A 72,089-nucleotide genomic window follows, 5' to 3' on the forward strand; every position below is an offset into this window, starting at 1 on the left:
CTACTTCCTTTGCTAGTGATCTAAAAAGTTTTATATTTCTTTACGGAGGTGGTACTTTTTTTTCGAAAAAACTTCCGATCTATTCATCTTCAATTATGATAGTACAAAAAATATCAGAAATAATAAAAATTGCATCCAGATTCGTATACTACCTAAAGATGACTACAAGTACTGAAGAGAGCTCAAGGCGCGCCACCATAACTATTAATACAAGATTCAACATAAGGGTAGGTTTCTCGCCATGGCATATCCTTCCAACGTGAAAACTATTCGCGCCAATCCGACATCTGATCTTCCTTTGATCGCCTCTTCCTCCATTATCACCATCTCACACTTTTCACCCCCGGTTGCATGAGGCTGCTCGTGCTTTGATAGGCAGTTGGTGCCCCTTCCCTTCTTCTCGTCCTCCTCCATTGTTCATCAGCCCATCGTTGTTCATGACGATGACATCAAGTAATGGTTCCCCACGCATTGAACATGTGTTTAAATTGCACGCGTTAAGGTTAGTATGGTCAGCCTTTTGGCTAGTAGATATATTATTTCATGTATGATTAATATATCGGGTCAGACTAAGTCCTTCATAGTCACTAATGAATCAAAAGTCCAGATATATTGCTTAAAAAGACTAAGTCATCAATCTCGTGCTCCATCGGGTGTGCATTCACACATGTGTTTGATGCCGACCTTTTCGCTCCACAAGGTAAAGATTTTTTTTATCAAAGACAATCATACACTAGCATTATTATGATACAAGAACAGTACTCGTAAAAATCTATTAAAACCCCAATACTCGAGGTGAACCCAACAAAATATCCACACGCGCATTATGATACAAGAACAATACTCATAAAAATCTATTAAAAACCCAATACTCCAGATCAACCCAACAAAATATTACTCCCATCGTTTCTAAATATAAGTCCTTTTAGAGATTTCAATAGGAACTACATACGGATGTATATAGGCATATTTTAGAATGTAGATTCACTCATTTTGCTCGGTATATGTTTCATATTGGAACCTCTAAAAAAGACTTATATTTAGGAACGGGGGGAGTAGTTAGTTTCTTCTATAATTACTATACTTATTTACCAATTATTGCCTATTTTTGTGATGAAATAGCATAAGTGGGTGTGTGGGCAAAAATAACTAAATCAACACTCCAAAATGCTTGTAAAATAACCCCAAAAAATGCTTTTAAAATACTCCAAAATTCGTGGAGTAGTTTTCTTAAAAGCGTTGATTTTGTTATTTTTGCCCAGACATCCACAAATGTAATTTCATCACAAAATTTACACACAGGATTCTTCTTCTTTAGTTTTTATGATTTTACTGTTGTCGAGGGCGCAATTCGAGCTCAAGCGTAGAAGCTGCATGTCCCACCCACCTACCCATTTAACTCATGATTGCTTACTTGTTGTCTTTTACTGGAAAATATTACTCTACTTGTTGTCACAATTGTACGTAGTTTTGGCGTGGAAGCCACTTCGAGTTTTCTTGCCTCGCTCCCGCCTTTTACTACAGAATTAATCGCGGGATCTTTTCACGTCGTGACATCACGGCGGTGATGGGAGAGAGACAGCCAGCCAGACAGACAGACGGGTGGCGGCGCGCCGGTGGCCGGACCCGCGGAGCGCGTAGATCATCGGCGGGTCCCTATCCGCTCGGGTCACATGGCCGGGACAGGAGCGGAAGAAAGGACGCATGCATGCAACAATTGACGTGCAGAATACCCGGCGCGTCGCGTGGCCCCCGCCCCGACGCGCCGTCTCGTGGGGTCGACGTGGCCCCGAGCAGCTCTCCTCGGGCCCCGCACATCGGACTCGACCAGCGAGGAAGGAGCGGCCGCGGCGCGCGGGGCGGTGGCCGTGCCCCGTGCCCTACAGCCCGTGGCACGCACGCACGGTGCGACACGGCAGGGTGCGTGCTCTCTGCGCCACTGCGTCCCTCGACCTCGAGGATGTCGCGCACCGCACCTGAGCTCACCGGGCCGGCCGGTGCTCTGCATGCACGCGGGGACGGTAGGCCACCTACCTCCGGCGCACGTTGCCGCTGCAGTTTCCGTGCTTGCTGGATGGCGAGATCAGACGGACACAGTTTTTCTGCGGCGAACGGATCCGATCTACACTGTTGGGCCTGAACGGGCGGGCCCATCTTGGGGCCGAGGCGAAAGGTGATACCCGTGTGGGCCGCACCTGCCGTGTTCGTGCTCGCGGCGCTCTGCCTCCGCCATAGGAGCTACGTCGCCGCCCAGGTCTGCGTGGTCCTGGCGGCCGGGTGGATGCTTGGCGTCGCCAAGGTCACCACACTTCTTCGACGGGTCTTCTTACGGGACGACTTGTTCAGGTCCGATTATGACGAGCTGTGGGAATAAGAAGCGGCCACGGAAGCCAGATTAGATCTTGTTTGGAGCAACAAGAATCGGCTTTGTGTCTTAGAAGCAATATAAGAAACCGTATTTGTGTGTTTTATAGCACTCCCTCTTTAGCAATCTAATCAGGCATCAGACTACTGATGCCTAGCATTTTATCAGACCAATAGAAAGGCGTTAGATTGGATCCCATGCACCCGTTGGATAAGCAAGGCACCTTCTGTTGAGTGTTCCCAATACTGAAACTAGTTAATGCTGATTACCTGTGATTCCGCTGCTGGATTTCAGCAGGTTGATTGCTAGTCCTTTTAACGTAGGTCTCTAGTATAGTATATAGCTTGCTTCCATATAAATCGATGCTTCCTACACATACATCGGTGCTTTTTTACGGATTGTTTTCTCCGTGCTTCAAAATCTGCAATATGTGAAACCGTACATGTGGCAAACCGGTGCATCTGATGCATTCATGTTTTATTAATAGTGGAAACATATCAATTTTTTTCTCTATCAGCTAGCACATTTGATTCCATATCAACTGTATATTATTTCAATTTGTTCTACGTGACAATTTATTTTGCATCGTCTAGGCTCAATGCAGACGCGTTGCAATCTGGTATCTGCATCCGAATAAATAGAAATTTGCTTCCAGAGAATTTGTAATTTGCATCCAAAGAAATGAGTATTTGTATCCATAGAATTTGAAATCTGAAACATCTTTTCTACCATTGTTACAAATTCTTACAAATATATTAAATCTGAAACATCGGCTAGCAAATTTGCTTCCATATCAACTGTATATTATTTCAATTTGTCCAACGTGACAATTTATTTTGCATCGTCTAGGCTCAATGCAGACTGTTGGGTAACGTAATAATTTCAAAAAAAAATTCCTACGCACACGCAAGATCATGGTGATGCATAGCAACGAGAGGGGAGAGTGTTGTCCATGTACCCTCGTAGACCGAAAGCGGAAGCGTTAGCACAACGCGGTTGATGTAGTCGTACGTCTTCACGATCCGACCGATCAAGTACCGAACACACGACACCTCCGAGTTCAGCACACGTTCAGCCCGATGACGTCCCTCGAACTCCGATCCAGCCGAGTGTTGAGGGAGAGTTTCGTCAGCACGACGGCGTGGTGACGATGATGATGTTCTACCGACGCAGGGCTTCGCCTAAGCACCGCTATAGTATTATCGAGGTGGACTATGGTGGAGGGGGGCACCGCACACGGCTAAAAGATCAAACGATCAATTGTTGTGTCTCTAGGGTGCCCCCTGCCCCCGTATATAAAGGAGCAAGGGGGGAGGTGCGGCCGGCCAGGAGGGGGCGCGCCAGGAGGAGTCCTACTCCCACCGGGAGTAGGACTCCCTCCCTTTTCCTTGTTGGATTAGTAGTGGAGGGGGAAGGAGGTGGAGGAGAAGAAGGAAAGGGGGGGGGGCGTCGCCCCCCTCTCCTTGTCCTATTCGGACTAGGGGGGAGGGGCGCGCGGCCCTTGCCCTGGCCGCCTCTCCTCTTCTCCACTAAGGCCCACTATGGCCCATTAACCCCCGGGGGGGTTCCGGTAACCCCTCCGGTACTCCGTTAAAATCCCGATTTCACCCAGAACACTTCTGATATCCAAATATAGGCTACCAATATATCAATCTTCATGTCTCGACCATTTCGAGACTCCTCGTCATGTCCGTGATCACATCCGGGACTCCGAACAACCTTCTGTACATCAAAACTCATAAACTCATAATATAACCGTCATCGAAACTTTAAGCGTGCGGACCCTACGGGTTCGAGAACTATGCAGACATGACCGAGACACGTCTCCGGTCAATAACCAATAGCGAAACCTGGATGCTCATATTGGCTCCCACATATTCTACGAAGATCTTTATCGGTCAGACCGCATAACAACATACGTTGTTCCCTTTGTCATCGGTATGTTACTTGCCCGAGATTCGATCGTCGGTATCTCAATACCTAGTTCAATCTCGTTATCGGCAAGTCTCTTTACTCGTTCTGTAATACATCATCCCGCAACTAACTCATTAGTTGCAATGCTTGCAAGGCTTAAGTGATGTGCATTACCGAGAGGGCCCAGAGATACCTCTCCGACAATCGGAGTGACAAATCCTAATCTCGAAATACGCCAACCCAACAAGTACCTTCGGAGACACCTGTAGAGCACCTTTATAATCACCCAGTTACGTTGTGACGTTTGGTAGCACACAAAGCGTTCCTCCGGTAAACGGGAGTTGCATAATCTCATAGTCATAGGAACATGTATAAGTCATGAAGAAAGCAGTAGCAACATACTAAACGATCGAGTGCTAAGCTAACGGAATGGGTCAAGTCAATCACATCATTCTCCTAATGATGTGATCCCGTTAATCAAATAACAACTCTTTGTCCATTGTTAGGAAACATAACCATCTTTGATTAACGAGCTAGTCAAGTAGAGGCATACTAGTGACACTCTGTTTGTCTATGTATTCACACAAGTATTATGTTTCTGGTTAATACAATTCTAGCATGAATAATAAACATTTATCATGATATAAGGAAATAAATAATAACTTTATTATTGCCTCTAGGGCATATTTCCTTCACAGACGCCTTGCAATCTGGTATCTGCATCAGAATAAATACGAATTTGCTTCCACGGGATTTGGAATTTGCATCTGAAGAAATGAGTATTTGCATCCATAGGATTTGGAATATGAATCAAAGAACTCAGAATTTGTTTTCTTGCAACAAAACCGATGCCTTGCTTCGAGAGAGATATACTTTGCTTCCGAATCAACATGTACTATTTTCATAGACTAGAAGAATTGCTTCCATACAAATATAGATTTGTCTCCATTAAAAAAGAAAAAGAAAAACTATATCATATCAAATAACATGGGGAGTGCTCCCATGGTGATGATCATGTGTCTCAATTAAATATAGAATTTGCTTCTATGACGCCAATGATGGTCAGTAAGCTCCACACCATCTACCGCGGTGACACGCACGGCAATCAAAAGTGCGAGGACCTTGTCCCTTGCACTGTTGCCATGCGGACATATGTGATGCTTCTTCCTAACTTCGTATGTGCTTCCTGCAACCAGAGTACATAAACATGTGACGGATTAGCAAACTCTGATGAACAAATCCAAGAGATGGGGAAGAAGATCTCAAGAACTACAATGCTTAAAATAATGGAAATATTCCTTGCATGGGGGATTGACACACTAACCTTCAACTCCGATCAGGGGCTCTTCAAAGAGGGGAACACCGGAGTCCACTTCTTGTCGTTCGGCCTTCTGGTGCTACTTCAACCTGGGAGGTAAACCGTCGAAGCAGCAATCACGAAGGGGAAGTTGGGCTCGGCCATCTAATTCCAGGAAGGCGCACCTGCACACCTGCAATGTTGCCCGGGGGCGCATCGACGGAGAGGAAGAAGGGAGGAGCAGTGGAACGGATCTGGGCAGTGAGGTGGAGAGAAGCGGAGGTACGGATCTAACCAGGTGATGGGCAGCGCAATCGTAGAGAAGGCGAGTAGTGCCATGGCGAGCTAGGGAGGTTCATGCGAGGGGGTCTTAGGATGGATGAACGGGTGAGTGATTAGCGGGATGGGATTATGCGGCAGATGCGGGTGGCTAGTAATGAGGCGTTGTGCTTTTTTTCTTTCTTTGGAAATGACCAAATAGATAAGATGTATTGGTCGTGGAATTCAACTAGAACGGACGGTTGTCCATCGGTCTGACGCGGTGCTTCTGATCAGAATATAGATTAGAAGTGTTTCCCATCTAAATATGTCGAGGAATCCTCAATAACGCCATGCTTCCTAATTTTCGAGACCTCACAATCAATTAATGTCTATAATTGAAATTGAATCACCTGATATTAATCATGTCAACAATTTCTCAAAGCCTAATTTTTTCAATAACACCATGCTTCCTAATTTTTGAGGTGACGAGGCCTCACAATCAATTAATGTCTACATTATACTTTCTAATTTTTAAGGCCTCGTAATTAATTGAGCCCTTCAATTTTGATTTAAATCATCCGATTTTGATTGGGTCAATAATGTGCTCCCTAATTTTGAAAGTCTTTCATCTGATTGAGATATTCAATTTTGAATTTAGTTTTACGATTTTGATGGGACCAATAATTTTTCAAATCAATCAACACCAGTAGAAACATATCAATCCCGTGCAGCCTCCCATCACCTAAAAACCAGCCACCGACGCAGAAATTTCTCCACAAAAATATTAGTTGATTAGCAGATAACACAGAATCACACATCATCAAATCACTGCATTATAAATAAAAAAACACTCTGTCATCGGCCTCACCCTCAAAACTTCCATTAGCTCCAAAATATAAGGTGTAATAGTTTTCTGGAAAGTCAAATTCCTTTAACTTTGACCAAGTTCAGAGCCAAAAATCGAGGTCCGCAATATTAAACAAGAGAAATATGCAAATTCATTTCATGATGAATCTGATGATATCGACATGACATTATGGATTTTGATATATTTATATATGAATTTGGTCTTAAAGAGATTTGCCTTTTCAAAAAGTAATACACCTTCAAATTTTAAAACAAAGTGAGTTTTTTTTAAGAAACCCAACAACACCAACGACGCAGGAAAGCGCGCCCAACCCCTCTAGTACTAGTATATGTTAAGCCACATCATATTGAGTGGTTGGATTGCAACATGTTGACTATGTTCTCTACAGTTTGCCCTTTTCTTCTGTATTTCTTCTGTTCGTAGAGAAGCTAATAGTGGTGGCACACGTGTGCGTGAGACATGGAATATAATGCCAACAAATACATCCATGCTAAATTGTGGAGTACAATAATAAGCCAGATATATACATCCAGGATTGGACAGGACTAACGTATTTTACGAAAAGGAACAAACTCACGGCATTTCTTATAGCCGAGAGGTGTTTTCTCATAAGATGTTTTATTTAGGGGACCGCTAAAACTCAGTCGACTGAGTTTTAGCGAAGTCTCAGTCGATGCCCCCGTTCGTTGGATCGTTTCCAGATTTAAACGATCGCTGATGTCTTGTATTGGAGTATCAGCCTGTTCTAGTGGTGCGACCGGCCCGTTATCTCTCTTTTTTTTCTTCCTTTTTGCCTTTTCATCTGTGTTGGACAGGGATACGCCATGGGCTGACCGTGACGGGTGTTGTGTGCGTTTTCTTTGTCTTCTTTTTTTCTTCTTTTTTGCCTTTTCTTCTTTTTAGGCTTTCTTCTAGGCTGGGCTTTTTTCCGGTGCTAGTATTTGCCTGGGACAGGAGCGAGCAATATGATCCCATTTTCTCGTGCTGGCCGTTCATCTCTCTCACATAGCCAGATGCAAGTTCGTTCATCTCTCACATGGCCACATGCAAGTTTTTTTTAACTAGACGTGGAAGACAAAGTCTGTGTGTTTTTGTTGTTGTAGTAGTCTATAAACGAGCATATTCATTTTTCACCATTTTTTACTAATTTTTTTGTTGCACAACATTTGCACGTAATTATGTCGACTGCAATTAAAAGGACCGCAACACGTCTAAAAACTAGAGAGAGGGAGCGCCAATTGCCCGCTGCATTTTCATATGGGCTATAGCTTGTCTTGTGTGTGCCGCCGACGTCGGAGTAACGGCAAGGATTCATTTTTGTTTTTTGGGTGCAAGTTGCATTCCCATTCCCTGAGTTGCAACTGCATGCGGGCCATGTCGACTATAATTGCATATCTGCCACTAGACTCGCAACTGCAAGGGCCGGCACCCGGCTGCAATTCATGTCCACCCCTGAGCTGCATTTTCATTTGGGTTATAGCTTGTCTTGTGTGCCACCGCCGGAGTGACGACAAGGATGCTTTTTATTTTTTTATTTTTTGGGCGTCAGTTGCATGCCCATTCCCTAAGTTGCAGTTGCATGCGGGCCATGTCGACTGCAATCAGTGGCGGTGCCAGGATAAAATTATGTGTGTAGTCACTTTAAAGTTGTGTAGTCAAATATAATAATTTTATGTTTTATTGCAGGATTTATACTTGATGCATTACATTTTTGCCAAAGAGTTGTGTAGTCAAGTGACTACACAGCCTAAATGTGGCTTCGCCACTGATTGCAATTGCATGTTTGTCACTAGACTCACAACTGCAAGTGTCGGCACCCGACTGCAATTCATGTCCACCCCTTGCTGCATTTTCATATGGGTTATAGCTTGTCTTGTGTGCCGCCGCCGGCAGAGGATTCATTTTGATTTTTTACTTTTTTGGGAGCTAGTTGTGTGCCCATTCTCTGTGTAGCAACTGCATGCGGGCCTTGTCAATTGCAATTGCATGTCTGCCACTAGAATCGCAACTTCAAGTGTCGACACCCGACTGCAATTCATGTCCACCCCCAGCTTAATTTTACAAATGGGATATAGCTTATCTTGTGTGCCGCCGCCGCCGGGGTGACGATAAGGATGCATTTTTTTGGGTGCCAGTTGCATGCCAATTCCCTGAGTTGCAACTGCATGCGGGCCATGTCGACTGCAATTGCATGTTTGTCACTAGACTCGCAACTGCAAGTGTCGGCACCCGACTGCAATTCATGTCCACCCTTGGCTGCATTTTCATATGGGTTATAGCTTGTCTTGTGTGCCGACGCCGGCGGAGTGATAACTAGGATTCATTTTTATTTTTTATTTTTTGGGGGGCCAGTTATATGCCCATTCCCTGAGTTGCAACCGCATGCGGGCCTTGTCGATTGCAATTGCATGTCTGCCACTAGACTCGCAACTGCAAGTGTCGACACCCGACTGCAATTCATGTCCACCCCGAGCTTAATTTTTCATATGGGTTATAGCTTATCTTGTGTGTCGTGCCACCGGGGTGACGATGAGGATGCATTTTTTGGGTGCCAGTTGCATGCACATTCCCTGAGTTGCAACTGCATGCGGGCCATGTCGACTGCAATTGCATGTCTGCCACTAGACTCGCAACTGCGAGTGTTGGCAACCACCTGCAATTCATGTCCACCCCCGAGCTGCATTTTCATATGTGTTATAGCTTGTCTTGTGTGCCACCGCCAGAGTGACGACAAGGATGCATTTTTATTTTTCAAAATTTTGGGTGCCAATTGCATGCCCATTCCCTAAGTCATGCGGGCCATGTCGACTGCAATTGCATGTCTGCCACAAGACTCGCAATTGTGAGCGTCGGCACCCGATTGCAATTCATGTCCACCCCGAGCTGCATTTTCATATGGGTTATAGCTTGTCTTGTGTGTCACCGCCGCCGGAGTGACAATAAGGATGTATTTTTATTTTTTATTTTTGTTGGATGCCAATTGCATGCCCATTCCCTGAGTTGTAACTGCATGCGGGCCATGTAGATTGCAATTTCATGTTTGCCACTAGACCCGCAACTGCGAGTGTCAGTACCCGACTACAATTCATGTAGATCCTTGATCAAGCCATCTCACAAAATCACTAGAGGGTGGGTTTTATAACTCATTTAGTCCCACAGTTGCATGTCCACCTCCTGGACATGTGATGCCATGCGAGGCTCTTCCAACATGGTTGCAACTGGACTTCTGGTTTGTTGGAGGGCATCAGGAGAAGGGGTGCAATTGCATGTGTACACGAGCCTTGCAACTGCAAGCGTCATCCCCTAGTGCAATTGCATGTCTTCCAATACGATGAACTATACTTTGTTTTGCTCGGGGACAGTTGCATGTGTACACAAGGCACGCGACTGCAAGTGTCACCACCCCCCCCCCCCCCTCCCCCGACTGAAACTGCATGTCTTTTCAACATCGTTGTATCTAGACTTTGTTTTGTTGGAAGGGACAACGGGAAGTCGCACCGGTGTGGCCCTGGATCTCTCAGGTCACTGGAATGTGGCCCAAATCCTCAACTGAGACTCATTTGGGCTCAATCGACTGATTCCTAGACACTCAGCTGCGGCGAGGAAGTTGATGTGGTAGCAATGGGAGGACAGATAGGCGCTCTCCTTCGCCACGCCGCAGATGGTTTCCAGCTCAAATGTTGGTTCCCATGGGCGCTGATCGGCGTAGCCGCGGAGGAGTTGCTCAAGCTCTGTCCGTAGAAACCTCTGCCTCTTCTCCAGCCATTGCCTCCTTGCTGGAAGACTACTATCCAAGCGACTTGGTGCTGGGAGTGGGGTGATGGGCGAGCACCGGCGTCCTAGCATTTTCTGCAGCTCTGTGATGCTGGCATCAGAGATCAAGTGGCGCGGCGCTTTGACTTCTCCGGAGCGCAGCAATGAGCTCACGGTGTCCAGAAATTTCGGCCCTGAGGAGGCCAGGGAAGCGAGGAACGACGAGTGGTGCTCTCCCAGGGGGTGCCTGGCGGCCTCGCTGGCACGACGGAAGGCTGGGCCGCGTGTCTCCGGCGCCGCCCTCCGAAGCATGGAAGATATGTCGCAGCGGTTGGTGCTGAGGTGCTCCACGGCCTGGTGCTCCGAGAAGCCCGTGGCGGCACGAACGGCGGCGACGAGGCCGGCGAGGGAGCGGACCTCGAGGCGAAGCAGGGCGTCTACGCCGAGCACGTCCGGCTCGCTGGTGGGGCGCGACGGGGGCGCGATGACGCTGTACCAAGCGGCATGGATGATGATGTTGGACACGGGGTCCATGGGGCCGTAGCAGTGCCCGGCGACCAGGACGCCGCGGAGGAGACGCCGGAGCGCGGCGCGCGGCAGTCTGGCGAGCGCCTCGACGTACAAGGCGTGGATGACGTCCAGGAGCCCCATCTTGAGGTACTCGACGTGCCCGCATGTCGGGGGCGCGTCGGCGACCTCCGCCGGCGTGTGCGGAGTGTGCTCGGGGACGAGCGAGAGGCAGGATTCGAGCTTGCGCCGCACGGCCTCGGGGGAGCGTAGGCCGGCGAGGCTGAATGGCGCGCACTGCTGGAAGTGCAGGCCTCCTCCATGTTGGCCGTTGAGGCGGTAATGCAAGGTCTCGCCGCGTCCTCGTTGTGTGAAGGTGAGTTGCAGACCGGGGCAGACCGTGCGATGACGCAGCTGCGATTTTAGAACGGCGAGGATGGCTTCGACGTCACGGACGGCGAGGCGCCGCCCTTCGGCCAAGGTGGCGAGGACGGCCTTCATGTCGTCCGCCGATTCCTGGAGCGCCGGCTGGAAGAGCAGCAGGAGGTCGTCGGGCATGGGATGCTTTGCTTTGATGCCAGCAACGGCGAGAGCGAACTGGGCCCGTTCGCGGAGGAGGTCTGGGTGGCGGCCGACGACGGCCTGATCAACGGCCCCTTCAACGGCCGCGAACTGCTCGAGCTCGGCGATCCGGATGGCGACGAGGACGTCCCCGCCGGAGAGGTGGAGGTAGAACCGAGCTTGGTCGTCGGTGAGGTACCGGAAGTACGTGTGCATGAAGGCGAGGAGGCCATTGTAAGATCTGAAGGCGATGGACCCCCAGTTGCCCACGTGCCGAGGATCCGGCGGGAGCGGGAGGCAGCTCTCCTCCGGCGACGAGCAGGCGCCGCTGCGGCGGCGGCAGAGGAGGGTGAGGCCGTTGAGGATGACGTTGGAGGCGGGGTCGAGGAGGCCGACGCAGTGCCCGCCGCGGTAGAGGCAGTCGAAGAGGTCCGGCATCTCGTCGACGGGGAGCCGGCCGACCGCGTCGACGTAGGCGCACGGGTCCGCCGCCCACCTGCCCCGGACGAATTCCGTCCACTTGGCGTCGCCGTGGAAGCATGAGAGCCGCACCAGCGGTGCGTCGTGGGCGGCGGCCGTCGGGCTCGGTTGCAGACGGACGAAGTGGCGAGCGATGAACGCCGCTGCCTGATGGATCATCGTTGATTGAGAAACACTTTGGGAGCTAGCCAAGCCTACGTGCGCAACGATGAACCTCTCTTGGCGCCAAGACCTGTGTATGTGTACGTATATAGTGCAGATGCAGTCGTACGTCGATCCGACTCGAGATTGGAAGCAGATGAAGTCGGACAGGAAGTGATCTGAGCACGACGACTCCGACTCTCGATCAACAAGAGCATGTCTTCCTTGAGTCTTTCTCAAATGCAACCAGGAATCAGGGCACGGAAAAAAGCAACTAATTTTGTTTATCTTTTTGTACATTTGTGCTTTACAAACACCCAAACAAACAAAAATGGTAAATATGCAAAATGCACAGCAGAGTCCTACGGTTTCCATCAATATCGAAAACAATTATACATGAGTATTCCCTCGCAAAATAGATAATTATACATGAGTATTATGACACAAGAACAATGCTTTTTTTTCGAAAAAACTTTCGATCTATTCATTTTCAATCATGACAGTACAACGAACACCAGAAATAATAAATGTTACATCTATTATGACTTGGGCCGCGGCTGGTTTCTGGTAGTCGGTCTCATCCCTCATATTCGAGGGGCCCTTGTGCTTCACCGTGTCTCCGTCAAGTTGGAGCTACTAACAAGGTGCATTGGCAGTGGTGATGACACATGGTGGGAGGTCAGTTGCAAGGGTCTGATATTATAGGCTGGCATGAGTCTTTGATGTGTGACATGAGGTCTCGTTGGTGATGGTCATTGGTGAAGTCGCGCCCCGTTGAGGAGTTTGACGCTTGATGGCAACCTCGACGATCAATATTGAACCCTGATTCAAAATTGGGAAATTAAAATGAACCGTAAAAATTAGGGAATAATTGAAGTCCGAGAATAGGGTGACAAATTAACTAATTTAGTTGGGAATAAAAGTATTTTTAATGAGTCCAAAATAATATTTAAGCTTCTGATAACGTGGATTTGATTTTTGAATCAATCCAAAAATCACAAAAAGGGAATTATTTAAAAGGGGGCTTTATATTTTATTTGGCAAGAAAACTAACTCCCATTAGTCCAAATATATTATGTTTGACCTTATGTTAATATTCCAAATTGAATTTACAGCATATTTTGTTTTGAAACCAAACTGAAATAAAAAAAGGAAACTCATAAGAGAAAAAAAAACACTAGGCCTACATAAACCTACCCAGGCAGCCCAGCCCTGTCTCTCTCTCTCCCTCCCACACGCGTGGAGCCCAGCCAGGCTGGCCCAGCACCGCTAGACAGCTCACCCGCGGGCTCTCTCTCTGTCTCTCTTCTCTTGCTGACAGAGCGACCCAGCGCGTCAGTGACTCTCTCAACCTCCCCGTAGCCCCGTGTATTGTGGATTTTCCTCTTTTTTTCTCTCTCTCTCTCTGCATGCGCTTAAGAGCATCTACGGCTGAACTGAACAAATTTGGCCCCTCAAACGTCCGCGGACGCGTCCCGTCAGCGTCGAGGCGTGTCCGCTCTAACTCCTTATTTTTCCATTCACGCAGCCATGTCCCTCACTTTTTCCTTATACGTCCGGTCACATACATGTGACTGGTGGAGGAGGGAGAAAGAAAAGAAATAATAAAAAAGAAAAAAGATTCCCCTCCACCCCTCAAAAAAAAAAGAAAAAAGATGCTTTATGGCGGGCCCAATTCTATGTGGCGGACGCAAGACCACTAACCGGGCACACCCAGGCACTCCTCATACTCATCCCATATATGAGATGAATACGAGGGCTGCCAGACAGCCCGGACATTTAAGAAGACTTTGAGGGGTCCAGTTGGGTCAACTTTTTGCTACTTTTTGCTTCTCTCTCCTGTACGGTCAGTGGTTCCTGCGTCCGCCCAGTCAATTTGAGGAGTCAGGCTGTAGATGCTCTAAGGAGATGATTGATGATTTTTGGTACTGGAAGACACCACGAACATGAGGTGGCTGAACCAGTGGGACTACGTGCTGATCAGCTACATGCACCATAGAATTGGGGGCTTCAAATTACTCCTTCCGTTCTGAATTACTTGTCACAGATATGGATGTATCTAGATGTATTTTAGTTCTAGATACATTTATTTCTACGATGAGTAATTTGGAATGGAGGGAGTACAATATAAGAGTGTTTTTCAAGCTATAGTTGGCAATTAGTCTCAGCCCTTGCATCCGGAGAGCGTTAGTTCCTCGCCTGAGGATGCGGTAACAGATCATCGATTTTGATTTGATTATTAACAACTTTGTCTGGGTTTTCTTATATTTTTTGAAATGGGGGCAAAAGTTTTGCTTTATCTGGGTTTATAATTCATGCACATATTCTTAGGCTCTCACTTTGACCAGCGAAATGTATGTTGGCCACCTAAAGTATCACGCTGAGTTCACAATTGAAATAAGTTTCCAGCTACAATCTAAAATGAACTCACAACTAGAACCTCACGGCGTCAAGGATGCATCCGCAACACTGAACTCTAGTCACATCAGGGGGCCACATGCCATAGAACGTCCCCCTAAGTGCAAGATGTTATCAGGTTTTCAAGCAGCCAAACTTTAAGCCTACATACATGTTTCTACCCCCAGGCCGCAGCCAAAACGGCTAAAAGGCCAACCAAATCAGGGCACCCAAGCACTATTACAGCAAGGCAGTAAACTGCAGACTCAACCAAAAGGCCAAGCCAGGGAGGGAGGAGAAGTCGCCACAGCTAGAATCCGACGCCATGGATTTCGTCTCCCCCATCCCTTCCTTCCATCAACTACTACAGCGAAGCTACTCCATGGTCTGCATCGCCAACGGCTGCCGCCCGAGATGAATCCATGGTTCTAGTACCAGGGGTGACCTTAAGTTCTTGAGCAGTAATAGATCCCTCAACACTCCACCAGGTAGCCCCCACCATCAAATGCCAAACCTGTTTCAGAGAGATCCAGGTTTTTCAATCAGAAACTAGAGATTGTTTAAGCGCAAGAACTTCTTGTTGCATAATCATCAATGACTAGCAAGTGTTTTAAAATCAACAATGGCAACTTCAAAAGCACTTGCTTAACATCATCCCAAACTGTCCTAACAACCAATGCACTCAAACAACAGATGGCATATTTATTCGATTTCAGTACAGTGGATGCACTAAAGAGGTTTAGCCATAATGTCATATGTCTACTTTATCTTGGGATAGAGGCCACAAAAACCCCTTGGATTTTGGGTGGCACCTTCACATGCCACACAACAGGAAGAAAGATAGGTTGGACACCTCTAAAATTAACAATGGCACACAAAGACTACACCCCCTTAGATTCATATTACCATAATTAAAGAATCTTCCTGTTCCAAGTAAACCAGACTTAGCTATTGACTCAGGATCATACCACAGACTCAAAGCTCTACTGAAAAGGTTCTCAGAAAGGTACCCTCCGACTCATATTAACTGTCGCTGATTTAGTAGGAGTACTACATCTAAACTGTATCCCATCCCAGAGATCAAACACACTTTTGTTCTTTTCATTAACTAAACAGTGCAAGTCCCCAAACTGTTTAGCTAATGGGGAATTTCCAAACCATATATCTTCCCAAAAAATGAGCAGTTTTACAGTTTACTAAATGTCGTTGACAGGGGAATCACTATTCTTCATTCATTGACGGCCCTTCAACTTGTGGGTGACAGAATATGTTTTTTAGCAAGACTTGAGCAAGAAAAAACACTCCAATAAACAGAAGATGCTGTATTTACTTTCCTAATTTTGGAGCTAAACATCATCCATCACACCAAGCTGTGCTCTTCCACCCCATGAAGAAAGAAGAAGAAAGCTTAAACCTCGAAAGCTACCTCCTTAGCTACAGAAATTTGGTCCACAACACCAGACCGAAGAATGTGCAGAGAAATAACCTGTAGTTTCCACATCATTCGTCGATGTCCTGGACCCACTGCAGACCTTCTAACACCGACTCCACTGCTGTGTTTGGAATGACAAGCCCAACAATCCGATGGTTGTCATCTGTTGTCTCCAAGCGTACGACACGTATCCTCTTGTGAGCCAGTCGGGCCTGCTTATTCAGGGCCTTTTCTACCGCGCCCCACACAGGAAGTATTAGACCACCCAAAACATTAATCTCCTGTAACCTTCTGCCCACAGTACAATCGCTTCCAAGTCTGCACTTGGGCCCATGCATGCACTGCTTGGACGACACATCATATTCTTCCTGCCAACCTTCCCCAGTTTTGTCAGCCGATGAGGCCTTCTTGTACTTTCCTTCTAGTTCAGCCAAAGGCATCTCCTTCGAAGCTTCCCCGACGGCAGGGCGAGTTACTCTGTACATTCCTTCCGTTGAGCCTTCAAACGCTAGCATGAAATGCCTTCTGCCCATCCACTCTCTCCGGGACTCGTAAAACCCATCATTAGAAGAACACGCACCATCTTTCTGCCTTTCTTCAAGAATTGCCTTAGCCGACTCCCAAGTAACTCCACGGTCAATTGTAAGAGTGAACAACACCGTGGAAGCACCAGACAGGCTATCAACATGAACTGTCTTCGGTGGTTCTTTCATTTCAACCCTTTTTGCTTTAATATCAACAATACCAGAATCAAGCCGTCCTTCACTTCGTGCATTCTGAATTACTACGTCGAGTATGCTTGTGAAGAGATCAAATAACCTATTCTGGATGTTTGGAGCTAATCCCAGAATACGGTTGAGGAAACGGGCCACATCATGCATATCAGAATCAACAATCCTACCAGTAAGCTTTCCTCCATGTTTTCCAATGCAGATTACAGCATCCCTGATAATTCCAACTGCCACTAATGCAGCTTTTGATCTAGTGATGAATTCTTGGAGACTAGATTGATTCTCAGAGCATCCCAAAGGCACAACTGGAAATGCATCCTGTTCCATTATACCCCTGTACATCATTGTCAGGGCTTTTTTTCCATAACTGCTGTCATAGTTAAAAGCACTAAGTGATGGTCCAGCTCTTCGATCTCCTTGTGTTAAAGCTCCAAGAGACTCTAGTCGCTTTGCCACAATTGACGCAAATCGCTTTTCACCACCAAGGTTGGTAAAAAGAATCCTATATACAGGTGCAGAAGTTTGATTAGAACGATGTGTTCTCCCAAACTGCTGGGTTGCACGGTCTGCACTCCAAGGAAGTTCAAGTGTTATGTGTACTCTTCTTCTCTGATTTTTTACCCTTCGATCAGCATGTAAGGAAACACCAGCTGATCCTGCTTCCGATATTATTGCGATGAACTTTTCTCCGTCCATGAATAGCTGCTTTTCATGCATATTGATCATGTCCAATGCAATTTCTTTCGTGTTCCGCGCCTGGTAAACAACACCTTTTCCATCTGATGCTCTTATTAGCATGCCGCGCCTTCCAGTTATTTCTGCAACATTCTCTGGACCACCTAGCTGATCAATGATATCATCTAGAGGATTATTAGGCAAATCTAAAGCACGGATGATTTCTAAAATCTTTAACTTCCTGTCCACTGCACTGTCATATCTCTTTGATAGTTCAGCCATGTAAGCATCTCTCTCTTTAAAATAGCCTTCTATTATCTCCTTGCATGCATAACATAACCAATCATCTGTCAACGTTCCAGTCCATGGTGGAATTGGACAGCCAGGGTGAACACTTGTAGCACAATTGGAACAATGAAGCAACAGGCTCTTCTCCTCCTCGGTATTGCAGATCTGACACATATGCAATTCCTCTTCAGAATCTGTTAATTCATGGTCTGACTCCAATGGAGAGTGCGCATCCATTCCATCATCACTATCTTCCATTTTTGCGAGTTTCCTAACTCGTCCTTTTAAGGATACATCGGGTCCATAATGCCGCTTACGCTGGACCTCCGTAACCTTTTCTTCACCTTGCTGAGAACAATCAGGTTTTGGAGGCAAGGGATAGTTATCTTCTACCAGCTTAAGAAGCAACTCTCTAGGGCCAGAAATGAAGTCTTCCATTTCAACACCATATTTTGTGATAGCTTCCTCTGTTCGAGCTTCACCAGTGCTCTGGAGACCAACCACCACACATCTTTCTTCTGCTAAGGCTTCCTTCACCAACCTCACAACAGCAGGCACCTTTGCAGACATACACATATGCCTAAAGAAACGCTGATGGCTGGCCCAGTATAACCGCCATATCTGAGCCGAATTGCTCTTGTCTTCTGCATAGTACTCACTTGCTGATAGGAGCTCAACACGCAACTCAGCCCAAAATTCAGCTGCCTTTCTGTACATATTCATCATTCTGTCCTCTAGAGGTGCCTCAACAACATCAAAATCAACACCCTTATAACTAAGTGTGCGGCAGACATACATGCCCCTAGCTTTCATGTCCATAGCAACAAGTTCAAGGGCACCCACACCACCTTTCTCAAGAGCACCTAGAAATTGGTGAAAACTCTGAAATGATGTTCCGTCTCCCCAGAGACCAAGCCGGACCATGTAGCCTAAATTCCGAGGCTCTGATGCACCAGTTGCTGAGCAGTAAACCACTCGAGCTTCAGGTAACATTTCCTGGATCTCAAGAACTGATTTACCAGTGCGAGTGGGCTGACCTCCTGCCTCAGGAATCAGATTTTTAGCCTTGTGGCACTCATCAAACACCACAAGACCATCGTACTCAGATCCACACCACTCTACCAGCTGCCGCAAACGTGAATACCCTTTCTCAGAGGATGCTATTAAACTGCTATAAGTAACAAAAACAACTCCGTCTGCGATCCCAGTGGCCTTCGAGTCTAACTTAGAATATGGCAGCTTGTTCAACGCGTGCACTTGCACACATTTTGCACCAACATCATCCAAATCTCTGCGGGCATCATATTTCAAGTCTGAACCAATGGAAATCCACAATGCCTTATGCCTCCCCTGCTGCCAATTCTCCCAGATCAACCCAGCAATTGTACGCCCTTTACCAACACCGGCTCCATCACCAATGAAGAAACCTGCTCTAGCACCAGTAGGGAGATGGTGAAGATGCCTCTGACAAGCATACACTATTGTCTCAATCTGTAAGCATGACAATGCCCTGGTCTCATCCAATTCATCCATAATAGCCAGGTTGTAAGTAGGCTCAGGAGGCTGCACCGCTGATAAAGATGAAGTCTCCACCACAGGGTCCGGATGAGGAAGACCAAGAGATAGCTTAGGAGGCTTATAATCCATGAAAGTTTCACCAACAGTGTCACCTTCCTCTTCCTCTCGCTCAACGTCAAACGCAACCTCGTTGATCTCCTCCGGCGGCTCAGGCGGCAGGGCCATCGGCATGCGCGGCGGCGGCGGCATCATCGGCAGGAAGGGCATGTGCGGCATTGGGACTGGAGGCGCGGGCGGAGGCGGCGGAGGAACGAAGCCAGGCCCAGGGGCGGCGGCGGCAAGGAAATGCTGGAGCTTGGAGATGTCGACAGCGAGGTCGACGTCGCACTGCGGGCAGCGGAAGCGGGCGAGGCCGTGCGGCACGTTGAGGATGGCCTTGCAGCGCGCGCAGGGCAGCTGGATCTTGGTGGGGTCCACGCCCTGCGCCCGCGGCCCGGAGCGGCGGGAAGCAGCAGGGAGAGGGGGAGGGGGAGGCACCGGCTGAGAGTGAGGCTGAGGAGGAAGGGGAGGGGGCTGGGGCGGAGGCGGGGTAGGGGACGCCTTGGGCGGGGAGGAGGAGGGCATGAGCTCGGGGGGAAGGCGCTGCGCCATGCGGCATTTGGGGCAGATGAACTCGGTCATGCCGGGGGCCACGGCGAGGACGCCGCGGCAGCCGGCGCAGCGCACCTGGACGGCCGCGGGGGCGGCCGCCGCCGGCGAAGGGGAAGCGCCGCCGCCGGCCATGGCAGGAAGGGGGGAGAGGATTTCGGCCGTGGAGGGGTTTTTTTTTTTGCTCGCAGGAGGGTTTGGTGAAAGAAAATGGGGCCGTGGAGGAGCATGTTGATCGAAAAAAAATATGCCTCCCACAGTCCCACTCAAACCTGGCCATACGGGCCGTGCCGGTCTGCGAGAATGAAATTTTGTTCCAACACACGCGATTAAAAAGGCCGGGCCGGCCTAAGGCAGTGTAATGTCAAAAACGCTCTTATATTATGAAACGGAAAAAGTATATCTTAGCCTTATTTTTAATAATTAGCTATTTCTTAAAACATAGTGAGTTATATTGTGTTAAGAGATCATTTCTTAAATAAGAGAAGACAAGCTTTTTCTTATGATTTCTCTCTCATCCACCTCGACATTTATCCTACATGGCACTTCTAATATATCGTCATTGTACATGCCCTCAGCGTGTCATAGAACAAGACTGCTTCTCGAAGTCAAGCCTTAAGGCTGGGACCAATTAACTGACAGATACCCCTAGGAAGCGCAGCGACTATATCTCGCATTTCAGAGACAAAACAATCTCTCACATCGAACTGCAGGCCAACCCAATAGGGGTCATTTAAAAGAAATAGTCCTACGTGTCACTTCTAGGATAGCGCCATTGTACATCCCTCAACGTGTCATGGAACATGACTGCTTCTCGAAGCCAAGCCTTAAAGTCGGGACCAATTAACTGGCGGGTACCCTTGCGAAGCACAACGACTATATCTCGCATTTTAGAGACAAAACGATCTCTCGCGTCGAACCGCATAGTAACAGGCCAGTCAAATAGGGGGCATTTAAAAAGAAATAGAAGAGAAAAGGAAATGTGCTGGGGCATTCGAACATTAATGTAATGGTTGATTGCACGGGCTGCTTGCCGCTGGGCTAGAATCACGTTCCTGCTAAACTAGTAGGTCGGACCTACTTAATTCGAATCGAGAGGGGTTTCCACTATTTCTTCTCCGTTTTTCCGGTTTTTTGTTTCATTTTTTCACCCTTTTTCTCTATTTTCATTGTTTTTTTTGTTTTTTGTTGTTTTTCTTTATTGCTTTCTTGGTTTTCACTGGGGTTTTTCTTCTTTTCCTTTTTAATTCCATTTTGTTTTTTTTCTTTCTCGTCTTTCATCAGTTTTTTCGTTTGCTTTTTTCATCTTCCTTGTTTCTTGTTTGGTTTTCTTATTTCTTCTCTGTTTTTCTTTTCTTTTTCATATAATATTTCTTTGTTTCCTTTGGTTTCAAAGTACATTTTTCATATATGTCAACAATATTTGTCTAATACAAGTCTAACAATTTTCCAAAAAAATTAATATATTTTTAATACATGGTCAATTTTTTCTAATACACATTTTAAATATTTTTCAAATGCTTTATTAACATTTTACAAATACAAGACTTAACATTTTTTGAATAATTGGCCAAGATTTTTCTTATACACACTTTTTAAACTTTTCACAAATGCTTGATTAACAGTTTTCAAATAACAAGATTTTTTTAATACATGTACACATTTTTTCTATACACATTAACATTTTTCAAGTGCTAACATTATTCAAACACTTGTTCAACATATTTTAAAATACTTGATTAACATTTTTATACACATGTTCAATTTTTTCATAATTTTGGTAATATAGGATCAACATTTTTTCTATACACATTTTACATTTTCCAAATGCTTGTTTAACATTTTTCAAATAGTTGTTAAACATTTTTTTCAAATTCTTGATTAACATTTTTATATACATGATAAAAAAATTCATCACTTTTTTAAGACATGATCAACAATATTTCTATACAGGTTTAACATTTTTCAAATGCTTGATTAACATTTTCAAATACTTTCTCAACATTTTCCAAATGCTTAATTAAAGTTTTTCGAATACTTTTTCAATATTTTTCAAATACTTGTTCAACATTTTTAAAATGTTTGTTCCACATTTTTCGGAATACTTGTTCAACATTTTTAAAATGTTTGTTCCACATTTTTCGGAATGCTTATTCAACATTTTTCAAATACTTGCTCAACATTTTTCAAATACTTGTTAAACATTTTCAAATACTTGTTCAACATTTTTCAAATGCTTTTATAGAGTGTTTTTTAATATATAAATTTATAATATTTTAAAGTATAAACAAAAGTAGAAAAAGGAACAAAAAACAAAAACACAAAACGTAAAAACCCGAGAAAAACAGGCTATGCCCTCCCGCGCTCGTGGGCCACCCCACCTAGCTCGTCCCCTTCTCCGAGTCGGAAGTTAGAATCGCTTTCGGCGAAATATAGGGGCATCCCTTGCGAAGTACCCCCAGGGCATCATGTGGTGTGCCCTAGCACCGCCACATGTCGCATGTTGGCCGCACCCATGCGGACAATTTTTTTCTGCACCCATTTTTGTTAATGTAGGATAAAAAATATGTCTAGGGGTGATTAGACTACTTGTTCAAATAAAACCGAACATTTTCCCAATTTTTGTTGTAGGCAGATTTTAGCAATTTTAGGAAGTCAAGTATCACCCTACACATGCAATTCTAAGAATGAAGCAGCGGAAAGTAAAATATTGCACATGTAAGTAAAGGAGGGGTTCAGAGATTTCAGACGCACTGAAGACACGATGATTCTTGGCGTGGTTCCGATAGGTGGTGCTATTATACGTCCACGTTGATGGAGATTTCAACCAACGGAGCGTAACAGTTGCACGAGTCCAGGAAGGGCTCCACCCACGAAGGGTTCACGGAGAAGCAACCTTGTCTATTCCACCATGGCTTACGTCCACAAAGGACTAGCCTCACTCGGGTAGATCTTCACGAAGTAGGCGATCTCCTTGCCCTTACAAACTCCTTGGTTCAACTCCACATGATCTTGGAGGCTCCCAAGTGACACCTAACCAATCTAGGAGACACCACTCTCTAAAAGGTAATAGATGTTGTGTTGGTGATGAACTGTTTGCTCTTATGCTTCAAATGATAGTCTCCTCAATACTCAATCTCTCTCTCTAACACACAAATTTGGCTTGGGTAGGAGAAAGATTATAGTGAAAAGCAACTTGAAGAGGCTAGAAATCAAGGTTCAAATGGTAGGAATGGAATCTCTTGATCTCAACACATGAGCAGGTGGTTCTCTCTCAGACAATGAATGGTGGAAGTTGTGTTTCGTTTTGATGGCTCTCTCTGAGAGTAAGTGGTGGTGGAGGGGTATAAATAGGCAGCATAAAAAATCCAACCGTTACAAGCTTTTGACCTAACTCCGTGGAACCGAAGTGATGAACTCGGTGAGCCCGATTACTGCAAAAGACTTGAACGTTAGCGTTTTCGGTGAGACCGTTTATACCATATCGGTGGGACCGAAGTGCAATGGCAAAGGCATAACCTCGTTTCAGTAATTCCGATCATTTTCACTCTGTGATTCCAAGATGAAGTGATTTCATCACAGAAACTTGGCCAGGCATCTCGATGGGACCGAGAGCCATTTCGGTCAGACCGAAATGTTAGGGTTTTGGATGTGGCAGTAGTAGGGTCATTTCAGTGGGTCCAGAATGGATTGTGTCGGTGGGTCCGAAATGACGAATTAGGGTTTTGGACAGATGTGTTTTGGGAAAGTGAGTGAGGGTTTTTGGAGCATTTTCACTGAGCACTTTGAGCAACGACCTCATCAACAATACCTCACCCCCTTTTAATAGTATTGGCTTTCCTAAGGGACTCAATGTGATCTTGGACTAGTAAACTAAAAATGTAGAGTCTTGGGCTAGCCAAATTTGTTCTTCACATTTTGAGGGGTCCACACTAGTTCATGCCATGCCAATCATTGATCTTTTCTGAAATCTATCATCAATGTTTGTTAGATCAATGACATATATGTTATTATTAATGACCAAAGCCTCCCGAGGATTAGTTGCACTTTCAATTCCCCTTTTTTTGGTAATTGATGACAACATATAGATCAAAGCTTCGATCAAAGATATAATGAATGAAATACATTGTCGCTTTGAGAAGTATGTGATAAACAAGAGCTCCCCCTAAATTTGTGCATTATTAAAAATTTGCGTTTGAATGCAAATGCACAATCAAGGTTCCATGGGTTACTCTTCCATGCGACATACATCTTGGTGGAGCGCTCAAAATGATAGGATTGCAATGTAAATGACACTCATCACCAGGTAAGCAAGTGAATGATCATACAAAAGCATATGGAATGAATATCCACGCAAGTATATCATCAAAGTACGATATGATCAAGCACACAATAACGTAGTCTCATACAAGCATCGCACAATAGTATCTCGAAGTAGCACAAACCAAATTGTAGCAAAAAGTCAAAGAAAATCAAGCAAGGAAAAACAAAACACTCGCTCACTCGAAGCCTAATGATCTATACAAATTCCCCCCCTTTGGCAACAAGTACCAAAAAAGTTCGAATAAGTACAGAGCTAATCGTCTCTCTAGGCTTGATCTCCGGTAGCTCCAGGGTGGTGAAGTCCTCTGACTTGCAGTGCCGGTGTGCGTCGATGTCGGAGTCGAGATGAGTGTGTCGGCAAATGCCTCGGATGACGTCTGCTGAATTGGAGGAGTGGAGACAGCAGGAGCAACTGATGGAGCAGCGGAGGGAGTAGCAGTTGGAGCTGAAACTGTGCCTCTGGAAGTGTTTGGCACTGCAGCTGACCTGGCATCCTCTGGAACTGAGCAGTAGTGGGAAGCAGTGGGCTATGGTGTTCATCCTCATTAGTGCTAGCATGCCTTGCCTCATCCACCTCTTTCTTCAACTTCTCCACCGTGGACTGAACTTCTATCACTTTAATATCCATATCATAAAAAAATTCTTCTATAATCCTCTCAAGGCGCTTCTGGTTCTCTACGAGGCTGGCCAGGCTCCGCTCGATCCTCTGAGTGGCTTGAATGAGGTATTGCATCTGGTGTGTCTTGGCTTGAGCACTGGAGCTGAGGGGGCACTGGTTGCTGAAGCCCTTGCAGCCTCTGCACTAGCATGAGCTGCGGCTGAAGTAGGATGTGAAGGATCCATGACAATAGTGTTGTCCTCAAACTCTGGCCGAAGTGGCAAATTCTCGCGATCCAGCAGAAGGTTCTTGTTTGCACCCTTGGAGTTGATAAGAATCTGAATATGAGGGGCAAATCCACATGATCTCTTCTGATCAGCAGTTGTCCTCTTGATAGTCTCTACAATAAGGTCCATGACTTTGATCTTCTCATGTTCATTAATGTGATGCGGCAAATTGATGGAGTGACCTCGAATCATCCTCTCATCACGTGACTTGGGTATCAAGGTATGCCTCATAATAGTGTTGGAGGTAGCAAGTCCTGCCAACAAGAAATAAACCGAGCCAAGTTTATGAGATTCCTTGTACTTCTCCAGTACCTCAGTGTACATGTTGGCCATGGAGTTGTAATCCATCTTGGGCTTAGCATAGACATCTATGTCATCTTCATCAGCCTCGGGCACACCAAGCAAAGTGGCCCACTCAAGTACACTGGATTGGTACTTCACTCCTTCTGTCATCCAGACAATTCTTTCATTGGGATAAAAGTGAGATGAAGAGTAGAATTGCATAATCATTTCATCATTCCATGATGTCAGCTTCTTCCCAACGAATGCATCAACACCAATGGTCCCGAAGCCTCATGAATATGGGGGAAGTTGTCGTCATGAAGGTCAATGTAATTCCAGTCCACCCACTTCATGTCACTCACAATGGGCTTCTTATCAAGCAAAATTGTCTCATAGAAATCTTGTTACTCTTTGGTGTAGAAACAATAGTCAACTGCAGTTCTCCTTCTGATGGAGTAGGGGTCTGCCTCTCTCTGTTTACTCAATCCCTCGTCCTTTCTCTTCTTCATATTTTTCATCAATAGGATGAGCATCATTATGCTCTGGCAGTCTGGGTCTAAGCTTCATTAGCACTGGGGCTTCTTCTTCTTCTTCCTCTCTCTCTCTCTCTCTCTCAGGCACAACGGCCTTGTTCTCAGCAGCAAATATGTTTCTGATTGTCTTCCCTCTTGCCTTAGAAGTAGGTGCCTAGCACTACAAAAAAAAAGACACACCCGTGACATTACGGCCCGAACAATTTTTTTCTGTCATGGTTATGACACTTCTATGATGATAATTGTGACAAAAACACGTATCATCATTGATGTGGTGGGCTTGGAGATGTCGACGGCGAGGTCGACGTCGCACTGCGGGCAGCTGAAGCGGGCGAGGGCGTGCGGCACATTGAGGATGACCTTATAGCGCGCGCAGGGCAGCTGGATCTTGGTGGGGTCCACGCCCTGCACCCATGGCCCAGAGCGGCGGGAAGCAGCAGGGAGAGGGGGAGGAGGAGGCGCGGGATGAGAGTGAGGCCGAGGAGGAAGGGGAGGAGGCTGGGGTGGAGACGGGGTAGGCGATGCCTTGGGCGGGGAGGAGGAGGGCATGAGCTCGGGGGGAAGGCGATGCGCCATGCGACATTTGGGGCTGATGAACTCGGTAATATCGGAGGCCACGGCGAGGACGCCGCGGCAGCCGGCGCAGCGCACCTGGACGACCATGGGGGCGGCCGCCGCCAGGGAAGGGGAAGCGCCGCCACCGGCCATCGCAGGAAGGGGGCGAGGATTTCGGTCATGGAGTTTTTTTGCTCGCATGAGGGTTTGGTGAAAGAAATTGGGGCAGTGGAGGAGCATGTTGATCCCAAAAAAATGCGGCCCACTCAAAACTGGCAATATGAGCCGTGTTTGTAAGGCCGACCTGCGTGCATGGATCTTTGTTCCGACACAGGCCCGCACAACACACGAATTAGGCATGTATAGAGGTTAATAAGATATTTTTATCTAAGTTTTGCATGTAATTTAGAGATGATAATAAAAAAATGTCTACAATGATTATCTTTTAGCTTTTCTTAAATACAACTAGCTATTCCTGAAAATATGGTGAGACATATTATGCTAAGAGATCATCTCTTAGGTCCTTCTAGTGCTCTAAGGTGTACTGGTGCTAAGGGTGCCACTTAGACAAAAAATGATGTGGCAAAAAATTAAAAATGAGAGAGAGCATTACGGGAAATCATGATCAACTAAGCCCTCTCGAGGGCTTGCTTAAGAATAAGAAAGAAGAATCTTATGGAAATAGCACGCAATAAGGTTTGATCCTATTCACGAGGATTCCGTAAATATCCCATTTCAGAAATCGAAACAATCAAGACTTTTTGGAGATTGGATGCAGTTACTAATTCATGATCTGGCATGTATGGAATGAAAACTTCATTCTCGATTCTACGAGAATGTTTATGAAAGCGTTTCATTTGCTTCTCTTCAATGGAAGTTTCATTTTTCGATAATGTATCCTAATTTTTGGCCCAGTTCTTCTTCTGATGATCGATTCAACCTCTAATAAAAAAGATAGACCTCGGTTCTATTTCATCTCTTCAACAAGTTTAGTAATAAGCATAACGACCCTATTGTTTCGATGAACAGAAGAACCTATAATTAGCTTTTCGGGAAATTTTCAAACGAACAATTTTGATGAAATCACTGTAGAAGGAAACGATGCTAAGCACGTGAAATCACCAATTAAGGAGTACTCAGGGCGCCACTTGCCGCAACCCGAAAGTTTTTTTTAATAAATTCATTTATTTAAAATGTTTTATCTCTTAAACCATGTGTTTAAATCTCGAACAGTTTTCACTGTTGGATTCCTCACGTCGAGATCCTCAAAATTAGATCCCATGTTGATAGGTTTCAACGATATTTTTTCACCAAAAAACTAGACGAAAAAACTAAACAGAAGCATGCGCATGCCCACTTTTTTGAGAGATACAATTGTGCCTCTCACAAAATCAAATCAGTGCCTCATTGAGAAATAAATCTACGCCTCCCATAAAAGAAAAATAAAACTTTCTTTTTTTTTCTTTTTTTGAGAGGCACGACATGCCTCCACGAGAAGTAAATCTATGCCTCTCGCGGAGAGAAAAAGAAAGCTCATTTTTTCTTTTTCTGAGAGGCACGGTTATGCCTCTCGCAGAAACAAATACATACTTCCATCAGAAGCAAATTTAAGCCTCTCGCGGAATGATTTTTTTTCTTTCCGAGAGGCACGATTGTGCCTCCCACGTAAGCAAATTCGTGCCTCCACAAAAATTAAATCTGTGCCTCTTGCAGAAAAAAAGACGTTTTTCGCGTAATTTTTTAGATTTTCTATGCAAAACCTAAGAAAAAACGGGGGAAATCCGAAAAGAAAAAAAATATAAAAGCTGAAAAGGTGTACTGGATTTTTTTTTCGAACGGAGCGCCCAGAGCAAGACACGTGGCGGCGACTTTTGCGGGGGCTTCCGAAGGAGTACTCGCTGATATTTTTTTGTGTGTAAAGAGTACTCGCTGATTAGTTGCTCTCCCTTCGGCATTTCGATCCATATTTTTTTTAGGGGCTCGTCTCTTTCGATCCATATGTGAGCCACAAAAAAAAAATCTAAAAGCCCACGATACGGGCCGTGTCGTGCCAGGCCCTTTTATGGCCGGGCCAGCTCATATGGCCATGTCAGGGCCCACTCTGCTAAAGCATTTTGAGCCCATGAGCAGCCAGGCCCATCCGTTTCCGTCTGAATCCCCGTGTGCCACGACCGTACTACTCGCGAGGCGGCGCATGGCGAGGCGGCGACCGCCGGCGAGAGAGACGAGGGATCCCGACGTCGCCCGGTCGGGAGGCGCGACTCCTCCTCCTACGCCTCGCGCTCGCCGGTGGCGCCGCTGCCCTCGACCCTGGCCATCCCTCCCCCAGTAAGCGCGCACCATTCCGAAGCGTCTGCCTACTTCGATTTAGTTTGGTTATTATTAAAGCATCTGTGTCGCGCCTACTTCGATTGTTGCTTAGAAGTATGTGGATCCAGGTTCGATTATCTGAAGAAAAAGCTGACTTCCAGGTTTCGATTTGAAGGGCATTTCGTCTGGGATCTCTTCCTGGTGTTGTGTTTTCGAGATGGGCAATTAGTTCCTTCAAAAATGATATATGTGCAATCAGTTCCTCCAAGAAACACATGCACCACACTGGGCACAGGCCATGTCATATATCTTTTGGGATAGGGGTGGTGACAAGCATTGGAACCCAGGGCGGTCGCCCGTAGCGTGGATACTTTCTCTTTTAGAAGTTTTTATTGATTTTAGGCTTGCCCTGGTTGTTTCCTCCTCAGTTTGTCCCATCCCACTTAGAGGCTGCATAATGTTTAACATCATTCGCATATCTTCCTTGTTAAGGAATCGGTTATATACCTTTTTTTCTTTGTAGAAATCAACCGCACATCTCATTATTTTTGTTGGTACATTATCGTGTGGATAGATATGTAGGTTTGCTGCCTAAAAAGAGCAGATGTGGTGATGCAATTGGGGCTAGGGTGAGTGTCTGTTGCGGCATTAAGATAGTGATGCAATCGCGGCTACAACTAGTGTTTTTTTTGTCTTTTGTGAAGTTATCTTGTACATCGGTGCAATTAGTGCTCATGCATACATCATGTAGGATTGCGTGCTCGCAACATTGCCAACCATGCGCCAGATAGCACCACAAGATCAAATTTACCGGCATGCATTAACCCATTGATTATATGACATGTCATCACGACACCTGTCCACAGGAGGACTCTTTGTAGTAGAATTCTTGGTATGCATGACAGCATGCCATAAATCAGTGAAACTGTTGCATGTTATAAGTAATGAAGCTGGCCAATAAATTACCTTATTTACCCTTCAGACTTTTTCTTGAGGAATCATCTTAAAGCAGCACATCACCATTTGGTTTGTTTTGAAATTTGATAATTGAGACTTGAGACCCTTTAGGACTTGGAAGTTCTAATTATTGCAACTGAAGTATTGATATGTTTGCTAATTAATAGGTGAATGGCCTGCTTGCTTTGTTTCTTTCATATGAACACTAGGTACTGAATGAAGAAGAAAAAAATAGTACTGTGGGCTAGAGCTAGGGAGAACATGCATGTGCCCTACATGCGCCTTAGGTAAATTTGGAGCCATGAACATACTGAGAATACATGTGAACATATAGCCATCATTATTACATCGTTCATCACTAGTCACCAAAAGCAAGCGTGGTGATAGAGAACAGATAACATTAAGTCATGACGGGAAGGGTTCACTCCTTCTTAGACCATGTACAATGCAAGATGCTTAGAGAGGTGCTTAGTAAAACAAACTGTGTTTTTCTTAAGCACCGGTGCTTATGTCTGTGACAGGGGTGCATAATTAAGCATCTGCTCTCTACAGATAAGCATCGGCTTGCATTGTACATGGTCTTGCATGTTCTTTACATTGGAAACTGAAGAAGCACAAGAGGACAAAATAATGATGTTAACTTTTGTATTTCTCAAGTAAGTATATCTTGTTCAACCTCCCTGTCCAAATACAGGTCAGCTTTTGAATAAAAACTTAGATGGAGTCTACTTAAATTCTTGTCCTTTTCTGACATCGTCTGGTATATAGTGTGTATCTTTTGCCCTTGGTGAAGGTCTCACGCCGAAAGAAGGTATTAGATCCATATATGGTTAGATCCACCACAAACATTGGCAGATTTCGTTTCCGCCCCATAGGGTCTCACTGACCTGATGGAAAATCTTTCAGTTTTAGTTCTTGATCGAGATCCGGTTTCCCTGTGGACCATCTCCAATACGCTTGCTAGATTCAACTTCAAAGGTGCACACTTCAATCCCAAGCATCTCCATTTCGTATTTTCCCCTTCCTGTCCAAAAAGGAAGTTGTTTTTAGAGGGAGAAGAAAGGTAGTATTCATGGGGCTACTATAAAAGGCACGATTTGATATCTGTTGCACAAGATTTTGCATATTCATGGGGCTACTATAAAAGGCACGATTTGATATCTGTTGGTGTCTTCTATCCACAGTCACATCTGATCAAATTTCACATATTTCATATTTCTGCTGTTTGGTGGGGAGTTTGGGTGTACGGCTGTTTGGCTGGAAATTTGGGTGTACATCTGTTTGGCGGGAAGTTTGGGTGTACGGCTGCTTGGCGTGAAGTTTGGGTGTACGGTCGTCCGGTGGGACAATTTATACGTTCTATCCATCATGATCTGGACCACTAATTAACGGTTGGATGGCTTTCGTGTGTGGATATAGAACGCTTCTCATGACGTGAAGCTTGGCGAGCTATGGCCCTACATGGCAGTGAACCTGTCCTCAGTATCATGTATAGCTCGTACGACCATCATATATATGTGGAGCATTTCCGTAGATCTATGACATTTTTAAACAGAAAGGAAACAGATGCAGTTCCCATATAGGTACTGCGTCACCCTGACCATTAGATTATATAGCATATGTGTGTAATATATTGTGTGAACTTCACAGTTTAAACGGAGGCAGCATATGTAGTTCGTAATGGGATATACTCCCTCCGTCCCATAATATAAGAGCGTTTTTGGTACTAGTGTAGTGTCAAAAACGTTCTTATATTATGGGACGGAGGGAGTAGCTAGCTGCTAGTTACTGGGCCACCCTTCCAAGTGCTATTAGATTGCAGAAAGTGTTGGATTATGTGGTCAAATGAGAAAAATCACATACCAAGTAGCTATATTAGTCCTTAGAAGATACTCACTTGTTGCAATAGTACGTGCAGGTTGGGATATTAATATAACTATATTTGGACATGATAACACGGTGTTTACTCTCCAAAATTTTGAGTCTAACTTCTACTGTTTTGTAGTTCTTCCATTCGAAACAGTGGAAGAGGCTCTAGATTCCCTTAAAAGGGGGGTTGCTAAAAATGAGGAGCTTGATTTGGTAGTAGCGGAAGTTCATCCTGGCAATGCAGAGATGGACACCTTGGTGCTGTTTCACCACATCCTGAATGCACTTAAAGTGCCTCTCATCAGTAAGCATTTGTATTCAGAGCTGTATTGTTTTAAGAAATTTTCTTCCATTCCAAACTCATTAATCTAGGAGTGTTGTTTCTTGGTTGCAGCTATGTGTGCCTATGATGAGGCAGTCTCTACACGCTTGACCCTTGGAACATGCTTCAATGTGGTTAAGCCGTTGGATACTGAAACCGTCAATTTTCTGAGGATGAGAGCACTTCAACACAGGTCTATTAAAAATCACAGGTCTGAAACTGAGGATGAAAAACAAGATGCGTTGAACGCGAATGTCTATTCAGAGAATCTGGGTTGGTTCTTATGGAGCAGTGAGCTCCATGAGAAGTTCTTGCAGGCTGTTGAAGTGCTTGGGGCGTGTAAGGCTATCTGCACTTGGCATAAATTAGTCGTTTGTTATGTTTAACAGCTGAAAAAGCATGACCTTTGAGTGTCTGTTTTCTTTTTGGCTAACAGCTGCTATGGCTCAAAACATTCACCAGTACATGAATGCCAAGGATTTGAATTTGACCATACAGCATGTTGCAAGCCATCTCCAGGTGGGTGATCGATTTAGTTTACCTCAACTGTGGTATTGCCGGTACATCAATAGGCACTATGTACGTTTTTTGTTAAATTTTGTTTGTTTAATAGACGATCATAAGTAGTAGAAGCTGACAACCTATGCATGCTAGTTAGTTTAAACTGACTGAACGTTTGGCATTTGAGCCTTATATTTTTCTTTCATCCTATGCACTTTCCCGAACGAAACCTTTTGTTTTTGCCACTAATTAAGATGATATTGTCATTCTGCTATAGCCTTGAAGTTCTATGGCATGGCCATTGTTCTGTCCAGTCATTGGTTCCCACCACTACAGCTGACTATCCCCCTTCCGTGGCCATTGGCTATTAATTGCCACTGCCAACCTGATCCCCCCATGAATGAATATTTGGTAGAGATGGAAGCTACTATGCACTTGCCATTTCTGCACATATATATTGATTAACCAACAGAATGGTTGCAGCATTGCCTAAACTAATCTTGCAGAACCAGCTAATTGCAAGAGATCTGATCACGGTGGTCATCATTACACGATTCCTGAAGTTGTAGGTGTATGCCACCGCTTGGTCATCACCTTTATCACTGTTTTGTACCCTGGCACGTTAAGTACCAGCAGCTAGTGCTGCTCGGACAAAGTCACGGTCTCCGAATCTGGCTCGGATTCGGATTTCTGATTCGGCAAGATTTTGAGGAACACGGTAACTAACGCATGGAGGCTGAGTGACCAAAGAAATTGATGTTACGTGCAGATGAGTCCTTTTACCAACTCATGTGCTCATTAACATACAGTGATTGGGCAAAAGGGAAAAAGGTAAAAGAGAAACAAACACCTACTGGAATAGCAACAACAACATAATAATTAATTTTTTATTATTGGTTTGATCTTAGTGTGAAAAATAAAACATTTCCCTCTGCTATTTATTTTGTGTAAATATAGGTTCTGCATTGTTCAATCAATTGGGTAATTTTCTGTGGCAACAGTGTCCGACTTCACAAAATTTTAAAGAACTATGTGCACACTGTTGAACTGTTGAAGAAACAAATAGGAAGAGAACTTTATTTAATATTTGACCTTTTAATTCATACCCCAGTAAAAGCTCACACAGTTACTGGCAGGCTTGTATGCTAAATACAAGGGTCAAGATTCCATTTTAACTGAATAAACTTGGAAGGAAAGAATGTTTCCACCGTGATACTCTACTGTGTGTCCTTTGTTATTTCTTTATTTTCCAGAAGAAACACATGTACATGGATGTCTCATACCTGCGTCAGTACTCAGTAGTCTGTACTCTCTGTCTCTGCATGCCATGGAGATTAAGTTTTGTATATGGTGCTCTAGATAAGATTTCAAATTTCCAAACCATGCAGCTTCAGGAGTAGATTTTGTTACAGAACCAATCACAATTGGAAAAAAAAACTTTATGCATGTTAGCACCGAATTCGTAAATAATCAGACTATCCAAAGCATTATTATAACCCAGTTTACCAAATCGACTGATTAATAATTGTTATCATGTTAATGGGAATTTTGTGAACAATGTACTACTTTATAGGTATTTTCTCCTTTATTGGTTAAATTAGGGGCTTATTGACGTAACTTTGGTCTACCCTTAGCTGATGCTAGCAGTAGGGCTTTTGGCTTCTTTTTGGCCTTGTTGTGACTGTTTGTGCTTTCTTGGCACTCTCCTTCTAATACAAAACGAAACACGTCCGGGCGCTTGTTTGAGAAAAAAAACATACTCCACAAGTTTCAAGTTCATCTATTTCAGCGTTGTTATGCTAAAACGCTATAATTTCTTCATTACGCTCACTTTCTATATTGTGATGTGTGATCCCTGTCTTGAATGTTCTGTTCTGTATTGTGATGCAGAAACACCGGCTGCGAGCGCAGAGGCAGAGGTTATCTCACGATGAAGAGGGCTATCAACATTATGCCAGAATGAAGGAATTATCTGAGATGATGTCATCAGCATACAAGGCACCCAGTGCTAAACCCAATAATCATTTGGCAACAACCCAGACGCAGTTCACGCATGGGGTTGCCTCTTCTATCTGGGACAAGTACCCCGGGATGGTGTGGCCACACATGGAGGGAAGTTCAGCAGCCTCTGCTATGTGGTACAGTTACCCCGGAAAGCGGTGGGGACAAGTGGGGGAGAGTTCGGCTGGAGCACGAGTTTCTCAGACTAATGCACGTCCACCTCCAGTTCTGATACATGGTACCAAATCTATCTGGGACTGGTACCAGGAGAGCCTGCAGCACTATAATGAGAGCCTGTCATACAAACGTGAGGTGCTGCCTGTACAGAGCAAAGCACTTGATGGATATGGACGTGAGATTTTCATCAACCTGGAGAGAGAGGAGATCAGTCTTACTGAAACAGCAGGCAAGATTGTCATCAACCTGGAGAGCGATGACATGCAGAAAGACACCAATGACGACGTGCACGCCGCAGTTACTCCACAGGAAGACACAATGAACGAGGTGCACGCCGCAGTTACTCTGCAGAAAGACACCATGGACGAGGCGCACGCTGCAGTTACTCCACATGAAGTGAACGAGGTGCCTGCTGCAGCCATGGGCGCTGGTTATCTGGTGGATCTAGCAGGCAATGCCCTGCTTGACGGTATAGACAACTACCACCCCGCCGCAGAGAATGCGCAGTCTGAGCCTTTCAGTGACTGGGATTGGAAAGAGGTGGAGAAATTCTTGACGAACCAGATGGAAGGACAGGGGCAGGAGCAGCAAGGCCTTGAACTAGTGGATCTGCTCCAGGTAGACGGCATTTCACCAGAGGAACTGCTCCAGGTAGACGAAGCCTGGAACCAGGCGCTTCAGCAGGCAAACCCGGCAAACGTCGTCGAGGACGAACCCATGGCTGAAGAGCCCGCCGCTGGAGACGCCCCGGTGTCCGATCCTGCGAACCAGTCCGGCGTCGCCGACAACGTGTTCGGGGTCTGGAGCCCCCAGTTTGCGGCGACGACTACGGCATGCCGTTCTAGACCCGCCAGAAGAGGGGCAACTCAAGAACTGCTTTTATTTTAGTAACAATAATAAGACTGGTGAAGTATAAGCAATAAAGGTTCATGTGGAGAAATCCCCAGGAGATATATGGGAGAGCTGCTGATGCTCGGACATGTTACCAGTGCTCTGTGGCATTGGTTAAACCCATTTGTTAATCGGTTTCCAGACTTCTACATATTATCTTCCTCTGTGATGCATTATGACTTTATATAATTCCATATGTGTGTCAGTTCTATCTAGTCTAGGGTTTTTGTTCTTCGAACAAAGGAGCACCAGGCTTTTTGCCTGGATTTCTTTGATTCAATCCAACGCAAGTTTTTTTTCTTTGGGAGGATTTGAGTCCTTAGAATAAATGCTGGATTGCTAAACTTGAAAACTGAGTTTCAAAGGTTGGAGAGGAACACAATCTGGGAGCTGGACACACTTGATTGGATTGTACCTACTAAATCAACCATCAATGAATAAAATCATGTATGCTGTTCTGGTCTTCTCCTTTTGATTCAGATTAACGTGGGGATTATTTGGAGTGGGTCATCGTCATAGATGTAGAGGTAAACAAAAGCTATGCAACTGATACAAATTTACAGAAAGTTCTGTAAAGTATGCAGCGAAAAATAACTGCATGGACCTATAAAAAAGGTAATAAAATAGCTCGCATCTTTTACTGGTTTGTTACTGTAATTGCCACCATCTTCACGAACAGAAGATCTACTCTTGGACTTTGCAGGGCTGCTAATTTGTTGACTTTGCAAAACATCAGTTCCTGAATTTAGCCGCACATTTACCTGGGACAATTTGTCAGATGCTGATACATGTCCTTTTAATGAGTTTGCATGCCGTGCTGGTTCAGACACTGATGCAGGTGAGCTCTTCACCTCGGATGTGAACTCATTCAAACTTAGTGAACCAAAACTTTTGACTGGCAGTGTTGAAGTAGACTTATTGGCTAACTTGATGATGATTACGCGCCACATCACCAAAATTTAACCGACCGGCCAGCCTGCTTCTGTTGGATTTCTCCCTGGGCCCATGTGTGTGTGCTGTATTGACATCTGGGTAACTACTGGAAAAGTTTCCAGAATTTCCTCTCTCAAATAAATCTCCTTCCGTACATGAGTTAACACGTCATCTTAGTCCATGCTCAGACACCATCATGGTTTTGGGTACCGCCCGAGAAATTTGGATACCGGGCGAGCATTTCTCGCTGCCCCACGGGAGACACGCATGACGAGCAAAAAATTCATTTTTTTTAATTTAAACGCTCAAAGTATAGATAAATACAGTGGTAACCAGTTCCATTGTCGTCCCTGGCTTTGGTTCGGTTGTAGCGGTCTAACTCATCCTTCTGGAGGTTGTAGGTTTGATCTCCATTGTTACACTTTTTTGCTATTATTTTTCAAGCTCTTCGATGCACCGTTGGCTCCACATCACATCAAGGCGGTGGCGGCTCTCTTCGATCCTGATGGCGCTGCCTTTGATGAGCCAGCGCACACGGGGTTCGCTGCCTTCAACCTGCCAGAGAGTGTGGAGCCGTGTGGGGCATAGGGCTCCTGTAGTTGCTGTGGGTGTGTTGCCTTCTGAAAGCACAAGTGCTTCCTGATTGATTTTGATAATTAATGTTAACATATCTCTTGTGTTGGATTTCCTGAATGATTTTGATAATTAATATCATCATATCTCTTGTGTTGGACTAATGCTTTTATCTAATGTATTTCAGACAAGTTTAACAATGGCTTAGTGATATTGTTCCAAAGCCCTCAACCACTTTCTCATTCCAAATATGTCTAAAACCCAAAGTCAAACTCGGCCCCACCGAAATCTTCTATCTGGCGCCACCGAGTTCATTTGACATAGCTACTGCCAGAAACCCTAACACCTCGGTCACACCGATACGGATCTCGGTCTCACCGAGATGGCCCTGCAAACTCTCTGTTTCCCTTTGTAACATTTTGGTCTCACCAAAATGAGCGATCGGTCACACCGAGTTTGCTTGACCAACTCTTTGTTTGCTCTTTGCTGAAATCGGTCTCATCGAGTTCATGCAATCGGCGCCACCGAGATGAGGTTTTGCCCTAGCCCTAACACATCGGTCCCACCGAGTTGTTCCAGTCGGTCCCACCGAGATTCCTAACGTTCACATTTTGAACTGAATCGGTCTTACCGAGTTCTTCTATTCGGTTTGACCGAGTTGGGTCAAATGTGTGTAACAGTTGGATTTTGTGTGGAGGCTATATATACCCCTCCACCCTTCTCCATATGTGAGAGAGCCATCAAAACGTGCCTACACTTCCAGCTTACATTTTCTCAGAGAGAACCACCTACTCATGTGTTGAGATCAAGATATACCAATCCTATCACAAGAATCTTGATTTCTAGCCTTCCCCAAGTTTCTTTCCACTCAAATCATCTTTCCACCATATCCAAATCTGTGTGAGAGAGTTGAGTGTTGGGGAGACTATCATTTGAAGCACAAGAACAAGGAGTTCATCACCAACACAACATCTATTACCTTTTGGAGAGTGGTGTCTCCTAGATTGGTTAGGTGTCGCTTGGGAGCCTCCGACAAGATTGTGGAGTTGAACCAAGAAGTTTGTGAGGGCAATGAGATCACCTACTTTGTGAAGATCTACCCGAGTGAGGCAAGTCCTTCGTGGGCGATGGCCATGGTGGGATAGACAAGGTTGCTTCTTCATGGACCCTTCATGGGTGGAGCCCTCCGTGGACTCGCGCAACCGTTACACTTCGTGGGTTGAAGTCTCCATCAACGTGGATGTACGATAGCACCACCTATCGGAACCACACCAAAAATCTCCGTGTCTTCATTGCGTTTGCACATTCCAATCCCATCCCTTTACTTTCTTGCAATAGCATGCTTTACTCTTTCCGCTGCTTATACTCTTTCCATGCTTGCTTGAAATGTATTGTGAATGCTTAAACTTGTGCTAATACTCTACCTTAACTTGAACAACTTAAAAAATGCCACTTTTACTTGTTGAGGGTCTAATCACCCCCCTCTAGACCCCTTGATGTCGCTTAAAGCTACGTCGGTATTTCCCCAAAGAGGAAGCGATGATGCAGCACAACGGCGGTAGGTATTTCCCTCAGATATGAAACCAAGGTTATCGAACCAGTAGGAGAACCAAGCAACACAACGTAAACAACCCCTGCACACAAATAACAACACCTCACAACCCGACGTGTTAAAGGGGTTGTCAATCCCTTTCGGGTAACGGCGCCAGAAACGGTGCATGGACGGGAGAAAGTTGTAATAGATTGAATAAATAGATCACAAATAAAATAAAGTGCAGCAAAGTATTTTTGTATTTTTGGTTTAATAGATCTGAATAAAACGTGCAAATAAAATAGACCGCAAAGCAAATATATGAGAAAGAAGACCCGGGGGCCGTAGGTTTCACTAGTGGCTTCTCTCAAGAAAGATAGCAAACGGTGGGTAAACAAATTATTGTTGGGCAATTGATAGAACCTCAAATAATTATGACGATATACAGGAAATGATCATTACATAGGCATCACGTCCAAGATTAGTAGACCGACTCCTGCCTGCATCTACTATTATTACTCCACACATCGACCGCTATCCAGTATGCATCTAGTGTATTAAGTTCATGGAAAAACAAAGTAATGCAATAAGAACGATGACATGATGTAGAGAAGATCTATCTATGTAGAGATAGACCCCATTGTTTTATCCTTATTAGCAACGATACATATGTGTCGTTTCCCTTTCTGTCACTGGGATCAAGCACCTAAGATCGAACCCACTACCGGGCACCTCTTCCCATTGCAAGATAAATAGATCAAGTTGGCGAAACAAAACCCAAATATCGGAGAAGAAATACGATGCTATAAGAGATCATGCATATAAGAGATCAAATAAACTCAAATAACTTTCATGGATATAAAAAGATATGACTGATCATAAACTCAAAGTTCATCAGATCCCAACAAACACACCGCAAAAAGAGTTACATCATATGGATCTCCAAGATACCATTGTATTGAGAATTCAGTGAGAGAGAGAAAGCCATCTAGCTACTAACTACGGACCTGAAGGTCTACAAATAACTACTCACGCATCATCGGAGAGGCACCAATGGAGGTGGTGAACCCCATCCGAGATGGTTTCTAGATTGGATCTGGTGGTTCTGGACTCTGTGGCGGCTGGATGAATATTTCGTCGACGTCCCTAGGGTTTCTGGAATATTTGGGTATTTATAGAGCAAAGAGGCGGTTTGGGGGCACCCGAGGTGGGCACAACCCACCAGGGCGCGCCTGGGCCTCCTGGAGCGCCCTGGTGGGTTGTCCCCTCCTCGGGACTCCCCCCAGGTGCAACCAGGGCCCAACATCTTCCTTCTGGTTCATAAAAAATCTCCGCGAAGTTTTGTGGCATTTGGACTCCGTTTGATATTGATTTTCTGCGATGTAAAAAACATGGAAAAAACAGCAACTGACACTTGACACTATGTCAATAGGTTAGTACCAAAAAATGATATAAAATGACTATAAAATGATTATAAAACATCCAAGATTGATAATATAACAGCATGGAACAATAAAAAAATTATAGATACGTTGGAGACGTGTCACCCCTCTTCTCGATCCTTTCACCATGAGTCTGGCAAGGGGGTACAATATTGATCCAGGAGTAGATCATTGGACAGCGGTAAAAATTATCCTTAGGTACCTAAAGAGGACTAAGGAAATATTTCTCGGTTATGGAGGTGATAAAGAGTTCGTCGTAAAGGGTTACGATGATGCAAGATTTGACACCAATCCGGATGACTCTGAGTCTCAATCTGGATACGTATTGAATGTGGGAGCAATTAGCTAGAGTAGCTCCATGCAGAGCATTGTAGACATAGAAATTTGCAAGATACATACGGATCTGAATGTGGCAAACCCGTTGACTAAACATCTCTCACAAGCAAAACATGATCACACATTAGTACTCTTTGGTTGTTAATCGCATGGTGAGTGAACTAGATTATTGACTCTAGTAAACTCTTTGGGTGTTAGTCACATGGCGATGTGAACTCTGGGTGTTAATCACATGGCGATGTGAACTAGATTATTGACTCTAGTGCAAGTGAGAGACTGATGGAAATATGCCCTAGATGCAATAATAAAGTTGTTATTATTATATTTCCTTATTCATGATAATGGTTTATTATTCATGCTAGAATTGTATTGACCAGAAACTTAAATACATGTGTGGATACATAAACAAATACCGTGTCCCTTGTTAGCCTCTACTAGACTAGCTCGTTGATCAAAGATGGTTAAGGTTTCCTAACCATAGACATGAGTTGTCATTTTATAACGGGATCACATCATTAGGAGAATGATGTGATGGACAAGATCCAACCGTTAGCATAGCATATAATCGTTCAGTTTATTGCTACTGCTTTCTTAATGTCGAATACATGTTTCTTTGACCATGAGATCTTGCAACTCCCGGATACCGGAGGAATAGCTCGTGTACTATCGAATGTCACAATGTAACTAGGTGATCATAAAGATGCTCTACAGGTATCTCCGAAGGTGTCTGTTGAGTTGGCGTGAATCGAGATTGGGATTTGTAACTCCGTGTAACGGAGAGGTATCTCTGGGCCCTCTCGGTAATACAACATCACAAGAAGCTTGCAAGAAAAGTGACTAAGGAGTTAGTTACGAGATGATGCATTATGGAACGAGTAAAGAGACTTGCCGGTAACGAGATTGAACTAGGTATGGAGATACTGACGATCGAATCTCGGGCAAGTAACATACCGACGGACAAAGGGAACTACGTATGTTGTCATAAAGGTTCGACCAATAAAGATCTTCATGGAATATGTAGGAACCAATATGGGCATCCAGGTCCTGCTATTGGTTATTGACCGGAGAGGTGTCTCGGTCATGACTACATGATTCCCGAACCCCCAGGGTCGCACGCTTAACGTTCGTTGACGCTAGAGTAGTATTGGGATATTTGATGAGTGGTAACCGAATATTGTTCGAAGTGCCGGATGAGATCCCGAATGTCATGAGGAGTATCGGAATGGTCGGGAGGTAAATATTTATATATGAAAAGTTGTTTTCAGGGTTTCGGAAAAAAATCAATTTTTTTGGTATTGTACCGGGAAGCTTCCAGAAGCTTCCGAAATCTTCCAGAGGAGTCCGGAAGTCCACCAAGGGTTCCACTATGTCCCAAGGATCAACATGGGACGAGGGGAGGCGCCCTGACCTTATTGGGCCAGGCGCACACAAGTCCCTCAAGGCCTATGCAAATGGGAAAGGTGGAAAGTCCACTTTTGTATGGAAGGGAAGGAGGAAGACTAGGATTCCACCTCCTCCCCCCTTGGCTGCGCTGTAGGGTTTGGAGGGGCTGTTCCCCACGCCCCTCCACCTACATATAGAGGGGAGGGTGAGGGGGTCCTGGATTAGGGGGTCCTCGGGCGTCCAGACTATGGTACGTGGGCCGGACTGATGGGCTATGAAGATACAAGATCGAAGAATCTCTCCCGTGTCCGGATGGGACTCTCCTTGGCGTGGAAGGCAAGCTAGGCGTCCTGATATGAAGATTCCTTTCTCTTTAACCAACTTTGTAAAACCCTAGTCCCCTCCAGTGTCTAGATAAACCGGAGGGCTTAGTCCGTAGTGGGCAGAAGAATCATAACCATAGTCATACAGGCTAGACTTATAGGGTTTTAGCCACTACGATCTCGAGGTAGATCAAATCTTGTAATACCCATATTCATCAAGATCAATCAAGCAGGAAGTAGGGTATTACCTCCATAGAGAGGGCCCGAACCTGAACATCGTGTCCCCTGTCTCCTGTTACCATCGACCTTAGATGCACAGTTCGGGACCCCCTACCCGAGATCCGCCGGTTTTGACACCGACATTGGTGCTTTCATTGAGAGTTCCGCTGTGTCGTCATCAAGAGGTTCGATGGCCCCGTCAATCATCTACAACAATGCTGTTCAGGGAGAAGTCTTCCTCCCCGGACAGATCTTCGTATTCGCCTGCTTCGCACTGCGGGCCAACTCGCTTGGCCATCTGGAGCAGATCGATAGCTACGCCCCTGGCCGTCAGGTCAGATTTGGAAGCTTGAACTACGTCACGGATATCCGCGGAGACTTGATCTTCGACGAATTCGAGACCACGGCATCCGCTCCCTGTCACTGCGATGAACATGACTTAAATCTGTCATCGGACCATACCTAGGAGATAGCACCTGTAACTGCTCTGGCCCTAGATCCGGAATAGATTGCGCCATCCGAGGACGGGAGGCTCAACCCTGCCACGGAGGCCGCAAACTCAGCGGTGTTGGAGTTGCACACAGACCCAACCTCGAGTGGGATCCGTGTCACCGGAACCTCGGACCCGTTTCCGGCTACAAGTTCCGAACCATGTGCGTCCGCGCACGACAAGCTTGATCAGGCATCGATCGTCAAATTCAGCTCCGCGGACATCTTTCGGCACTCGCCTTTATGCCACGTGCTAAACTCATTAAAAACACTCTCCTTAGCGGGGGACTCTCAGCCGAATTATATCCGGTTCGAACTGGAGGCTGACGACGGAGAATTTCGTTTCCTACCCCCCGCCCACTTAATAGCCACTGTCGAAGACTTAATCGACACGCTCGATTACGGCTCCGAAGACATCGACGATATGGACGACGATGCTGGAGAGGAGCATGCCGAAAACCCACCGTTCACCGGACGATGGACGGCCACCTCCTCATACGACGTATACATGGTGGATGCACCAAAAGAGAATAGCGGCGATGACAAGGAAGATCCAGTTGAGGATAAACCTCCTGAGATACAACCAAAGCGGCGGCGTCAGTGGAGCCGCTCTAAATCACGCCGCAGCAAAAATAGCAACATCGGCACAGGAGAAGATAACACTCCGGACGGTGCCGAAGACAATGAAGACCCTGTTGAGGCAACTTCCGAACAGGACGGACGGGAAGACGGGCAAGCTAGCCCTGATGAACATGCCATACATGAAGACTCAGAGGATAGTAATTATCTTCCGCTCTCCAAGGAGGAGGTGAGCCTTGGCAATGAGGATTTTATCGTGCCTGAGGAACCTCTCGAGCAGGAGCGCTTTAAGAGCCGGCTAATAGCCACTGCAAGGAGCCTGAAAAAGAAGCAGTAGCAGCTTCAAGCTGATCAAGATCTGCTCAATGATAGATTGACTGATGTCCTGGCAGCCGAGGAATATGGCCTCAAGCGCCCAGCCAAAAGTTACCCGAAGCGTAAATTGCTACCTCAGTTCGATGATGAGGCGCTGGAGCGCGTACCATCATCGCGCAATGCGGCTGACCGACCATCACGTGGTCGGGACAACGCGGCAACTCAAGCCGAACACCAGCCCGCTCCACCTCACCGTAAAGGTAGAGATAAAACAGCTCGGGGACATACCTACGACCTGCGGCAGGGCTTGGACAGTAGAGCGGGTCAGAACAGATCGATCTATGGATCACGGGGACGCGGCCCGACACGCGACAACGGCTATCTAGCCGGACGCAACAATCATACTCACGCCCGGGCCGAGAACCACAGACGGACTCCATCCGAGCTACGTCGCGACATGGCCCGATACAGAGGCGCCGCACATCCCCTTTGCTTCACTGACGAGGTAATGGATCACGAATTCCCAGAAGGGTTTAAACCCGTAAACATCGAATCATATGATGGGACAACAGACCCCGCGGTATGGATCGAGGATTTTCTTCTCCATATTCATATGGCCCGCGGTGATGATCTCCACGCCATCAAATACCTCCCACTAAAACTCAAAGGACCAGCTCGGTACTGGTTGAACAGTCTGCCCGAAAACTCCATTGGCAGCTGGGAAGACTTGGAAGAAGCCTTCCTTGACAACTTCCAAGGAACATATGTCCGACCTCCGGATGCAGACGACTTAAGTCATATAGTCCAACAGCCCAGAGAGTCAGCCAGGAAATTCTGGACTAGGTTCTTAACTAAAAAGAACCAGATCGTCGACTGTCCGGATGCCGAAGCCCTAGCGGCCTTTAAGCATAGCATCCGCGACGAATGGCTCGCCCGACATCTCGGGCAGGAAAAGCCGAAGTCCATGCCAGCCCTTATGGCACTTATGACCCGCTTCTGTGCGGGCGAAGATAGTTGGCTAGCCCGTTGCAATAATAATGCAAGTGAAGCTGGCACCTCCGAAGCCAAGGATAGCAACGGCAAGCCCCGACGCAACAAACATAAGCGTCGAAACAATGGCAACAATACAGATGACACGGCGGTCAACGCCGGATTCAGTGGCTCCAAGTCCGGTCAGCGGAAGAAGCCATACAATAGAAACAATCCGGGCTCATCCATCTTGGACCGCATACTCGATCGTCCATGTCAGATCCACGGCACCCCTGATAAACCAGCCAATCATACCAACAGAGACTGTTGGGTTTTTAAACAGGCCGGCAAGTTAAATGCCGAAAACAAGGAGAAGGGGTCCCAAAGTGAGGACGATGACGAGGAGCCCCGACCACCGAACACAGGGGGACAGAAGAAGTTTCCCCCTCAGGTCTAAATGGTGAACATGATATATGCCACCCACATCCCAAAGAGGGAACGCAAGCGCGCGCTCAGGGACGTCTATGCGATGGAGCCAGTCGCCCCAAAGTTCAACCCATGGTCTTCCTGTCCGATCACTTTTGATCGCAGGGACCATCTGACCAGTATCCGTCATGGCGGTTCAGCCGCACTGGTCCTCGACTCAATCATTGATGGATTCCACCTCACGCGAGTCCTCATGGACGGTGGTAGCAGCCTGAACCTGCTCTATCAGGATACATCGCGCAAAATGGGCATTAATCCCTCAAGAATTAAGCCCACAAAGACTACCTTTAAAGGAGTCATACCAGGTGTAGAGGCCCGCTGTATGGGCTCAATCACCCTAGAGGTTTTCTTTGGATCTCCGGACAACTTCCAAAGCGAAGAGTTGATCTTCGATATCATCCCCTTTCGCAGTGGCTATCATGCACTGCTTGGACGAACCGCATTTGCTCGATTCAACGCGGTGCCACACTACGCTTATATCAAGCTCAAGATGCCCGGACCACACGGCGTCATAACAGTCAATGGAAACACGGAACACTCCCTCCGTACCGAGGAGCACACCACTGCGTTAGCAGTAGAAGTACAGAGCGGCCTTCTCAAGCAGAACCTTAATTCGTCGACCGAGCTCCCGGACATTGTCAAACGAGTCCGTACTACTCGGCAGCAGGACATCCCAGCTCGTCAAGAGCTCGACTAGCAATTTGGCCTCCGTCCCAATCCCAGCCAAGTAGCGGCATTCGCACCGCGCGTGCATAACTACGCACTCAAAATACCATGGGCATAGACGGAGGCATGACTAGCTTGTAATCCACAATACGGCTCAACCGCTCCTAGACACACATACTTTCTATTTTTCTTTTTTATCCTTTTCAGGTTTCTTTTCCGCAGGCTTCTTCGGATGACCTGATCATCGGTCCTCCCGACAGGATGGATACACCAAGATGGCAAGAAGCACTGGCATACAAGGGAATTTCTAGGTGGTCTCTTTAACGATCACTCTACCTGTTTTCAGGACCCGCACGCAGCTCTTCCTTGGTTGTGGCATGTTAAATAGCCCGGTTGCTTATTGCACCACTTGTACAAATACGCTTTGATGTATTAATCAAACTATAATGGAAACAGTTAGCGGCCCAACTTCTGCGGCATTAGCTTACTACCTCCTTTTTCCTTTTTTGATAATCTTCTCAAGTTGAACCCGTACACTTTGGTACGCTTTAATCTGCCAGGGGCTTCATTGCGACCCATAATACGGCAACAAAGTCCGAACACTCTTTGTAGTAAAGTTTGGCACCCCGAATTTAGCATTATATGCATTGGCTCTGAATCATGTCTTTGGTCAATAGTTGGGTTGCCCGGCTCCTGTGCTTACTACCTTACATTCCGCTATATCGGCTAGGGTAGTAAAGGGAGAACTACTGCGATTGTGTCCCGGTTTATCCGGATGAGCACCTCACTAGAGAAAGCCGAAAACTGACTGTCATGATGCGGCGAGAGCCGGTCACCTCTTCGGAGGTTTCAAATCTTTAGCGATTTTTTCCGCATTATGCGATGAATCGGCTCTTACCCGATCAGGTGTCTACAGTACCCTAGTTCGTATACTAGGGGCTGCGCCAAACTTTTCATTGTCAAACTCCTATGGCTAAGTGAAGGTGATAAAGCCACATAGTCCGATTGCCTGGTTCATTGCGCTAAACACCTCCTTCAAGGACCAAACAATTGGATCAAGAGTGCTTAGATTACATCCTGAACACCCCCATACTACCTACGTGGGGGCTGAAGCCGACGACTGGCCAACTCTCAAAATTTCATAAACACGACCGCACAAGAGGTAAAATATTAAACAAACATTATGTTACATAGCCGAACTTGTTTCATAATATAGGACGAGGCAATATGAATGTATTCATTCAAAGATTACATCCTTCGTACATTGCTCCGCCACAATGTGGGATCCCTCCGGGACATCGCTAAAATATCGCTCAGGCGTGCGGTGCTCTTTGCCCGCGGGCGGTCCCTCGGTCACGACCGTGACGGCGTTCATCTTCGCCCACTGCATCTTGACACGGGCGAAGGCCATCCGCGCACCCTCAATGCAGACCGACCGCTTGATGGAGTCAAGCCGAGGGCAGGCATCGACTAGCCGCTTCACGAGACCAAAGTAGCTGTTGGGTATGGATTCGGCAGGCCAGAGTCGGATTATTAAGTCCTTCATGGCCAGTTCGGCCACCCTATGCAGCTCGACCAACTGTTTTAGCTGATCACTAAAGGGCACCGGATGTTCTGGCGCAAGGTATTGCGACCAGAATAGCTTCTCCGTTGAGCTCCCCTCTTCGGCTCGAAAGAATTCAGCAGCGTCAGAAACGCTGCACGGCAGATCCGCAAACGCCCCTGGAGAACTCCAAATCCGGGTCAGTAGGAGATACCTCTTCTTCACATACTTGCTTTGCATAATAAAAGCCTTACCCGCCGCGATCTTCTTGGCCTCTTGGATTTCCTGGAGGGCGCCTTGGGCTTCGGCCCGGGCCTCTTGTGCGCTTTGGCGGGCCTTCGCGAGTTCGGACTCTTGGTCCGCATGTTGGCACTCCAAGGACTCGTATTTCTTCAAGGCGTCCTGAAGCTCCTGCTGGACCTCCCCAACCCTGGCCTCATGCTTTTTCTGGGCGGCTTGTTCCTTCGCCGCCCTCTCCTCGGCCTCGGCCAGCGCTTTCTTGAGGGTTTCAACCTCAGTAGCCGCTTCTACAAATATCATAGCACTATGGTCAGTGAACATCGTTTATTCTTTTTGAACATACAGCAAGTCATTGCATACCTTGCTTCTCCTCTAGCTGTTTCGTTGCCTGGTCGAGCTCTTCCTCGGCCCGCTCCAGACTCTGCTTTAGTCCGAAAACCTCAGCAGCATGAGAGGTTGCGGCTAGCAACGACGCCTGCTTATTCACATAAGACATATTTTGTTAGTTTCCTGCGAAAATTACTTGATCCTCTGTCCGGCTTTTCTTTCCGAACACCGGACAGTGTCTCAAGGGCTGCTGTCTATACTATGGCTTTCTCTTTTGTGTCGCTTACCTCAAAGTCTGTTAGCAGGCTGGTGCAGGCTTCGGTCAGTCCGTTCTTGATGGACTGAACCCTCTCAACCACCGTACCCATAAGGATACGGTGTTCCTCCACAATGGAAGCGCCTCGTAGCGCTTTCAGCAGATTATCCGGTGCCTCTGGATGGACAGAGGTCACCGGCGGTATAGGCACACCTCCTCCCTTCGGAGGAGGCTGCTCGCTTGACTGCGGAGCCGTGTAGGTCTCCGGGATGGTATCCGGCTGGGGGCCGAATTGGATATGGCCCCCATCGCCAGTCTCCATGGGGGTTTTCTCCCCCATGTGTTCGGCGGCCGAGGAGCCATCCTCTGGCGCCACCCGGACGGCCTCCTGAACCTCTCCCTGGCCGGGGAAGGTCCTTCAGGACAGCACCTCGGCGTCACCCTTGGCCTGGGGAGTGTGAGCTGTCGGTGGTGACTCGCTGGCCATCGCCTTCGAATCCAGCGGATCCCCCGATGAAGACCGCAGGGAGCTGTCATGGGCCGGACTGCAATTGCATAATTCAACATGTAAAAACCATGAAGTAGAGAGGCCGGATATATGGACGCATCAGGGTTTTTTAGCACTTACGATGCGGCCAGGGGCTTGTTTCGGGGGCGTGGCTCTGGGCTACTGTCAACATCCCACGCGGGGTTATCCGCGAGGGAACCCTTCCCCCTCTTGGACGCTCCTGCCTCCAGACTAGTGGAGGCCGCCCTCTTCTTCCTTCCCCCCTCAGGGGGAGAGTTGCTTTCTTCCTCCTCCTCGTCGTCGTCTTCGGCGGCAGAGGAGTGAGTCTTGTTGTCTTTGGACGACACGTCCGAAGCTCCCCTGCGGTGGAGGCCACTTCTAGCCCCCTTGGCCTTCTTCTTGGCCTTCTTCTCCGGCGCCTGGTAAGGCGCCGGGACCAGCATCTTCGTCAGAAGCGGGATGGCTGGTTCCTCGGGCAATGGAGCCGGACACTTAATCCACTCCGCTTTCTTTGTCCATATCTGAAATAAACAAATAGTAAGGTTTAGATATCTTCCTCGGCTAGGCAGGTAAAGTGTGCGCCTTGAAACATGAAATACTTACCGCATTGGCGGGACGGGCCAGGGCGTGCCCGCGGTCCTCGGTTATCTCTGGCGGCATCTCATTGCCCTTGAAGAGCAACTTCCAGATATCCTCGTGCGTGGTTCCGAAGAACTGCTGCAAGCTCTGGTGCTTGGCCGAATTGAACTCCCATAAATGGCAAGTCCGGCTCTGGCATGGAAGGATCCGGCGAACTAGCATCACCTGGATCACATTGACGAGCTTAATGTTGTTGTCCACCATGCTCTGGATGCGCGTATGCAGCGCTATCAGCTCGTCCGATGAAGGCCAATTCAGTCCCTTCTCTAGCCAGGAGGTGAGCCGCATTAGAGATCCGGACTTGAATTCGGGGGCCGCGTCCCAGGTGGCATCGCGGGGCTCGGTGATATAGAACCACAGTTTCGGCCACTCTTTGACAGTCTCCACAAAAGTACCTTTGGGCCATGTGACATTGGGCATCTTGCTCACCATGGCACCTCCGCACTCTGCGTGTTGGCCGTCCACCACCTTCAGCTTCACGTTGAAGATCTTAAGCCACAGTCCGAAGTGGGGTGGAATGCGGAGGAAGGCCTCGCACACGACAATGAATGGCGAGATGTTGAGGAAGGAGTTTGGGGCTAGGTCATGGAAATCTAGCCCGTAATAGAACATGAGTCCGCGAACGAAAGGGTGGAGAGGAAACCCTAACCCGCGGACGAAATGGGGGATGAACACCACCCTCTCGTTGGCCTTCGGGGTGGGGACGATTTGCCCCTTGGCCGGAAGCCGGTGGGCCATTTCTTTCGCCAGGTACCCGGCCTCCTGAAGCTTGGTGATCTCCTTCTCCTTGACGGAGGAGGCCATCCACTTGCCTTGCGCTCCAGATCCGGACATGGTCGAGTGCTTTCTTGAGGCGGAAAAGATGAGGACTTGGGCGCTGGAGCTCAAGAATGGGAGGGCAGAGAGAGAGAGAGAGAAGGCGTGGGTGAAAGAAGGGAATCCTTATCTCCTTACAAAGGCAGTGAATATCAAGCGCCTCCCCACTCACCTTAAAACTCGCCTGTTCCCAAGGGCTGTGCAAATGGCACGGTTGGATTACCCATGCCCGTATTGATGAGGATAACGCAATAAGGGGACACGATCTCTGCTTTGACAAGACGTGCCAATGAGACCGCATCTCGAAGCGGCAGGCCGGAAAATGGTTCGAAATAATGACTAGGTGATGACGTGGTCTCACATTACCAAAAGTTATCAGCGGATTGGACTCGTGAAATATTAGACTCTCTGCGTTTGTGGAATTTGTTTTGCAGAGCCAGACACGTTCGTTGCGTCCAAAGACTGTGTTGGAGTATTCAGAGAAGTGATGTCTACTACACAACCTTCTTCTTGTAGACGTTGTTGGGCCTCCAAGTGCAGAGGTTTGTAGGACAGTAGCAAATTTCCCTCAAGTGGATGACCTAAGGTTTATCAATCCGTGGGAGGCGTAGGATGAAGATGGTCTCTCTCAAACAACCCTGCAACCAAATAACAAAGAGTCTCTTATGTCCCCAACACACCCAATACAATGGTAAATTGTATAGGTGCACTAGTTCGGCGAAGAGATGGTGATACAAGTGCAATATGGATGGTAGATATAGGTTTTTGTAATCTGAAAAATATAAAAACAGCAAGGTAACTAATGATAAAAGTGAGCATAAACGGTATTGCAATGCTAGGAAACAAGGCCTAGGGTTCATACTTTCACTAGTGCAAGTTCTCTCAACAATAATAACATAATTGGATCATATAACTATCCCTCAACATGCAACAAAGAGTCACTCCAAAGTCACTAATAGCGGAGAACAAATGGAGAGATTATGGTAGGGTACGAAACCACCTCAAAGTTATTTTTTCCGATCAATCCATTGGGCTATTCCTATAAGTGTCACAAACAGCCCTAGAGTTCGTAGTAAAATAACACCTTAAGACACACATCAACCAAAACCCTAATGTCACCTAGATACTCCAATGTCACCTCAAGTATCCGTGGGTATGATTATACGATATGCATCACACAATCTCAGATTCATCTATTCAACCAACACATAGAACCTCAGAGAGTGCCCCAAAGTTTCTACTGAAGAGTCAAGACGAAAACGTGTGCCAACCCCTATGCATAGGTTCATGGGCGGAACCCGCAAGTTGATCACCAAAACATACATCAAGTGGATCAATAGAATACCCCATTGTCACCACGGGTATCCCACGCAAGACATACATCAAGTGTTCTCAAATCATTAAAAGACTCAATCCGATAAGATAACTTCAAAGGGGAAACTCAATCCATTACAAGAGAGTAGAGGGGGAGAAACATCATAAGATCCAACTACAATAGCAAAGCTCGCGATACATCAAGATCGTATCACTTCAAGAACACGAGAGAGAGAGAGATCAAACACATAGCTACTGGTACATACCCTCAGCCCCGAGGGTGAACTACTCCCTCCTCGTCATGGAGAGCGCCGGGATGATGAACATGGCCACCGGTGAGGGTTCCCCCCTCCGGCAGGGTGCCGGAACAGGGTCCCGATTGGTTTTTGGTGGCTACAGAGGCTTGCGGCGGCGGAACTCCCGGTCTATTCTGTTCCCCGAAGTTTTTAGGGTATATGGATATATATAGGTGGAAGAAATACGTCAGGGGAGCCACGAGGGTGGAGGGCGCGCCCAGGGGGGTGGGCGCGCCCCCTGCCTCGTGCCTCCCTCGTTGCTTTCCTGACATGCACTCCAAGTCTCTCGGGTTGCTTTCCTTCCAAAAATAACTTCTCCAGAAGGTTTCATTCCGTTTCGACTCCGTTTGATATTCCTTTTCTTCGAAACACTGAAACAAGGGAAAAACAGGAACTGACACTGGGCTCTCGGTCAATAGGTTAGTCCCAAAAATAATATAAAAGTGCATAGTAAAGCCCATAAAACATCCAAGATGGATAATATAATAGCATGAATACTTCATAAATTATAGATACGTTGAAGACGTATCAGCATCCCCAAGCTTAATTCCTGCTCGTCCTCGAGTAGGTAAATGATAAAAGAAATAATTTATGAAGTGTGAATGCTAGCAGGTGCACAAGTTTGATCAATGATAATTTCAATCACCTTTTCTAGCATCATTATATGTCATAACAGTAGCTCATATCATAAAACTTTGCATGATCAAGTAACAAACTATTCACATGTTAAAGTATAGATCAAAAACTTTCTTGAAAACTAACAAACTATGTTCTCAGTCATCAAACAATTGCAATTCATCTTATTTTCAGGAAGAGTCTATGTCAGAGCTTTGATTCAGCAAACTTCACATACTCAACTATCATTTAGTCTTCCATGATTGCTACCACTCAAAGCATATTTTTAGAACAAATAGTATTCATCGAACACAGAGAAAGATAGGGGCTTAATGTTTCGCCTCCCAACCTTTTACCTCAAGGGTAATGTCAACAATAATAATTCATGATCAAATATATTTGAATGGCCATATATGCTTAGATCTTTCCATCACATGATGCTTGCCAACTAAAGAGTAGGTTGGAATGAGAAGGAATACTACTGACTCTTGCATAAAAGTAAAAGATAGGCCCTTCGTAGAGGGAAGCAGGGATTTGCAGAGGTGCCAGAGCTCGAAGCAAAAACAGAGATGAAAATAATTTTGAGAGGTATGCTTTCATTGTCAACATAACGACCAAGAGTTCCCAATATCTTCCATACTACATACATTATAGGCGGTTCCCAAACAGAAAGGTAAAGATTTTTACTCCCCCTCCACCAACAATCATTAATCCATGGCTTGCCCGAAACGACGGGTGCCTCCAACTAACATCAATCCTGGGGGAGTTTTGTTTGCAATTATTTTTGATTTGATTTCGATCTTTTGATCATGGGACTGGGCATCCCAGTTACCAGCCATTTTCTCGTGAATGATGAGCGGAGTCCACTCATCGTGAGAATAACCCACCTAGCATGGAAGATACTGCTAGCCCCTAGTCTCTACATGAGCGATTCGGGCATACAAAACAAATTATTATTTGAAGGTTTAGAGTTTGGCACATGCAAATTTACTTGGAACGGCAGGTAAATACCGCATATAGGTAGATATGGTGGACACTCATGGAAGAAACTTGCTTCAAGGAATTTGGATGCACAAGCAGTATTCCCGCTTAGTACAGATATTTTGGCTAGCAAAGGATTCTAAATAGCAAGCACCACATGTTAGAGGATCCAAAACAATATAACTTATACAAATAAACCCAAGCATAACTCATTATGTTGTCTTCCTTGTCCAACTTCAACTAATTTGCTCAGGTTTGAAAATAATTAATGGGGATCACAATCATAGAAGATGTCCAAGATAGTATATTTATATGTGAAATCTCTCTTCCTTCAATATTCTTTCATGAATTGTTCAAGTGACCAATACAATGTTCGCTAACCTTCAAAAAATTTACCACCTCTACTTCTTATATGTGAAAACATTACTCCCCATGGGAAAGGCATATGAAACATATATAATTTATGACATTCAAATCATTCAACTATTTACTCATAGGATATAAATGAAGCACACAAGTAAATGACAAACTACTCCAAAAAGATGTAAGTGAAGATTAATGAGTAGTTAAATAATTATGTAGCTATGTGAAGACTCTCTAACATTTAAGAATTTCAGATCTTGGTATTTTATTCAAACATCAAGCAAAGCTAAAGAAAATAAAATGACGCTCCAAGCAAAACACATATCATGTGGTGAATAAAAATATAGCTCCAAGTAAAGTTACCGATGAACGAAGACGAAAGAGGAGATGCCTTCCGAGGCATCCCCAAGCTTAGGCTCTTGGTAATCCTTGAATATTACCTTGGGGTGCCTTGGGCATCCCCAAGCTTAGGCTCTTGCCACTCCTTATTCCATAGTCCATCGAATCTTTACCCAAAACTTGAAAACTTCACAACACAAAACTTAACAGAAAACTCGTAAGCTCCGTTAGTATAAGAAAATAAAACCACCACTTAGGTACTGTTGTGAACTAATTCTAAATTCATATTGGTGTAATATCTACTGTATTCCAACTTCTCTATGGTTCATACCCTCCGATACTACTCCTAGATTCATCAAAATAAGCAAACAACACATAGAAAACAGAATCTGTCAAAAACAGAACAGTCTGTAGTAATCTATAACTAACGCAAACTTCTGGAACTCCAAAAATTCTAAAATGAATTGGTGGACCTGAGGAATTTGTCTAGTAATCATCTTCAAAAAGAATAAACTAAATAGCACTCTCCAGTAATTTTTTTTAGCTAATCTCGTGAGCGCTAAAGTTTCTGTTTTTTACAGCATGATCATAAAGACTTCACCCAAGTCTTCCCAAAGGTTCTACTTGGCACAAACACTAATTAAAACATAAAACCACATCTAAACAGAATCTAGATGGATTATTTATTCCTAAACAGAACCGAAAAGTAAGAAACTAAAATAAAATTGGGTTGCCTCCCAACAAGCGCTATCGTTTAACGCCCCTAGCTAGGCATGATGATTTCAATGATGCTCACATAAGACATAAGAATTGAAACATAAAGAGAGCATCATGAAGAATATGACTAGCACTTTTAAGTCTAACCCACTTCCTATGCATAGGGATTTTGTGAGCAAACAACTTGTGGGAACAATAATAAACTAGCATAGGAAGGCAAAACAAACATAACTTCAAAACTTTAAGCACGTAGAGAGGAAACTTGATATTATTGCAATTCCTACAAGCATATATTCCTCCCTCATAATAATTTTCAGTAGCATCATGAATGAATTCAACAATATAACCAGCACCTAAAGCATTATTTTCATGATCTACAAGCATAGAATTTTTACTACTCTCCACATAAGCAAAATTCTTCTCATTCGGAATAGTGGGAGTTTCATAAGAGACTTGAATACTATAAATTGTTTCCACACTAAAAGAGTAATGTTCAGAAAAAGGGTAATCATAATCATGACAAGTTTTATAAATATAATCATCACTACTTTTTATAGCATAAGTTTCATCACAATAATCATCATAAGTAGCGACTTTGTTCTCATCATAATCAATTGAAACCTCTTCCGAAATAGTGGATACATCACTAAATAAAGTCATGACCTCTCCAAATACACTTTCATAATTATCATAAGATTCAACATCTTCCAAAATAGTGGGATCATCACTTCCTAAAGTTGACACTCTTCCAAACCCACTTTCATCAATATACTCATCATAAGAAGGAGGCATGCTATCATCATTATAAATTTGCATATCAAAACTTGGGAGACTAAAAATATCATCTTCATTAAACATAGCATCCCCAAGCTTGGGAAAAACATTAATTGCAGCAAATATATTTTCAAAAACATCATCTTCATTAAACATAGCATCCCCAAGCTTGGGCCTTTTCATATCATAAGCATAATCACTCTCATCATTAATAGTATGGATAACACCAATAGTATAGCAATTATCATATTCTTCCAAGCAAGTGCCAAAAAGATTTTCAAGATCATAAGAAGTATCATTATCTTCCCAATCATAATCATCACAACAAGCAATAGGCATAACGAGATCATCATCAAGTGCATCATCTTCCACAATTATTTTTGATTCATTTTCATGAGGCACAACAAGGATAGGAGCAACATTATTTGGGAGAGATATCTTTTTACCTCTCTTCCTTTTTCTTTTATTCTTCTTCACCACATCATGTGTGGGTTCAATCCTCTTTTTGGAGCTCCTTATTAATGAGATTGGTTGAATAGAAGGCTCCTCCTCGTTACCTGATTCATCATAAGAAATAATAGGAGGATATTGGGAAGTCTCTTCCCTTTCGTTAGTATTCTCTTCATCCTCTATTTGTTTTCTTTTCTTTATGTAATTGGCAATGTAAGGATTTTCAATGCAATTCACCGCACAATACATATAAATTTCTTCTAGATCAAAATGAAGAACTCTATCAAGGGCAAATTCTGGAATAACCTTAGTTATACGTTTCATTTCTTCATAACCCAAGAGCAAACTAAGTTCATTATGATGTGCAAGGGAAATCAAGTCATCACAATTTTTGGACACGATACGATCATGAAACAATTTGCATTGGGTACTGAAATGATCACGTTCATTGCAAAGTTCACAAGTATGGCTAAGAAAGTTTAAATCTTCAGCACACGCCTCTAGCCTTACTTGCAACCATTTAGTTTCTAAATGCTTATGCCTCATGCAATATCTATCTTCCCTATTTGGTGTGTACTTGCAAACCCAATGCACTCCAAAAAAATTGACATGTTTATAGGAGACATTTTCATCATAACTAGTGCAATCATCATTAGTACTATGGATATTCAAGGAGTTCATACTAACAACATTGCAATCATGCTCATCATTCAAAGATTTAGTGCCAAACATTTTAATACATTCTTCTTCTAACACTTTGGCACAATTTTCCTTTCCATCATACTCACGAAAGATATTAAAAAGACGAAGCGTATGAGACAAACTCAATTCCATTTTTTTGTAGTTTTCTTTTATAAACTAAACTAGTGATAAAACAAGAAACAAAAAGATTCGATTGCAAGATCTAAAGATATACCTTCAAGCACTCACCTCCCCGACAACGTGTAACGCCCACGATGCGGCTATATCTCCCACGTGTCGAGGCACGACTTAGAGGCATAACCGCATTGTGGTTTTGTCGCAAGAAGGGTCATCTTCACACAATCCCATGTAATGAACAAGAATGGGATAAAGAGTTGGCTTACAATCGCCACTTCACACAATACATAAATAAAACATACATCATTCAGAGATACACACATAGGTCCGACTACGGAACCAAAAGAGAAGAAGACAACCCAACTGCTAGATCCCTGATCGTCCCAACTGGGCACCACTACTTATCAAATGAGAAGAAAACAACACAACGAACAAGATCTTCATCGAGCTCCCACTTGAGCTCGGTAGCGTCACCTGCACTGGCCTCATCGGCACCTGCAACTGTTTGGAAGTATCTGTGAGTCACGAGGACTCAGCAATCTCACACCCGCGAGATCAAGACTATTTAAGCTAATAGGAAAGGATGGTGTAAAGAGGTGGAGCTGCAGCAAGCACTAAGCATATATGGTGGCTAACATACGCAAATAAGAGCGAGAAGAGAAGCAACGGAACGGTCGTGAAGCTAGTGATGATCAAGAAGTGATCCTGAACTCCTACTTACGTCAAACATAACCCAGAAACCGTGTTCACTTCCCGGACTCCGCCGAGAAGAGACCATCACGGCTACACACGCGGTTGATGCGTTTTAATTAAGGTCAAGTGTCAAGTTCTCTACAACCGGATATTAACAAATTCCCATCTGCCACATAACCGCGGGCACGGCTCTCAAAAGTTTATACCCTGCAGGGGTGTCCCAACTTAACCCATCATAAGCTCTCACGGTCAACGAAGGATAAACCTTCTCCCGGGAAGACCCGATCAGTCTCGAAATCCCGGTTTACAAGACATTTCGACAATGGTAAAACAAGACCAGCAAAGCCGCCCGAATGTGCCGACAAATCCCGATAGGAGCTGCACATATCTCGTTCTCAGGGCACACCGGATGAACACTACGTACAACTAAAACCAGACCTCGAGTTTCCCCGAGGTGGCGCTGCAAGTGGCTCTAGTTTGGACCAACACTCAGAGGAACACTAGCCCGGGGGTTTAAATTAAAGATGACCCTTGAGTCTGCAGAACCCAAGGGAAAAAGGCTTAGGTAGGCAAATGGTAAAACCAAGGTTGGGCCTTGCTGGAGGAGTTTTATTCAAAGCGAACTGTCAAGGGGGTCCCATAAATCACCCAACCGCGTAAGGAACGCAAAATCAAGGAACATAACACCGGTATGACGGAAACTAGGGCGGCAAGAGTGAAACAAAACACCAGGCATAAGGCCGAGCCTTCCACCCTTTACCAAGTATATAGATGCATTAATTAAAATAAGAGATATTGTGATATCCCAACATAAACATAATCCAACATGGAGCAATCTTCATCTTCACCTGCTACTAGCAACGCTATAAGAGGGGCTGAGCAAAAGCGGTAACATAGCCAAACAATGGTTTGCTAGGAAGGGTGACAAGGTTAGGGGCTGACATGGCAATAAGGGAGGCATGAAATAGCAAGAGGTAGGTAGCGCGACATAGCAATAGAGCGAACGGCTAGCAAGCAAAGATAGAAGTGATTTCGAGGGTATGGTCATCTTGCCTGAAATCCCGCAAGGAAGAAGAACGAGTCCATGAAGAAGACAAACGGATGTAGTCGAACGAATCCTCACAACTCCGGAACGAAACCGAAGCTAACGAGAGAAGCAACCCGGAAAGAAACAAACAACATAGTAAACAACCACCACAGAAATATGGCATGATGCACAATCAAGTATGATGCATATCCGGTTTAAAGAGGCATGGCATGGCAAAGTGCAACAAACAACACTACAAATTAAGTGGAGCTCCATATGCAACGAGTTGCATATTGACGAAACACCACATTTAATTATTTAGTTCTCTCTCGTTTATGCACCCAACAATATTAAATGTTATTAACCATGGCAAGAGGTGAAACATATGGAAACTACCTATTTTAGGCAATTTAAATGAGGCCGGAACAACAAACAATAATACCGGAAAATCCTCATATGACAATTAGCAATTTTAATGCAAACATCAATTTTAGACATTTTAAATGTTGTTATCATGATGCGAATGACAGATGTAAGTTATATGCAATTTTATGAAAATGTTGACATGAAGATGATTAGGAGCATTTGATCGCCATGGCAGAAAGAATTGGGTGCCACGGCGATGAAAACGGAAACGATGCCATGGCAACGTCCCGGTTCCGATAGCTCGTTGAGCGACCGGTGCAAACGAAGATGTGGATGTGCGGAACATGCAAAAGATGGTGGGGTGATCCCGGTTACCGGGTTCCCACGGGACGATGGCATGACAACGAGGAGGAACATGGAATGACAACTCGGAAACGGTGCAACCACGAGCATCTCATACAACACACATGCATTCGGTCCACGGACGTCATCTCGGGGTTATACCTTCGAAGCGTGCATTCAGGGCGGAACGCGTTCGAAGTGGAAGTAGTTGTTCACGGGGTCATCATGGAAGTAGTCGTACTCGCGACGGTAGTGGAAGTAGCGGTACACGCGGAGGTAGTCGAACTTGACGGTTCCGTTACACGGGTCTTCGGCGACGGTAGTGGAAGTAGTGGCACACGTTCGTTTTCGGAGAGGTACTTGACGGGACCGAGTAACTTAGGGTCGACGGTAGTCGTTCACATTCATAGTCGCACAAGTTTTCGTAGATGTTCGGGGTCACGGCGAGGAACTCGGCGTTTCGGTGCAGTGTAGAGGAAGTAGACGTTCTCGAAACTCGTAGTGGAAGTAGTGGTACACGGCGACGGTAGTGGTACACGGTCGTCGTGGTACTTGGCGAGTCCGCGTAGTCGTAGACGTTCCAAGGTACTTGACGCATCAGCAGGTGTAGTCGTACATATTCGGAGAAGAATCTTGGCGCATCCAAAACGAAGCAACACAAAAGGGCCTCCGGTCTTGGTGGTCAACGAAGGGAGGCGGGCGACGAAACAGCAGCAACGAGCCGGCAGTCGGACAACATGGCCGTGCGGTGGAAGGGCCCTGGCACGAGACGGTGATGAAGAGGAGGTCGCAGGGAGAGCTGCTGGAGGCGGATGCAGAAGGCCACGGCAGCGGCGGCTACTGGCGCGGTGGGGTCCTAGCGCGGCGTCGGCGAGAGGGCGAGGAGCAGGAGACGGCGTAGACGAAGTCGGTGAGGAAGTTCGCGAGGCAGGGGCGCCGGAGTTGGCCTCCAGTGGCAGCGCGGGAGCAGGCTCGCGAGGAGGCAGAGGGAGGACGCGGTGATGGCGGAGCTCGAAGCGGGATGGTGGAGGTCGGGGAACGGCGCGACGGCCAGCTCCCGGGCCACGGGGCTGGACGCGAGCAGACACGCGAAGCCGGCGAGGTCGGGGTCGAGCAGAGCAGCAAGGCGCTGGCGGGGCTTGACGAGTCCAGGCTCGGGGCGGCGGAGCGGAGGGCTCGGGGCGCCGGCGGTGGAGCTTGACGGGCGGCGACGGCGAGGAGGAGGTCGGCGCCATGAGAGCGAGGGGAGGGAGGAGCGCGAGGGAGGAGAGGGGATCGGGCAAGAGGCGACGGCAGAGGGAGAGATGGGGAATAGATCGGCTAGGGTTTGGCTTAGGTGGGCCGCGGGGATGGGCCTTCGGGCAGCGGCTACAGGATGGGCCGGCCTGGGAGGCTGGCTGGGCTCTCTCTCTTCTCTCTCCCTTATTTCTTTGGCAGAAAAGAAATAGAGAAAAGGACAAGAAAGAGAGGGTTAGAGAAAGAATTTGCGCATGCGAACAATTTTCCCGGACTCACAAAAATGCGCTTGATCCAGGAAAAATAGAAGTGGCCTGATTGGACGATATAAATTTAAATGATTTGAAGGAAGTGAGGGTTGGGAAGGTCCAAAAATGTCCGGATTTTTGGTGGAGCTCCGGAATAAGATGAAAAAATATAATGCGAGGTTGGAGACCAAGAATTAAGATAACAAAGGCATTGGGATATTTGCAAGTGTGTTCCGGTTAATTCCAAACTAATGGAATATTTATAATAGCTCCATAAATATTAGGAGGATATGTTATAAAGAGAAATCACCATGTGAATTCCCTCGATTTAAATGGACCGAAGATCCATGCAATTTATTTAGGTGGGTTTTAAAAATTAAATGACATGATGGCATGATGACATGATGCAATGCAAAAATAAAAGAGCAAGCACAAAAGAAACACACGACGATCACGAAAATAAGGAAGTCTTCTGAAGCGTCGGTCTTGGGGTGTTACAACACTCCACCACTACAAGAGGATCTCGACCCGAGATCTAGGATGGCATCGGAAAGAAACGAAAGGGGAAGAGGTAAAACAAATTGCTTCTTTGACAAACGAGTGAAACCAACGAGCCTTGAGAGGTTGGACAACTTGAAAGAAAGAGTACAACGGAGACAAACAAGGTTGCAAACACTCTGTTGGCAAAGAGGAACAAGGAACATTACGAGAACCTTGTAGGTTGAAAAGCAAACAAAAATGGTTAGATGGACAAAAAGTACATACAAGCACTCCGGTTGAAACGAGATGTATAAGGAACGACAAAGATCCATTACGACAACACTCCGGTTAAAACAATATAGAGAAGGAATAAGAGTGATATAATTTGGACAACACTCCGACTGTAAATGGAAGGAATTGAACATGATGTTGACAAGATGAGAGGATACTCGATGAAATTAACAACACATTGCCTCCGGTACTAATGAAAAAATGGCACAAGGGAAAAGAAAGATTTCAGACCGCACTCCGGTTGAGGAAGGAGATGAAACTTGATAAGATGAGAAAACTCGAATGAAAACACGACACTCCGGCTAAACGGTTAAGAAAGGAAAAATTACATGATCTTGACAAAACAAGATGATTGGTCGAAGAGAGCAACATCACAATGCCTTTGGGACGAACGAATAGAAGATAGATCATCGGAATAAGATAACGGCGAATAAAATGATAACTTCCACCACAATTGAATTTGGGAAGCATCCTTCCAAGAAGGTTAGAACGGAATTGTTGGAAAACCAACAACGAAAAGAACAAGCTTGTAGTGGGCTTATGGAAAACTTCTCAAAATTATGAGGTGACAACCCGCCACTAACGAAAACAATTGCTTGCTTGAGATCAACGAAGAGATGAAATCTTCTCTCGTCTAGAGGATAGGAGAAAACTTGGATCATTGATAAGCACCATAATAGCAGCATTCCTTAGGGAAGGCTTAAGGTGAAACATGACACAAGATAAAACCAACGAAGAGATTGGTGGATTTAAAATATCTCATTCTTGACCACATGTGAATCATGAAACGTGAACTCCAACTGTCAAGAATGTCATAACACCACCTCAAATGATAAGGTAGAACGAATTGAACTTTAGAATGCAAGATGAAGAATGCTTGGACTCCTCAAGACAACACATGTGTTGAGCACCATGTTTATTATAGAGTATAGCTTGGCGGATCATAACTCCGAGAGAAATCTTGAAGAACAATTGAAAAATTAAAGGAATCCTTGACGAACCGCCATGTAGAGCCTCCATGAAGAACTCCGGTAATAAAAGAATGATCAAACGAAATGAAAACTTGAAAAGAACTCCGGGAGAAACCTTGCAATGATTTAGATGGAGCTTTGAAATGATGTAATTGAAATAACTTGGAGCTCCGGAAAGAAAAGATGAACAACTGAAATCAAGAATTTGATATCATGAACGAACTCCGGAAGAAAGAATTAATCACTTGGAGGGAACAAGAATAAGAATTACATTATGCTTAGCCTTCACCAATTAGATTGATGACAAGCAACGGATTTGGCATACTACTTATTCTCGTAGAAAGGATTAAGATAGATATAGCGCAAACTTGGGAAGGTCTTCATCGAACCACCGGTAGGATTGAAATAACGAATAAATTGATATGATAACGAAGGAAGAGAAATCCTGAACGAACCACCGCGAGAATTGAAAATGAAAGTAGCAAAGGCACAAATCAACGGAAAGAATTAGAAAATGAATGAAGATACTTGACAGAATTTAGATACACGAGAAGGAAGATATCATGAACTGATTAGAGGATATTTGAGTGATGCACCGGGAGAATATGGAGAAGAACGAAGAGACATCAATTTAGAATAATTGGAGAACGAAGCTGAAAACTTAGAACGAAGAAATCTTCTGAAATGATGGCCTTTGGATGAACAAGAAACGAAAACAACTCTGAAATGCTCCGGATGGGTAAGAAAAGAATTCTCACAATCGAAAACAACTATGAGAGGATGGCATAAGCTAGAACTATGAATCTTCAAGAGAACGGATAAGATTCACGAGAAATTCTTCTTCAGTCTTAAAATGTTGAGAATCATGATGAGAAACACCACCATGAATTATTGAGGCACTCCGGAATGAAAAATTAGAAAGGTTGAACCAACGATGAAAAGAATTTGAAAGATCTTGGAGAAATACATTTGACTGATGATAATTCATTCTTACGTCAAACTTTGCAATGAATTTTAGAAACTCCGGGAAAATTAGAAGAGTCAGGTAAGATCCTGGAAAAGACCTGTGGGTTAGGGCCACTCAAAAGAAACACCGTTGAAATGATTTAAAAGAGAGATCGCACTAGTTGAATTAAATGGCTTGAATGAGGTAACAACCTCAAAATAGCTTGAACGGATCTTGAATGAAAACACGAATCTCCTGAGATATCTTCAACACTCCGGAACACATGGAAAACGAGAGGTGAGTGATTAAGAGATACACCGACACGAGAAAAACATTTGAAACGAGGAAAAGATATGATCGACAAAGCTTGAATTTAATCCACCGGAGAAGAATACAAGAATGATGAATGATAAACTTGAAGTTTCGTGAGCATCTTCATGGAAAATCACCGGATAAGAACATTGAAAGAAAAGAATGAAGAGACTTTGCATCAATAAAAAGGATACTTGATTAAGAAATCTGAGTCCTTGAAGAAAAAGGGTGGGAGGGTGGGAAAACAAAGGCAACTTGGGGCAGATGAAACAAACAACGTTGAGAAAACTGAGAGGTGATCTTGCGAATGTTGGAATGACTGGATGCACTTGAAGAGAAACACGCCGGTTGGAAGGAATTAACATGACGACCTCGATGATCAAGAAGGATTATCATCCACATAGAAATATGAGAACACCACTTAGAATAAGGTATGGAATCAACACTTGTCATTGAAGCAACTCGAATACCACAAATAAAACAAAACAAGGGATTGGCTCGCAGAATAAGCCGGAACAAACATATGATAGAGATTTCGTCCGAAGTTTTCGTGGTGGGGCCCACACGGGCTCGATCGTACAGCACCATCATGTACAAGGCAGTGCACATGACATACGAAGCGTCCCCGAGTCGGCATAGCCAAGGACTCTTTAAGACACTACGAGACCACTGTAAAACCAACCGTGGAAAGGCGGACCACTAGACGTCGAACCCCAATCTCATATCATGCATCTGTCGGAAAGATATCCTAAGAGCTACTTGAATTCCCACATATAAACTCCCGAAACTTTCTGGTTATGCAATCTGGTGTTGGGGATACAGGGGACACAAAATATCACCCAAACTAACAATACCTAGATCCAGCTGTATCCATCCGTCAACACATAACCAAGAAAACTCCGGAAATTGTTTACCTCAACCTTCGAAAAACATCCGTTATACAAGTTATGGCAATACTCCCGAACTCCTGCCCCAGTATTGGGTGGCGTCGAGGTGATCTCACCAACAACTGCATAAAAGAGATTTCGATGTCGGCGAAACTCAGGTATTCCAGAACTGCAACGATAAAATTGTGACGACAACACCTCGGAGCTCAACTCCCCGGGACACTGCCACAACCCCTAAATGTCAGGAGGCACCAAGAACAATGTTCTCGTCACAAAAACATCGGAACGATTCTAAGATACCCGCGTGATCCTAAATTTTTTTTAGTGAAATTTGAGGAGAGAAGAGTCAAAACTTCTACGTCAGGAGACCTCACCAGAGCGACGAAGGGACTGAGGAGTAAAAAGAATCCTACTCTCCGATATATATAATCCTAAGACTCAAAACATTTTTGTTCTAGACTCAACAACGCCAGCGATTCGATCAAGCAGGGGGCTCCTAAGTCTGGGATGGCTCTGATTACCAACTTGTAACGCCCACGATGCGGCTATATCTCCCACGTGTCGAGGCACGACTTAGAGGCATAACCGCATTGTGGTTTTGTCGCAAGAAGGGTCATCTTCACACAATCCCATGTAATGAACAAGAATGGGATAAAGAGTTGGCTTACAATCGCCACTTCACACAATACATAAATAAAACATACATCATTCAGAGATACACACATAGGTCCGACTACGGAACCAAAAGAGAAGAAGACAACCCAACTGCTAGATCCCTGATCGTCCCAACTGGGCACCACTACTGATCAAATGAGAAGAAAACAACACAACGAACAAGATCTTCATCGAGCTCCCACTTGAGCTCGGTAGCGTCACCTGCACTGGCCTCATCGGCACCTGCAACTGTTTGGAAGTATCTGTGAGTCACGAGGACTCAGCAATCTCACACCCGCGAGATCAAGACTATTTAAGCTAATAGGAAAGGATGGTGTAAAGAGGTGGAGTTGCAGCAAGCACTAAGCATATATGGTGGCTAACATACGCAAATAAGAGCGAGAAGAGAAGCAACGGAACGGTCATGAAGCCAGTAATGATCAAGAAGTGATCCTGAACTCCTACTTACGTCAAACATAACCCAGAAACCGTGTTCACTTCCCGGACTCCGCCGAGAAGAGACCATCACGGCTACACACGCGGTTGATGCGTTTTAATTAAGGTCAAGTGTCAAGTTCTCTACAACCGGATATTAACAAATTCCCATCTGCCACATAACCGCGGGCACGGCTCTCGAAAGTTTATACCCTGCAGGGGTGTCCCAACTTAACCCATCATAAGCTCTCACGGTCAACGAAGGATAAACCTTCTCCCGGGAAGACCCGATCAGTCTCGAAATCCCGGTTTACAAGACATTTCGACAATGGTAAAACAAGACCAGCAAAGCCGCCCGAATGTGCCGACAAATCCCGATAGGAGCTGCACATATCTCGTTCTTAGGGCACACCGGATGAACACTACGTACAACTAAAACCAGACCTCGAGTTTCCCCGAGGTGGCGCTGCAAGTGGCTCTAGTTTGGACCAGCACTCAGAGGAACACTGGCCCGGGGGTTTAAATTAAAGATGACCCTTGAGTCTGCAGAACCCAAGGGAAAAAGGCTTAGGTAGGCAAATGGTAAAACCAAGGTTGGGCCTTGCTGGAGGAGTTTTATTCAAAGCGAACTATCAAGGGGGTCCCATAAATCACCCAACCGCGTAAGGAACGCAAAATCAAGGAACATAACACCGGTATGACGGAAACTAGGGCGGCAAGAGTGAAACAAAACACCAGGCATAAGGCCGAGCCTTCCACCCTTTACCAAGTATATAGATGCATTAATTAAAATAAGAGATATTGTGATATCCCAACATAAACATAATCCAACATGGAGCAATCTTCATCTTCACCTGCTACTAGCAACGCTATAAGAGGGGCTGAGCAAAAGCGGTAACATAGCCAAACAATGGTTTGCTAGGAAGGGTGACAAGGTTAGGGGCTGACATGGCAATAAGGGAGGCATGAAATAGCAAGAGGTAGGTAGGGCGGCATAGCAATAGAGCGAACGGCTAGGAAGCAAAGATAGAAGTGATTTCGAGGGTATGGTCATCTTGCCTGAAATCCCGCAAGGAAGAAGAATGAGTCCATGAAGAAGACAAACGGATGTAGTCGAACGAATCCTCACAACTCCGGAACGAAACCGAAGCTAACGAGAGAAGCAACCCGGAAAGAAACAAACAACATAGTAAACAACCACCACAGAAACATGGCATGATGCACAATCAAGTATGATGCATGTCTGGTTTAAAGAGGCATGGCATGGCAAAGTGCAACAAACAACACTACAAATTAAGTGGAGCTCCATATGCAACGAGTTGCATATTGACGAAACACCACATTTAATTATTTAGTTCTCTCTCGTTTATGCACCCAACAATATTAAATGTTATTAACCATGGCAAGAGGTGAAACATATGGAAACTACCTATTTTAGGCAATTTAAATGAGGCCGGAACAACAAACAATAATACCGGAAAATCCTCATATGACAATTAGCAATTTTAATGCAAACATCAATTTTAGACATTTAAATGTTGTTATCATGATGCGAATGACACATGTAAGTTATATGCAATTTTATGAAAATGTTGACATGAAGATGATTAGGAGCATTTGATCGCCATGGCAGAAAGAATTGGGTGCCACGGCGATGAAAACGGAAACGATGCCATGGCAACGTCCCGGTTCCGATAGCTCGTTGAGCGACCGGTGCAAACGAAGATGTGGATGTGCGGAACATGCAAAAGATGGTGGGGTGATCCCGGTTACCGGGTTCCCACGGGACGATGGCATGACAACGAGGAGGAACATGGAATGACAACTCGGAAACGGTGCAACCACGAGCATCTCATACAACACACATGCATTTGGTCCACGGACGTCATCTCGGGGTTATACCTTCGAAGCGTGCATTCAGGGCGGAACGCGTTCGAAGTGGAAGTAGTTGTTCACGGGGTCATCATGGAAGTAGTCGTACTCGCGACGGTAGTGGAAGTAGCGGTACACGCGGAGGTAGTCGAACTTGACGGTTCCGTTACACGGGTCTTCGGCGACGGTAGTGGAAGTAGTGGCACACGTTCGTTTTCGGAGAGGTACTTGACGGGACCGAGTAACTTAGGGTCGACGGTAGTCATTCACATTCATAGTCGCACAAGTTTTCGTAGATGTTCGGGGTCACGGCGAGGAACTCGGCGTTTCGGTGCAGTGTAGAGGAAGTAGACGTTCTCGAAACTCGTAGTGGAAGTAGTGGTACACGACGACGGTAGTGGTACACGGTCGTCATGGTACTTGGCGAGTCCGCGTAGTCGTAGACGTTCCAAGGTACTTGACGCATCAACAGGTGTAGTCGTACATATTCGGAGAAGAATCTTGGCGCATCCAAAACGAAGCAACACAAAAGGGCCTCCGGTCTTGGTGGTCAACGAAGGGAGGCGGGCGACGAAACAGCAGCAACGAGCCGGCAGTCGGACAACATGGCCGTGCGGTGGAAGGGCCCTGGCACGAGACGGTGATGAAGAGGAGGTCGCAGGGAGAGCTGCTCGAGGCGGATGCAGAAGGCCACGGCAGCGGCGGCTACTGGCGCGGTGGGGTCCTAGCGCGGCGTCGGCGAGAGGGCGAGGAGCAGGAGACGGCGTAGACGAAGTCGGTGAGGAAGTTCGCGAGGCAGGGGCGCCGGAGTTGGCCTCCAGTGGCAGCGCGGGAGGAGGCTCGCGAGGAGGCAGAGGGAGGACGCGGTGATGGCGGAGCTCGAAGCGGGATGGTGGAGGTCGGGGAACGGCGCGACGGCCAGCTCCCGGGCCATGGGGCTGGACGCGAGCAGACGCGCGAAGCCGGCGAGGTCGGGGTCGAGCAGAGCAGCAAGGCGGCGGCGGGGTTTGACGAGTCCAGGCTCGGGGCGGCGGAGCGGAGGGCTCGGGGCGCCGGCGGTGGAGCTTCACGGGCGGCGACGGCGAGGAGGAGGTCGGCGCCATGAGAGCGAGGGGAGGGAGGAGCGCGAGGGAGGAGAGGGGATCGGGCAAGAGGCGACGGCAGAGGGAGAGATGGGGAATAGATCGGCTAGGGTTTGGCTTAGGTGGGCCGCGGGGATGGGCCTTCGGGCGGCGGCTACAGGATGGGCCGGCCTGGGAGGCTGGCTGGGCTCTCTCTCTTCTCTCTCCCTTATTTCTTTGGCAGAAAAGAAATAGAGAAAAGGAAAAGAAAGAGAGGGTTAGAGAAAGAATTTGCGCATGCGAACAATTTTCCCGGACTCACAAAAATGCGCTTGATCCAGGAAAAATAGAAGTGGCCTGATTGGACGATATAAATTTAAATGATTTGAAGGAAGTGAGGGTTGGGAAGGTCCAAAAATGTCTGGATTTTTGGTGGAGCTCCGGAATAAGATGAAAAAATATAATGCGAGGTTGGAGACCAAGAATTAAGATAACAAAGGCATTGGGATATTTGCAAGTGTGTTCCGGTTAATTCCAAACTAATGGAATATTTATAATAGCTCCATAAATATTAGGAGGATATGTTATAAAGAGAAATCACCATGTGAATTCCCTCGATTTAAATGGACCGAAGATCCATGCAATTTATTTAGGTGGGTTTTAAAAATTAAATGACATGATGCAATGCAAAAATAAAAGAGCAAGCATAAAAGAAACACACGGCGATCACGAAAATAAGGAAGTCTTCTGAAGCGTCGGTCTTGGGGTGTTACAACACTCCACCACTACAAGAGGATCTCGACCCGAGATCTAGGATGGCACCGGAAAGAAACGAAAGGGGAAGAGGTAAAACAAATTGCTTCTTTGACAAACGAGTGAAACCAACGAGCCTTGAGAGGTTGGACAACTTGAAAGAAAGAGTACAACGGAGACAAACAAGATTGCAAACACTCTGTTGGCAAAGAGGAACAAGGAACATTACGAGAACCTTGTAGGTTGAAAAGCAAACAAAAATGGTTAAGATGGACAAAAAGTACATACAAGCACTCCGGTTGAAACGAGATGTATAAGGAACGACAAAGATCCATTACGACAACACTCCGGTTAAAACAATATAGAGAAGGAATAAGAGTGATATAATTTGGACAGCACTCCGACTGTAAATGGAAGGAATTGAACATGATGTTGACAAGATGAGAGGATACTCGATGAAATTAACAACACATTGCCTCCGGTACTAATGAAAAAATGGCACAAGGGAAAAGAAAGATTTCAGACCGCACTCCGGTGGAGGAAGGAGACGAAACTTGATAAGATGAGAAAACTCGAATGAAAACACGACACTCCGGCTAAACGGTTAAGAAAGGAAAAATTACATGATCTTGACAAAACAAGATGATTGGTCGAAGAGAGCAACATCACAATGCCTTTGGGACGAACGAATAGAAGATAGATCGTCGGAATAAGATAACGGCGAATAAAATGATAACTTCCACCACAATTGAATTTGGGAAGCATCCTTCCAAGAAGGTTAGAACGGAATTGTTGGAAAACCAACAACGAAAAGAACAAGCTTGTAGTGGGCTTATGGAAAACTTCTCAAAATTATGAGGTGACAACCCGCCACTAACGAAAACAATTGCTTGCTTGAGATCAACGAAGAGATGAAATCTTCTCTCGTCTAGAGGATAGGAGAAAACTTGGATCATTGATAAGCACCATAATAGCAGCATTCCTTAGGGAAGGCTTAAGGTGAAACATGACACAAGATAAAACCAACGAAGAGATTGGTGGATTTAAAATATCTCATTCTTGACCACATGTGAATCACTTCAAGAACACGAGAGAGAGAGAGAGAGATCAAACACATAGCTACTGGTACATACCCTCAGCCCCGAGGGTGAACTACTCCCTCCTCGTCATGGAGAGCGCCGGGATGATGAAGATGGCCACCGGTGAGGGTTCCCCCCTCCGGCAGGGTGCCAGAACACACTACTGGAATCAGCTAATTTGCCATCTGCTAGCTCTTTGCCGTCTGCTAGCTGACGGCAAAGAAGCTCTTTGCCATCAGCTACCCAAAAGCAGACGGCAAAGAAGCTCTTTGCCATCTGCCAGCTCTTTGCCGTCTACCAGCAGACGGCAAAGAATCTTTGCCGTCCGCTGGCAGACGGCAAAGAGTGAGGTGGCCCCCACCCCCCGCCCGTTTGGGAAAAACTGCAAAAAAGCGGATGGCAAAGAGGGGCGGACGGCAAAGAGCTCACTACCTAACGGCCGTACCCCCCGCCCGTTACTCACTTCGTCTCTCCCTCGCCGTTTCTCTCGTCCCACCCCGCCGCCGCCGCCGCCGCCCGCCGCCGCCGCCCCGTCGCCCCCGCCGCCCCGGCTCGCCGCCGCCCCGGGGCCCCGTCGCCCCCACCGCCCCGTCGCCCCCCGCCCCGGCCCCCGCCGCCCCGCGCCCCACCGCCCGGGCCCGGCCCCCCGCCGCCCCGGCTCGCCGCCGCCCCGGGGCCCCGTCGCCCCCCCGCCCCGGCCCCCCGCCGCCCCGCGCCCCACCGCCAGGGCCCGGCCCCCCGCTGCCCCAGGCCGCCTCCTCCACCGCCCCGCCCCCCTGCTCCACCGGCCTCCTCCACCCCCAGGTGAGCCCTCCTTTTTTCTGTTTTTTCTGTTTTTTTCCTTTTTAGTTTTAGTTTTAGTTTAGATTTAGTTTTAGTTGTACTTTTAGGTTTAGTTTTAGTTTTAGGTTTAGTTTTAGGTTTAGTTTAGTTTGACGAAAGAAGAAGAAGAAGAAAAAAGAGGAGAGGAGGAGAAGAAGAAGAGGAAAAAGGAAAGGAAGAAGAAGAAGAGGAGGAGGAGAAGAAAAAAGAAGAAGAGGAAGAAGAAGAAGAAAAAAGAGGAGAGGAGGAGAAGAAGAAGAGGAAAAAGGAAAGGAAGAAGAAGAAGAGGAGGAGGAGAAGAAAAAAGAAGAAGAGGAAGAAAAGGAAGAATAGGAAGAAGAAGAAAAGGAAAAAAGAGGAAAAAACCCCGACTCGACACGGCACCCCGACCCCGACCCGGCACCCCGACACGACACCCCGACCCCGACCCGGCACCCCGACCCGACACCCCGACCCCGAGACGGCACCCCGACCCGACACCCCGACTCGGCACCCCGACCCCGAGACCCCGACCCCGACACCGACACGGCACCCCGACCCCGACCCGGCACCCCGACCCGACACCCCGACCCCGAGACCTCGACCCCGAGCCTGACCCGACACCCCGACGCCGACACCGACACGGCACCCCGACCCCGACCCGGCACCCCGACCCCGAGACCCCGACCCCGACCCCGACACCCCGACCCCGAGCCTGACCCGACACCCCGACCCCGACACCGACACGGCACCCCGACCCCGACCCGGCACCCCGACCCGACACCCCGACCCCGAGACCCCGACCCCGACCCGACACGGCACCCCGAGACCGACACGACACCCCGACCCCCGACACCTCCCGAAAAGGTGTTCTTTGGCCTTCCAGAAGCCGACGGGGTCATATATTTGTGAATTATTAGTTAGGTCATATATCTTTCGATTTTGTTATGAA

At 46.0% G+C, this 72,089-nt stretch overlaps 2 protein-coding genes across 2 annotated transcripts; one reads left to right on the top strand and one right to left on the bottom strand.

Moving 5' to 3' along the window:
• Positions 1–14,581: 14,581 nt before the first annotated feature.
• Positions 14,582–20,034, bottom strand: LOC123171043 (protein FORGETTER 1). Its single transcript, XM_044588709.1, has 2 exons — positions 16,031–20,034; positions 14,582–15,058 (listed from the first exon to the last, which is right to left on the bottom strand). Exon 1 carries the CDS (start codon positions 19,969–19,971, stop codon positions 16,045–16,047), a length of 3,927 nt encoding a protein of 1,308 aa, XP_044444644.1. The 5' UTR covers positions 19,972–20,034; the 3' UTR covers positions 14,582–15,058; positions 16,031–16,044.
• An 8,724-nt stretch (positions 20,035–28,758) lies between these two features.
• LOC123168335 (uncharacterized) lies at positions 28,759–35,591 on the top strand. The gene is made up of 5 exons (XM_044586205.1): positions 28,759–30,659; positions 31,687–31,854; positions 31,945–32,211; positions 32,309–32,391; positions 34,264–35,591. The coding sequence occupies exons 1-5, from the start codon at positions 30,572–30,574 to the stop codon at positions 35,437–35,439; spliced, it is 1,782 nt and encodes a 593-aa protein (XP_044442140.1). The 5' UTR covers positions 28,759–30,571; the 3' UTR covers positions 35,440–35,591.
• Positions 35,592–72,089: the final 36,498 nt, after the last annotated feature.

Source organism: Triticum aestivum, chromosome 7D (assembly GCF_018294505.1).
Source record: "Triticum aestivum cultivar Chinese Spring chromosome 7D, IWGSC CS RefSeq v2.1, whole genome shotgun sequence".
Lineage (NCBI taxonomy): Eukaryota > Viridiplantae > Streptophyta > Magnoliopsida > Poales > Poaceae > Triticum > Triticum aestivum.

What these genes read in the sequence shown, in the direction of transcription:
- LOC123171043 (XM_044588709.1), bottom strand. Translation starts at nt 19,971, where the DNA reads ATGGCCGGCGGCGGCGCTTCCCCTTCGCCGGCGGCGGCCGCCCCCGCG.
- LOC123168335 (XM_044586205.1), top strand. Translation starts at nt 30,572, where the DNA reads ATGGAAAATCTTTCAGTTTTAGTTCTTGATCGAGATCCGGTTTCCCTG. An exon ending in TGCTAGATTCAACTTCAAAG is followed by an intron (nt 30,660 to 31,686) that starts GTGCACACTTCA and finishes ACTGTTTTGTAG; the next exon opens with TTCTTCCATTCGAAACAGTG. An exon ending in ATGTTGCAAGCCATCTCCAG is followed by an intron (nt 32,392 to 34,263) that starts GTGGGTGATCGA and finishes ATTGTGATGCAG; the next exon opens with AAACACCGGCTGCGAGCGCA.